The sequence below is a fragment of the Papaver somniferum genome, chromosome 7 (genome assembly GCF_003573695.1).
Source record: "Papaver somniferum cultivar HN1 chromosome 7, ASM357369v1, whole genome shotgun sequence".
NCBI lineage: Eukaryota > Viridiplantae > Streptophyta > Magnoliopsida > Ranunculales > Papaveraceae > Papaver > Papaver somniferum.
This window is the reverse complement of record NC_039364.1, coordinates 29,008,222-29,079,899: the sequence shown is the minus strand read 5'-3', so window position 1 is coordinate 29,079,899 and position 71,678 is coordinate 29,008,222. Positions and strand designations below refer to the sequence as shown.

The 71,678-nt window shown below is 37.1% G+C and overlaps 7 protein-coding genes and 1 pseudogene across 9 annotated transcripts in view; 5 read left to right on the top strand and 3 right to left on the bottom strand.

The window, feature by feature from the left end:
- The first annotated feature begins 11,930 nt into the window (after nucleotides 1–11,930).
- On the top strand, nucleotides 11,931–13,161 carry LOC113294447. The gene is made up of 2 exons (XM_026542838.1): nucleotides 11,931–12,258; nucleotides 13,139–13,161. The coding sequence occupies exons 1-2, from the start codon at nucleotides 11,931–11,933 to the stop codon at nucleotides 13,159–13,161; spliced, it is 351 nt and encodes a 116-aa protein (XP_026398623.1).
- Nucleotides 13,162–14,691: 1,530 nt separating this feature from the next.
- On the top strand, nucleotides 14,692–16,723 carry LOC113300630. Of its 2 annotated transcripts, XR_003335856.1 has the most exons (3): nucleotides 14,692–14,880; nucleotides 15,071–15,265; nucleotides 15,610–16,723. XR_003335856.1 is itself a non-coding variant. In XM_026549834.1 (2 exons), exon 2 carries the CDS (start codon nucleotides 15,089–15,091, stop codon nucleotides 16,550–16,552), a length of 1,464 nt encoding a protein of 487 aa, XP_026405619.1. In that variant the 5' UTR covers nucleotides 14,692–14,880; nucleotides 15,071–15,088; the 3' UTR covers nucleotides 16,553–16,723. The 2 variants fall into 2 exon arrangements, 1 of the variants encoding a protein (XP_026405619.1); XM_026549834.1 differs by having other exon boundaries at nucleotides 15,071–16,723.
- A 10,262-nt stretch (nucleotides 16,724–26,985) lies between these two features.
- On the top strand, nucleotides 26,986–28,497 carry LOC113294445 (aspartic proteinase nepenthesin-2-like). Its single transcript, XM_026542837.1, has one exon. It carries the CDS (start codon nucleotides 26,986–26,988, stop codon nucleotides 28,495–28,497), a length of 1,512 nt encoding a protein of 503 aa, XP_026398622.1.
- Nucleotides 28,498–28,651: 154 nt separating this feature from the next.
- On the bottom strand, nucleotides 28,652–31,359 carry LOC113294443 (annotated as a pseudogene).
- A 2,309-nt stretch (nucleotides 31,360–33,668) lies between these two features.
- Nucleotides 33,669–35,707, top strand: LOC113294442 (intracellular protein transport protein USO1-like). Its single transcript, XM_026542835.1, has 5 exons — nucleotides 33,669–33,905; nucleotides 34,075–34,449; nucleotides 34,531–34,675; nucleotides 34,751–35,230; nucleotides 35,382–35,707. The coding sequence occupies exons 1-5, from the start codon at nucleotides 33,669–33,671 to the stop codon at nucleotides 35,705–35,707; spliced, it is 1,563 nt and encodes a 520-aa protein (XP_026398620.1).
- A 6,381-nt stretch (nucleotides 35,708–42,088) lies between these two features.
- Nucleotides 42,089–43,707, bottom strand: LOC113296823 (1-aminocyclopropane-1-carboxylate oxidase homolog 1-like). The gene is made up of 3 exons (XM_026545175.1): nucleotides 43,023–43,707; nucleotides 42,574–42,892; nucleotides 42,089–42,478 (listed from the first exon to the last, which is right to left on the bottom strand). Exons 1-3 carry the CDS (start codon nucleotides 43,565–43,567, stop codon nucleotides 42,218–42,220), a joined length of 1,125 nt encoding a protein of 374 aa, XP_026400960.1. The 5' UTR covers nucleotides 43,568–43,707; the 3' UTR covers nucleotides 42,089–42,217.
- Nucleotides 43,708–65,459: 21,752 nt separating this feature from the next.
- Nucleotides 65,460–65,897, bottom strand: LOC113294441 (uncharacterized mitochondrial protein AtMg00820-like). Its single transcript, XM_026542834.1, has one exon. The coding sequence runs from the start codon at nucleotides 65,895–65,897 to the stop codon at nucleotides 65,460–65,462; it is 438 nt and encodes a 145-aa protein (XP_026398619.1).
- Nucleotides 65,898–69,868: 3,971 nt separating this feature from the next.
- Nucleotides 69,869–71,678, top strand: part of LOC113296822 (probable leucine-rich repeat receptor-like protein kinase At5g63930) — a 4,737-nt gene continuing 2,927 nt past the window's right edge. Inside the window, exons 1-2 of one of the 2 annotated variants that reach the window (XM_026545174.1) lie at nucleotides 69,869–70,484; nucleotides 70,714–71,678. The exon at nucleotides 70,714–71,678 is cut by the window's right edge and continues 2,037 nt beyond it. In XM_026545174.1, coding sequence (XP_026400959.1) covers nucleotides 70,787–71,678 — 892 coding nt within the window. In that variant the 5' untranslated portion in view covers nucleotides 69,869–70,484; nucleotides 70,714–70,786. Of the gene's footprint in view, nucleotides 70,485–70,644 lie in introns of both variants that reach the window. The other variant, XM_026545173.1, reaches the window with a different exon arrangement.

Sequence of the window (71,678 nt, the reverse complement as noted above, 5' to 3'; positions counted from 1 at the left end):
CTTCTGGGGACAATGAATCAAATTTGGGATTATGTGAAAACAGGAAGTTTGCTTCCTCAGAATTATCTGACGACCTTCGGATGGTTTTACATGAAATTCGATCGAAGGAATCTGGAGAGATTGCATCGCCAATCTTAGTGTATAATTTGGTCCCTATTCAGCCGAATGAACTCTTTAATGTGGTGGAGGATCAAATTGTGATCAAGTTGGGAGATATTCAAGGCACTAACATATATTTGAATAAAGTGATTTTTTCTACTTCAAAGCTAGTTTTCGAACTATGCTGCAGGTTGGGAGGTATAACATCTAAAAATGAGGTGCAAGCCAAAGTTGTCATTGATAAAATTCTTTTCAAATATAGAGATAGGTATAAAGCCATTGTGGATGGAAAGAGAGTGCATGACAACTGTGATTCTAACAACTCCATAATGAAGAGGTTAATTCAAGAGAGAACAATGTTTCTGATGGGATCTAAGATTTTATCTTGGAACATTAGAGGTTTAAATGACTACCACAAACAAATTGCGATGAGAGATTTGATTGCATAACATAAATGTCTTATATGCTCTATTTAGGAAACTAAGATGGCTTCTCTTTCACACTAGTTGGTTCGTCAGTTGTGGTATGATTATGATTTTGAGATGAATTACTTATCCTTTCAAGGTTCTGTGGGTAACAGTGGTGGTCTTTTCACCATTTGGGACAATGTTCAGTTGGAGCTTCTGGACAAGAGAATGAGAATTAATTCCATATCATGTCTCTTTAGATTTCGAAACAATGGTTTTAAGTTTATATTCACAAATTCTTACTCTCCTTGTGACTCTAACATGAGAGAACTTTTTTGGCACGAAGTAGCATAAATTAGAGCTTGGATTTTTGAAGCCTGGTATTTTGTAGGGGACATGAACTCTGTTAGAAGTGATTCCGAAAGGAATAAACCTGGAGGTAATTCTAGAAATATGAAGTTTATTAATGATTTTATCTCTAACCAGGAACTCATCGATTTTCCTTTACATGGACGGTCTTATACTTGGACCAATAGACAGAATGATCCATTACTATGCAGGTTGGATAGTTGTCTTGTTTGTACTTCTTTCGATGCAAAATTCAGCAACGCTACCCAAACATCTCTGGTAAGAACTACATCAGATCATAATGCTTTGCTTTTGGATTTGAATCCTTGTGTTAGTTAGAATTCAATATTTAAGATCTAAAACCATTAGTTGGAGCATCCGAACTTTGTTAAAATGGTAGAACTGTGGTGGAATTCGCTCGACTTTGTGGGCAGTCCTGGTTTTGTTCTCTTTAGGAAGATACAAAACTTGAAATACTTCATTAAGAATTGGAGTAGAAGCACTTTTGGGAATGTAAGGAAGGAGGAGGAGGATCTCAAGAAGAAGATTAATACTTTGAATATGGATGAGAAGAGAGCTGCTTTATCTCCAACCCAAATTGAAGAAAGAGCAATCTTGTTGAATTCTCTAAATAACGTGAAAAGTACAAGATAAAAAATGGCTTATCAGAGAGCTAAGGTTCGAGGCTTTAAGGATGGAGATAAGAATACCCAATATTTCTGTTAGAGCACTGCTCGGTCGAACTCGCAAGGCGTTGCTATCTCAAGATTGTTTTTCAATGTTAGTGATCAAAACTATAAGTCTTGATTTCTAATCTACTGATGTCTCGGACTAGTATAGATTCACAAGTTGAGCATTAGACTTCACGGTGTTCATCAATTGGAGATGAAGAACTACTAAGGAAAGCTTATGGAATTTCATCAACAAAAGGTATGTGGAGACTAAAACTCATCTATCACTTGGAGAGTCTATTTCTACTTTATCTCATATATTGAGACAAAAGTCGTATTTCGAGATGAGTTTAACTCGCTTACATATTTCTCGAAATATGTGTTGGTAAGCTACCACTTCAACCAAGTTCATCTTATATTCATGACGAAAGTCAAAAGATGATCATGTGAAAATCTCCGAGTAACATCTTACATGGTTTGTATGATACAATCATTTGGTGTAGACTTGGAATGTTTCGTAATGATTATTTCAATAACTTGAAAATTGTTTTGATGCTAATAGTTCGTGAAAATAGCTATTGTCATCCTCTAAGAATATTTCAATGATTGAAATAGAGTTTAGAACACTTAACCATCATTGGATTATAAACATAGTATGTGTTCTTGCATATATGTGATCCATGACTGGAACTATAGTATGCATACCCGTGTGCATACCTGTTAGTTGTGAAATTCTGAGTACCTAAGTACACATACCCGTACGCGTACTAGCGAAGAGTTTGGGTCCGGAAACCTCTGCTGTGTTTGGAAGTATGCGTACCCGTTATCATACTGGCGAACCCAAACTCAGACCGTCTACTTAAGTATGCGTACCCGTTTGCATACTTAAGTGGTTAAAGTTCAAAAATCGGTTTGTTCATGAACTAATACATTTGTATAATAAGGAATTCATTCTTTGCAAACCGTGGATATAATGTTCATGAATTAATTCGAGTGAATCAAACCGATTTGCTTCAATTGGGTTCTTGTATACATCTATGAGAATATAGCAATTGAACAACTCTATATCTAGTTTCATTTAAGTCATTTGAACTAGTTGTGGTCAAGATGAATAAGGTTGATATGAGAGTATTCATATAGCTAACTTCGGTTAACTACTGTTGAGTCAACCTAGTGTACACGTTTAGGTACGGTTACTCAAACCTAAATGAAGGTACATTTCATTTGTATATAACAGGCTAAGAAGGTACATTGAAGTCTTTGATATACTTTTCTATAGATTGAGTCTGACTGTCTAGTTGATTCCCTTGAAGGTATATTGAAGTTTGTCTATTCAGATTGCCGAACGAAATATTGGGTGTGGTTGTTAGACCCCCGCTTTTTCTATTGGTATCAGAGCAGGAAAACACGTTTAATACCTCATAAGTCTATGTTTGTAGCAATCTGATTTATGTGGACCTAAGAAGTATCTCACAAACTACGTACATAGATATGTCTTCCAAAGTTCTTGATTATGTCAAAAATCTTGGGTTTAACTCAAAGGATAACTCCTAGTTTATGGGTAAAAACTGTTTCTGCTGGTTTTGGTAATTTGGGTGTGTGGATAAGAAACAAATCTAAACCTAAAACAAATGCACTGCACGGGAGTACTTAAGATTCGAGAGATCAATCTGTAAAATCCTAGCCTAAACCAAGAAATGGTCGTTCCAATCTTGCTTCGGTCACAAAGTGAAGGAGAAGGATTGGTCTTAGAGAGGGAAGCGAAGAAGGTGTTAATTCTGGTAGGTGTGGCTATTTTATGACTTGTATCAGAATTTGGAACTGGCCTGTGGAATGAAAGCTACCAGTTCTTTGGTGTATTTCTGGATACTATGTTGTTCAAACCAAAACTTGTGTCTAGTTGAAATATGTAAATACAAGTCATATTGAACACACCTTGATCTCGTAGAAAGTGGGAAGGATGGAGTGATGGAGAAGTGGGGTCATGTGTAAATGCCAGAAACCACGTTCCCACTATGAAGGAAACGAGTTAGTTTAAACCCACTACTTCTTTCCGCCACTAACTTCCCTGATTTCTGACACTTTCTTATAATGGGCGTGTTGCACGCCGCACGCTGTAAACCGCCAGACCAATACCCTGATGAGCATCCCCCAGTTTGTGACATGTTTGATGTCTCGAGTGTTTTCATGGAAACCATGTAGCAGGTTGCTATGTGTGGCAAGTCAAAGTCAGGAGACTTTCCCCAGGAGAATAGCACGTGATGCTATTTGTCTTGTCTTAGTTGGTCGCCCAAAACTTGTCACAGGCCTGTCAATTCTGTGGCGAATTCAGACGACTGAGATCGTAACTTATGAGAAAGGGTGGCCATTGATTATGGTCATATTCTGTTGGCGCCTGATGACAACACAGTGGCGTCATTGGCACATGCCAATGGTGTAGTGGCATATAGCAGCATAGTGGCGCTTGGCGTAGTCGTGGCGCCTGACGTAACCATGGAAACTATTTTGGCGTATTGGTGTTAGACCCAAATATGGCTCTGGCAACATTGTCCCTGTTGCTATATCAAACTTAAGTCCTTAGGAGAATTACTTGACTTAGTTGGCATGTCAATTTTAGCTAAATCAAGGTTTGGCATATCGAAACCCTAATTAGCGCGTACGACATGGCTGCGGCACGGTGGCATTTTATGCAACCGGTGCCATGGCCACATCAAAGGAACTATGGCAGGCCATAATATGAGAATAACCACAAGGCGAAAGGACGTCCACGTGTGATTATAGAATGACGCCATTTTTTGGGTTTGGCGGGTCCCACATGGCTTGTGGCATGTTGTAGGGCCAAAGTAGCATAATTGAGCCACGAATGGAAATTAGGGTTTCGACTAATGCCACTAAGGCAAAGCCTTTTAGAATACCCTAATTGTAACATGTTATGGCGTTTGGCCACAAACAAGAAATGGGTTAGCAAGTCGGCGCGCTATTTATGACATGTTGACACGATCGGCATACTACTGCGACAAAGTGGAACATTTGGCATGTTTGGCATGATAATTAGTGTATTAGTGCGGCATGGCATGTTTGGCATGCCACTAGCACACCAGAGCGGAATGGAACGTTTGGCATGTTTGGCATGCCAATTAGCATGTTCTCACAGGTTTTGGAAAGCCAATTTGGTATCGTGACCATCTGGCGCAACTTTGCCCTTTTTAATACTGTGGCAGGTCTAGAGCGACTTGATTGGTCAATTAAAAGAGGGGGCGGCCAAGCATGGGCGTGGCCACACTTCTGGTGTGCGTGTGGCGGATTTAAAGCAACCTGATTGGTCGATGGAAATAAGGCCTGCAAGAATGGGACCATCCACGACTCATGTGCGTGTGACGGGTTTAAGGCGACCTGATTGGTCGACGGGAAATAGGGGCCGATTGAGCAACATGGGGTGTGGCCACTTGGAAGTGGCGCCGACTGGCTTATGACATGGCCACACCTTCCTTTGTTGCTGCTCCTATTCCGCGGCTCCTTTTATTCCTTGTTTTCTGATTTTAGGTAGGATTTTGCACCTACTAATCCATGGTGGATTAATTACCTAGTCCGCCTAGGCTTAATTTCGACAGGCAAGGACTAATATACTACGCAGGGCGCAAAAACCCTAATTTTTGCAAATTAGTCAGGGTAATATCTGAATCTTGTGAATTATCACAAAATTGATTAAATTCTATGTGTTGACACAGAGTTCTTTAAGTTTATTGCCAGAGAGCAGTATGCTTTCCGATTAAATACTTTATGCAAGGACCTTAACCTTGATACTTGGAAATTCGTGCCACTCTGCTGCGAGTGAACACAAATTGTCATGCCATATCAACATTAAGGGTTCAGCCGGGGAACATAGCAAAGAAAGCATTCAAAGAAACTTATATTAACAGAGTAATACAGGCAAGGTGCCAAAATTTACAGACTATCTGGGATTGTTGCTACATGCACCATTCTGGATAAATTTCATGAGGAAATATTGAGTTGCTCAATAAATGCGCCAGTGAAGAGGTTGAGCACTCATCACTTTTACACGGCTCTGTCTTTTTGGCAGAGTGACGGCCTATTAAATGCGGGGTTTTGCAATCTTAACCCTGAACTAAAAACCATCATCAACACTCCTTAGTTACCAGATCGTTAAAAGAATCTGCTGATATCATTGATTTCTAAGGTTCTAAAATCAAGACTCTTGAAGAAAAGAATGATCAGCTCATTGATGAATTCGAGAAATCTCTTAAAAGAGAACGTGAACTCTATTGCTTTATTGAATCCCTCTCTAACAATATTGAAAAACTGATTCAAGAAACTACTCTACAACATGAAAAGATTAATATACTTGAAGATACTATTAGAGAGAACTAAATTAGAGAAGAACGTTTAATCAAGGCTCATTCATCAGAAATAAAAAGTCATCTTGTTGAAAAAGATAAACTTGTTGCATCACTTCGGTGTGCCCAAGAACAATGTAACACCTTGAAAAAGAAAAACTCTATTTTGATGAGTAAGTCATCCTATGTACCTCTTTCTGATATTCACAAGGCTTTACCAAGAATAAAGAATATTCCCTCAAAGAAATTACCCAATATGAATCACTCGCAAAATTCACATGTGCAGAAAAAGGTTATGAGTCAAGGCAATTATGTTTTTAATCCACGTTTTTGTTCCTTATGTGGGAAAAAGAAACATTGTGCTCTTCATTTCTTTGCTAGAAAGAAACAAATTTCTGATATTCATAATTTGCTTCTTTATACAGTCAACAGAGTAAATCGTCTGACGACATCGACAGTAATTTTCTTTCCTATAGAAAACCAGAATTCTTATAAGAATGATCTTTCTTCAAGAAATCGTCACGGGTTGCAAGTTCCTCTTAATGGTATAAATTCTTGTGCCACTAATGAACACATTCCCTGTGTTTATAAGAACAAGTTTGGCAAGTCTAAATCGATAAAATGGAAGTCCTTCAACTCTTCTCCTCTGGAACCGATCTCTAGAGGTCCTAGACTTGGTCCTCAGAAAAATCCTTCCGATGGGTTTATGCAAAATTCTCCTGGAATAAGTTATAATCAGTGGAAAGAAGGGAATACACGTCACAAACACACAAAAGATGTGTACAACTCTTCTCCCATAATTCATAGTGAGATTACTTCTCACTCCTTTACCTGATCCCAGGTAACCTCATCCTTGTATCTATCTTGAGATTTACAAGGATGATGATTGTGGGAATCTCAAGATTAGTTGTATGTTTTTATGCGTTTTTATGTTAACCATCTGAGTTCTTGATCATGTTGATCATGTGTCATGCTCTAACTTTTTGAAAAAAGTTAACAAATATTGTGTTCCCTCTTGTTGAATCGTTTCCAAATCCATTCTTCATTTGTGACCGGTCCACGAATGTCTGTGTCCCCTTCATGTGAGTTCAAAGGGTTTCCATAACAAGAGATTCCTTCTCCTGTTTACGAATATATATATATATATATATATATATACATTGTGTTATTTCATCCCTAACAAAAAATTATGTGGAGAACTCTTCAAGATCTCAAGAGATTGTGAGTCTTGACATGGACGAGGACACTCAAGGACCTGGTTCAGTTCAAGAACTTGTTCTGAAGAAGATGCTTGCAAGGAAAGAGCATAACCCCTGGATTGATGAATCTGTCAAGGATTTAACTCGTTTCTAGGATGATTCAAAGGTCGAGTTTGAAAATCATCAACTACAAATAAATCATCTTTTAGATGGTCAGTCCAGAATCCTTGCTATCAACAGATCTTAATACGAAATCAAGAGAAACTCATCTTGGACTGCGTTAAGGCTAGACAACTTTCTCGTGTTGTTGATCGTAAAGTTAGTGTTCTAACTCATGAACATGGAGTTTCCACGGTCAATAGAGTCAAGGAAGTCATCGACACCTTCCATGATGGATTCATTGAAAGGTATGCAATTATCAAAGAACAATAATCTTTGTCTAAGAAAACTTCTTATGAGAATTTATTCTTGTGTTTGTATGAAAGATAACTAGGGTTTGGAATAGCCATTATTGTGAGTACACATAGCTATTGCCAACGTTTTCATCTTGCAATATTTTTAGATTTATTTATTTAAATTCTAAGTTATTTGGAAGATGATTTTTGCACTATTAATCTTTATGGTTTTATATATTGCAAATTGTTATGGGATATGTTGTCTACGTCCGTGAACCTTGACTGTCCCATATATACTCAAAAGTTAACTCTATTGTATGTCGGTATGAAAATATTGACAAAAGATAGAATGAACTTTTGACTACAAAAGTTAAGCCTATTATGTCATTATGCAGATATTGATGGAAGATAGGATGAACTTTTGTTTACAAAGATTAAGTCTATTATATGTCATTGTGCAAATAGTGATGGAAAATAGAACGAATCTTTGATTATTCTGTAGTATTGGTCTTTCCCTTATCCACATCTTTGTGTATCTACTGTGCGGCTCCGTAAGCTCTCTTATGTTGAGCATGGCCAATTGAATTGATCATCTTCCTTGTGGTTAATTCAATTGAGATTTTTGGATACAAATTCATATTTCATGCGATTTGTTAATGTCCAAAGAAATCCTTTTTTTCTTGTAAAAGTAACGTTGCTCTTGTTGTTCTTTTGGGAATGACATTTTATGGGGGAGAGTTCTTAATGAACTTGTGCTTAATTGCCAAATCTTTGTGGGGAGTGCGGCTGTGGAATATTGCAGGAGTTTTCTTGTATCTTTATAAACTCCTCGATGAATACACTAAGTTTCGAATATGTGAAATCATCGAAACAAGTTTGTATGTTGTTCTCTTTTGGTCATGAAGTATCTCTATGAAAATTTCATGAGGATCCCACTAGTTTCCGTACCTTTGCCAGGGGGAGAATTAATGTGTAGTTCCAACTACAAATACATATGGTTTACGGATCATTATGTAAGGGGGAGTGGTTTTCATTGTGAGATGAAGTATTGACTAAGAGGGAGTGATACATATCACCATAGTATTGTTGTCAAAGTTGTGATACAATTGAACTTTGATGCTGAGTAATAATACCATGACATTGTATAACAATGATTGAGAGCAACTTTTTTCTCATTGTTATTGCTACGGATCTTCAACAACTATGATGCTGAGTTGAACACATTTAGAATCATTGGAGTACTTGGAAGTGACGAAGATTTCGAGTAATGTTGAAGAACCAAGGAGATCAAGCATTTGGATGAGAAGCTACAAAGTTTATTTATTTTGTAATCCATATGTATTGATAGTTTTGTCACTAAAATTGACAAAGGGGGAGATTGTTAGAGAACTGCTCGGTAGAACTCGCAAGCGTTGCTATATCAAGCTTGTTTGTCAATGTTATTGATCAAAACTATAAGTCTCGATTTCTAGTCTACTTATAGTGATGTCTCGGAATACCTAAGTTGGTTGTGAAATTCCGAGTACCTAAGTACACATACTCGTACGCGTAGTGGCGAAAGGTTTGGGTCCGGGAACTTCTGATGTGTTTGGAAGTATGCGTACCCGTTTGCATACTAGCGAACCCAAACTCAGACTGGCTACTTAAGTATGCGTACCCATTTGCATACTTGAGTGGTTAAAGTTCTAAAATCGGGTTGTTCATGCACTAATATATTTATATAATAAGGAATTCATTCTTTGCAAACCGTGGCTATAATGTTCATGAATTGATTCGAGTGAATCAAACCGATTTTGCTTCAATTGGGTTCTTGTATACGTCTATGAGAATGTAGAAATTGAAAAACTCTGTAACTAGTTTCATTTGAGTCATTTGAACTAGTTGTGGTCAAGAAGAATAAGGTTGATATGAGAGTATTCATATAGCTAACTTCGGTTAACTACTGTTGAGCCAACCTAGTGTACACGTTTAAGTACGGTTACTCAAACCTAAATGAAGGTACATTTCATTTGTGTATAACAAGCTAAGTCGATCTAACGGTTGAAAGATATTAACTTGAATCTAATCAGGTATTCATCTAATGGTGAATATTGAATGCTCTGTTACCAAGGTAACTTAGATTACAAACCCTGATTTGAAAACTATATAAGGGAGAACTCTAGCAACAAGAAAACCTAATCCCCACACCTTATGTATGATATTAGTTGCGACCAGAGTCGATTCTCCTTTAACCTTAGGTTTTTCACGAAACCCTGTAGGTTAACGACTTGAAGACTTCATTGGGATTGTGAAGCCATACCCAACTATTTTCTCTGTAGTTGCGTGTTCTGATCTTACTTTTACTATCGTGATTGAGTATTATCTTTTCTAAGATTTTCTTGAGATTTATCTCCGATAGGTAAGAATCAAAGAAGTTACAAACATCTCCGTCTCATCGTTTGTGATTCGACAATATCTTGTTTCACTTCCACACAATTAAGATTATTGTGAGGTTATTGATAACACTAGATTGTTCTTCGGAAATATAAGTTCGGTTTATCAATTGGTTCTTGTGAACCTTGATTTACCAAAAGACGAAACAAAACTCGTAGGTATTTATGTGGGAGACAGATTTATCTATTCCAATAGAATTTTCTGTGTAAGACAAATTTGTTTATCAAGTCTTCGACTTTGGGTCGTAGTAACTCTTGGTTGTGGATGAGATCAGCTAAGGGAATCAAGTGCATAGAATCATGTTGGGGTTCAGAGACGTAAGGAGCGCAATTGTACCTTGATCAGTGTGAGATTGGTTAGGGCTCAACTACATTCCAGTCCGAAGTTCATTGGTAGTAGGATAGTGTATGTAGTGGATTAATACAGTGTGGTGTTCAAAGCTAGACTAGGTCCCGGGGTTTTTCTGCGTTTACGGTTTCCTCGTTAACAAAATTTCTGGTGTCTGTGTTATTTCTTTTCCACATTATATTTTGTTATATAATAGAAATATCACAGGATGTGCATTAAGTTCAATCAGTTCTTAAATCCGACCGTTGGTTTGTTGATTGAATTGATTGACACTTGGATATTGGTTTGTGATATCGTCCAAGTTATTTCTCTTATTCAATCGGGATCACAAATTCCTATTTGTTTGATTGCAGATTGAATTGAGAAATTGAGATATAAACTCTTTGATATACTTTTCTATAGATTGAGTCTGACTGTCTAGTTGATTCTCTTGAAGGTATATTGAAGTTTTTCTATTCGGATTGCCGAACGAAATATTGGGTGTCGTTGTTAGACCCCTGCTTTTTCAATTTCCACAAAATAGCCAATGGTAAGAGGAGAAGAAACTGTACCACTAAATTGGAGGTTGACGGGGTGGATGTTTTTAATCATGATGTCATAAAAAGTGAGACACACAATTATTATTAGGGACCTTGAATCCCATCCCATACCCCGTTCAGAAAACCAAAACGTGTCCCCTACCTGTTACCATAAGAATTGGGGTGGGGTCGGGTATGGGAAATACCCGCAGGGGACGGGTACTCCATGGGTTACCCATGATTTACAAAAAATATTTATAACTATGTCACAATCCAACAAGTGTTATGAAGCATATCCACATTGAAGCTAAAGGTGCAAAAATAAATAAATTATATCGAAAATAAAACTATCAGGTACAAAGTTTTTTTCTTCTCAATCTTGGTTATAATCCAATAAGATTGATTATTTAGGTGGACCGAAAGAAAATGTAGTTAACATTGTTAGATCAGTCATCTATAATATAATTTGTATGAATAAGCTATATAAATACTTTATGTGCATCTTATCGTTGGTAAATTTCTTTGAAAATTGAACGAAATAATAAATAAAATCTATGATAATACTTTTTAATAAAATTCTAAACTCTATATATGAAGGGTACGTGGCGGGTATAGGGTGGGGACCTTAAATCTCATCCCCACCCTATCCCCGCATAACTAATTTCGGGGATTACCCATACCCGACCCCATCCCCGTTTGTGCCGGGAAAACCCTACCCAATAGGGATGGGTACCCACGGGGATGAGTTTTGGATGGGGAAAATTGCCATCCCTAATTATTATGCAGGTCTCTTCACCGCTAATTCTCCGGTGTTCCCTTCTTTTAATAACTTAGAGTTCAAGTGTATTGATTTAGTACAACAGGGGCGAATTGAACGAGCTTTTAATGAGGAGCAGGTGATGAAAGCCATCAAATTGTGTGATGCAAACAAAGCTCCAGGTCTGGATGGGTATAACTTGGAATTTTATAAAGCTTGTTGGAAAACCTTGAAGAATGATGTAATGGCTGCGATCAACGAGTTTTATTGCAAATTTAAGTTGGATTGGAGATTAAATATGTCATTCTTAAAGTTGATTCCTAAGAAATAAGATTCATCTGCGGTTGAAGACTTTAGACCTTTAAACTTAATAAGTAGCTTTTATAGAATTATTTCTAAGATGCATGCAGAAAGGCTTAAACTAGTGATGTCAGGATTGATTTCTAATGCTCAGGGGGCTTTTGTCAAGGAAAAACATATTCTTAATGGTATTTTAATTTCTAACGAACTCACTGATAGCAGATTGAGGCAAAAAATATCGGGAATTATGTGTAAGATTGATATGCAGAAAGCCTTTGACAATGTCAGTTGTCCTTCGTTGTTCACTGTTCTGGCTAAGAATGGATTTGGGGATAAACGGATTCAATGGATGAGGTGGCATGTTACAGGGACGCAATTTTCTATTCTGGTTAATGGAGAAGCAACAAATATGATTAAACCTTCTAAAGGTATTCAACAAGGCGAGCCATTGTCACCCTTTCTTTTTCTTCTAGTGGTGGAAATACTTTCTTTACTAATTAACAATGCAGTGGCACAAGGAAAAATCAATTGCTTTCAAGTGGTGGAAGGAGGTACGGTTGTGATCTCATTTACAGTTTGCTGACGACACCATCATTTTTCTAAATGCTTTTATAGTTCATGTAAGAAGACTGCTCATTATCCTTGTAATATTCAAAATTCTCACGGGCCTGAAGTTAAACCTATAAAAAAGCACTATGACAAGTATATGGGCATATCATTTGGTGAAGGAGTTGGCATTGGAGTTAGAGTGCAGAATCGAGACTCTTCCAATTACTTATTTAGGTATGCCAATATGTTCGAGTAGGACAAGTGACATAATCTGGGAAATTATCATTCAGAGGATGCAAAAGAAGTTAGCGCCTTGGAAAAGAAGATATCTGAATAAAGCGGGTAGAGTAGTATTGATTAGAAGTTCTCTTAAGAGTCTGGAAGTATATTTTATGTCCGTGCACCATATTCCTGCATAGTGGAGAATAAGTTGAACACTATTATGAGAAGTTTTTGTGGGGAGAGGATGATGGTAAGAAGAAGATGAGCTGGGTTTCATGGAAAAGAATTTGCATACCAGAAAAGAAAGATGGTTTAGGCATTCGAAACTTGAGACTGGTGAACAAATCTTTAATAGCAAGGTGGCGCTTAAGGTATTGTAAGGAAAAGACGGCTTTTTGGAGCCGTAATGTTTCGGAGAAATCAAAATAAAATGAGAACTGTTTGCTGCCTTTGCAAGTTAAAGACCTAATTGGCAAAAACATGTGGTTCAATAGTCTAAAAGTTAATGATGTGTTTTTTTATGTTGTGAATGTTCAGGTGAAAAATGGAATTTTAATTAGATTTTGGCATGATTCGTGGAACAAGAAAATATCTTTAAAAAGGAAATACACAAGGTTGTACAAGATTAGTAACCAGAAGACGACGACTGTGGCTATGTTTTATGACCACGGGTGGAATTTGCAGTTCAGTAGAGATTGGGACCCAACTGAAAGGATAGACCTGCTAGATATTAAGCACGATCTTCGACATGTGAACCTGACGCAAGGAGAAGTTGATGGCTTGGAAGGAGATTGTTCGGCTAGAATTATATACATCAAATTAACATAAACTAAACCTGATTGGGATGGACATAAGTTTGCGCCTCTTCGCTTCATGATTAATCTCCAACTAGAGCTATGTTACAGCATAAGAGGATCACCATTCAATCGAACTTGTGTTTATTCTGCAACTCAGTTGTGGAAACCTTAAGGCATCTGTTCATTCATTGCAACTGGACATCGTGGTTATGGGAGAGCTTTATTTCATCTACGAGAGTTTTTTGGGTGATGCCGTACAACTTTAAGTCTCTTATGCAAAGCTGGAGGATAATAGGAATTTCACCTAGACTAAAATTTGTTTGGCATCTAATGCCAAATGCTATATGTTGGTAATTATGGAATGAACATAACAGGAGAGTGCATGGGGGTAGGTCTAAATCGTTGTATGAGTTGGAGATTGCAATTAAGCTTTGGATATGTCTTTGGAGTTCTTCTACAGACGTTTTTAAACACGTTTCTATGAATCAGATACTACATCAATGAGAGGATATCTCGCATATGTAGTATCGTTTGTTTTGTCCTTTTCCTTTTACCTCTCTGCAAATCTTCGTATATATCTTTTTTCCTTTTCAATATAACCTTCTTTCTCAAAATAAATAAATTCGTAGCGCCTGTCAAATTATAGTTTACCAAATGTCATGTCGCTTTATTTTCACACCACAGTACAGCAACGCACTGCACATCACAAGCGAAAATCACTTTTATAAAACTCACAGCAATACCAATCTAGGCACTACTTAGAGCAGTTCCTATGGAATGAACAAACCATCAAGTTTGTTGATTTTGATCCCACTTTGGACTCAACAAACATGAAAAATGGATGTTCAAACCGACAAATTTGTTGGTTTGTTCATTGAGTTGGATGATGTAGCGCGCGCTTGATGATAGTGCGGGAGATTATGCCACAATCACTAGAGTTGGAGGGAAGATCGGTGGAGTTGGAAGGAAGATCGCTAGAGTTTGAAGCAAAACCGCCCCTTGCTTTTCTCTCTCCCAAACCCGATTATTATATTTAGGGTTTATTTTTTATTATTTGTTAATAATCCATGGGATCCAACTCTTATTAGTTTATATAAATAAAATCATTAGTGAGACTCAATTCTTATTAGTTTATATTAATAAAATTATTAGTGGGACCCTAAAACATCAGATTTGTTCATTTTATCTTGTCTCCAAAATGGAATTTGTTCTTCCACGTGGCTCAACAAAATACTAATAAATTTGTTGATTGCCAAACGAATTGCCCTTAGGTAGTGCGCACAAAATGAGAATTAAAAAAAAAAAAATCCAACAGTTTATAAGCCGAAGCCTCGATCGAATGCTGATGAGTGATGAGAACGAGGAGGTTCTTGTGGCTCGAGAAGATCATGATTTTAGTGTATAACAGTTAAAAACTTGTAACTTCATCGTTTTTTTCATCGTCAATTTGATCGGGAGTTGGTTGATTGGCAAAAAGAACACGTAAGTTAATTTTTTTCGATCATAATTTCGTGAGTAGTTACTGGTTGATTTGCTCCCATAATGTTTAAAATTGGATTCATTCTGGGTTTTAGTGTTCAATTTCCACCATTGAGAATGTTGATTTTGTGGATTTTGTTTGTTTGTTATGTGTTTTCTGAAATGTCTAAACGGGAAGAAACTGGTTTTGCAGGTTTGATTTGCACTCTAAATGAATTTTAGGGCATTTCATATGAAGACGGTACTAATGGCATCTTCAGTTTCTACTCCAAAGGAAGAAGAATTATCCATTAAAAGAGTAGACAAAGTTATATCAGAGGATCTATGGTGTAATATATTTCTTCATCTTCCTTTAACATCAATCTTCAAATCCAGATGTGTTTCAAAGGTATGGTTATCTATGCTTTCAAACCCACATTTCATAAACCAGTGGTATAAGGATAAACAAAAGACTCTCCCATGGACATTAGTTTATGATGTTGGTGACACAGCCATTTTCGAAGATGAACCTGTTGAAAGAAAATTTATGATTGCATATCCTGAATGCCATTCAGAATTTATATCGCATCATCGAAATGGTTTTTCTTTTAACTTCTGCTTAGATCTCAATGCTCAGTTGCCTTCGCAAAGAGCTAAACCTCAACTTGGGTCTTTTAACTTTGGATTTAGTGAGAATGAGAGAGTGAGTTCTATCTTCATTACAGCTGCAAGTAAAGGTTTGATTCTCTGCAGGCTTGGATTCTCTTGTGAGCCAACAACTTATGTTTATAATCCACTCACACGGAAATCAATCTCAATACCGGCACCACCACCAACAAAAGATAGTTATGCTGGGACCGGCCTCATATGCTATGAATCTTGTTCATCACCATTCATTTCCACGAGTATTAAGGTTATTCTTATACCAGAAACTCAAACAGCAGGTACATTTGAAGTTTCGATATTTACTTCTGATTCAGGTGAATGGAATACCTATAAAGTTCCATGCCCTCTACAAGCTAGACGTAACGGTCGTTCTAGAAATGTTGTTACCCATAATGGTGTTTTTTATTGGTGTGAAACGCAAAGCAAGATGGTAGTTTACAATCTGAACAACAACAACAACAACAATAATGAAACTTGTGGTTATCAGTGTAAATTGATTAGTTTGCCTGACAACGAAGTAGAGATTGGTGAACTTGATGAGAATTTTTTTACCAGTCATCGCCTTGGCGAGTCGGAAGGTCTCATCTGCTATGCTAGAATTAAGAAAGAAGAGAGAACTTTGAGTGTATGGGTGCTCCAGGAGGAGGAGAAGTGGTATTTGTTGCACAAGGAAATCAAATTCCCTGATGTAATAGCAGAATCTGCACCTTGGTGGTCCGGTGCATGTATCCAGGTTATAGGTTTTCACCCAGTCGACCACAATGTGGTGTTACTCGGTTACAAGAAATACGTCTGGGCTTACAATGCCAGAACTAGGGGATGTGAACAGCTCTGTCATCCTTCTTTTCTACCAAGCTGTCGTCCCACTTTGCATAGCGGTTGGATTTCTTTAGCAGTTCTCCTAATGCCAATGCCAACAGTACTTTCCCCAGTCTCTTGGTTAGTTCACTCTCCCCCGAAGCAAGATCTCTCTTCCAGGCTTGAAAGGTATAACTTCATAGGACTGGGAGGACCTATTCGTCGTCGTTAAAGTGGAGACTGTATCTTCTTTTTTTGTTTCCCTTTCTCAGTGCCTCGATTATGTGGTCCGATTGTAATATTCTGATTCTTATTTCTTTTGCCAAGTCGATTGATTGAGAATGCAACATATCATGTAGTGTTTTCCTGCATTATATACTATTAATTACAATTACATGATATTACAGAATGTTATCCGTTCTTCTTTATTCTGTAGTTCCTTCACTTACTAGTTAATCCCTTTTGTGATCAGTCTCTCAGTCTAACTAATGGTTAACGTAGTCTGTTCTAAACTGATAAGAGATTTGCTCAATCTGTACATTATGATGACGAACATAACTCTCGTCTAGGGAGTGATAGAGAAAGTGAAATCAGTCTTTTTCCATCCTTCAAGTCGTACCCTTGGCTGAAGAGGAACGCCATTCAGGTTCATGAAGAGCAGTTGACAACATAATCTAATTAGAGTTTTACTTGATTACAAATGTACGGCTGCTCTGCTTTCTAGAAACTGAATATAAATTATTATTTTTTTGAATGAAATAAACTCTCTGAAAATGATCTTCCGGAGTTGTTTACTGTGCAATGCCATTGTATCTTCTTTATCTGGTCCTCCGAAAAGAGCCTGTCAAACCTTGTGAAAAGAGGGCCGGTCGAATTAAATGGCTTTCGGACTGTAACTCCATTATTTTTTTTTGATGGTTTTTTCCCTTGTCTTCCCGAATAAGAGTGAATATGCCGATGAAGATCCCGTCTGATGATCTCAAACTCTAAGAAAGCTAATAAAAACTGCTTTAAGGCCTATTCCTATGCGCATGTCAAACAACTAATTTTGTCACTTTAGCACCCATTATGGATATGTCAAAGTGCCAAACATATTTGCCTATACCCAAGCTGGATTTAATAACAACCAACCTGCTGGTGATGATGATGAGGATGAACTCGATGATGAGTTCGATGTAGTAGAACCTCTAGATAATTGATGTATGAATTTAAGTTTTCATTTGAAGTGTTGCATTTTAATTTGATATGTTGTTATTGCATTCTGCTACTTAATATTAGTTTGAAATGAAAAGTTAATTAATTTGAAATGTTGCAGTCTACTTAAATAAGTTTCGGTCATTAACTTAAACTAATAAATACCTAATAATTAAACCAAAATACATAACTTAATAATTACGCCCACCCTCTCTTCAAAAAAAATTTGCTCCCATTGAACTAGCAACATGGATACCGTTAGATTCATCAGATGTGACTGTGGTTAAATCCACAATTATCACTTTCCTATTTTTTAGCATATCAGTGCAAAATACATTGATGTGTGTTATTCTATCTTGATCCCCATTTATAAGATAAACTCAAATGCATTTTTGAGTTACAATAATCTTCCGAAACAATTTTTAAGCTTGATTCAAATTCCCACGTAAGCACAAAAGTGAGGTAAATAACAGGATCAGGCAAAGTATTAATAAACATCCCATCAAAAAACTCTCCTGGTCTTAAGCAGTTATGTCAGATACTTCTGAAATTATTTCAATAAAGAAAAGAAGATACGGTAATTGGGGCATTCACAAGCATCTAAGAAAAAATGGGAATGAATATGCTTGATGCAGAAGTGAGAATTAGTACTGTGTTCTAATACTTAACCGTGTAATCAGATTCAATATGTAGTCACAACATAAAATACAAAGCAGCCGAATTATACACTGATCAGTGGTGGAATTGGACCTAGCACTCTTCTTTGGATTATACAACTTGCCGCTAAAATTGGTGCATATGGATTTTGATCAATGTCACAATTATGAAAAAGAGTTTAACTACTGAATACGAATTTTGATCTGTGTAATCATTTGAAAAGTGTTCTTGGTATCTTTGTCCCCTTGAAGACCTTCACATATGTGAAATCTACTGTTGCTCCTTCAAAAGCGAAACAATAATCGACATTTCCCGAATCTCCACCTGTAACTAGGGAAATCTTCAGAAGAAGTTTCTTAGCAGGTTTGTAATCACAACAGCTGCTTGAGGAATATAATTCATGACATGTTCTTTCCCTGGTTGTTGATGTTGCTTTTGTGGAGGAAATTGTTGACCACCTAATGTCATTAAAACTCTCTTGATCCCTCGCTTAAGAAGAACTGACATTACGTTTTGCTAGCTTTTGATCTGAATATACATACCACTAAACTGATGATCTTCGACCCGTTGCTCTACAGACTATTCACACGTATATGGGCAGTAAGATATAATATTGTTTTAGCTGGGTTTAGTCAAAGCAATTTTAATAATTATTTAAGGAAGATAACTGGATTTAACTATAGTTAGCTGACATCACATCTAGTGAATCGAATAATATCCGTGCTGCTAGTTCAACATATGCTCCCGCGCTGCGAGAGCAAAATTTTTTCCCTTTGGAACCGTGCATCAGCTTCTGGTGGTAAAATTCCCTCCCTCGATACGTATATCTTCTTGAGAATACTTCTCATGCCTGTGGAACTCTATGTATTTAGCCTGTACGTACGAGTATCAGAGTGTCGATTAACTTATTACCTTCAGCTTCCTCATCATCCTCCATTGATGCATTTCTTCTTGTAATCTAAACCGTTGATATTAACATTCCCCTCTTCATTGGATCTCGCCATTAATGATTAATACAGAAAGATAAATTGGAGAAATATATGTCAAAATAGGTGTGAGTAATTTGAAGAAGTATAAGGGCGTATATGTAAGAACCATCAGGGGGAAATATCCGTTGCAAAATAACTAGTGGGCGATAACCATAATATCGTTGGCGATATTATTTAAATCGAGCGACGGGTTTTATTTCGCTGGTGATAGATTGAATATCGCCAGCGTTATTAAAAATATGATTCTCTAGAATCTCGGTCGCTACGTGGTTTCCCCATAGTGGCACATTGCATTTACCAAGCTGCCTGATATGTCAACAGGTTTTTTTTAATCCCGTGCATAGAAATATGCCAAAAGACATAGAAACAATCGTTATATAACTTGTCGCCGATAACGGGGGGACCGATCCCAAAATTAAACCTAAAATACATGAATAGTTAATCCCTGAAAATAACCTACTGAGAGTATAAGGAAAAGTAGTAACTGCTCAAACCCACTCCAAAAAGAACAAATATGAGCAGTTAAAGCACCGCGAGTAACAAGTTAGGTCGTTGGATATCGCCATATAATCTAAGTAATACCACACCACAAAATATGAGTGTTATCTATCCTCCATCCTTTTTTGGATCATGTGGTTGTTCGTGACATGTTCGGTCTTAATGGACTCTCCAACTAGGATTCGGATCATTGAGCTTAGGCTCAGGCTCCATTTTTTCTTTTGAAATTGCTAGTTAATTTTATTTTGGCAATATATCCTAAAACAACCAAAAAAAAAAAAAAAAAAAAAAAAAAAAAAAAACGAAACGAAAATCGGAAAAAATTTGGGCCTTCGCAACAGCGCTTAGTTACTTTGCCTATCAAAAAAGGCGGTCTCGACATTTATACTATGGCAGACACTAGCACCTACTGTTGTCTTGCCTCACAGAGTCGGACAGTTTCCGTGCAAAAGGTGATACTTGGTAGCTTATTCTCATCAGATAAAAGGTTCTGCCTATCTGATGGCTCTTCAGATTTTCATTCAGGTATGTGGACTACCTTATAACTATTGCGTTGACGATACTGCCACCCTTCTATGCACTCCCTGGCTGTTACTTATTTTGACGTTGTTAAAAGAAAATTAACGTCCAATTTTCAATGTCTGCAAGAGTATCTATTGTGGAAATGCAACCGTATTAAGCATGTTCAAGATTATCTTTTGGATGTTCCCGTTAGTGGGCTGAATCAGTGCCTTGGGCCAAGACAGTTTCGATCTGTAGTTTGTTATCACCTTGGTATTCCCATGTTTGCCGAAGGAGGCTTATGTTCAAGCTGCAATAGACCCATATATATTTTTGGTAATCACGCTCTTCATTGTGCCAAAGATGTTGGGATCAAGTTCCGGCATGACCTTGTACGGGATGTAATTGCTGACATATGTTACAAGGAAGGTGTCCCTGCGCGTAAAGAAGTGGCCCTCGGGTTTTTGTCAGATGATAATAGAGATTTGCATCCAGCGGATATTCTTGTTCTCAATTGGGAGACTGGCCAAGATGTTTGTATGTATGTCACCGGCGTTTCAACATTCACAGGTGATGGCATTCGTGCTTTCGTTCCTTGCCAAGCTATTTCGAATGCGGTATTGCGCAAACGTACTAAATATTTAGACAAATATGTTTCACACGGATATGGTTTGGGTGTTCTAGCCTTTTCCACATTGGGGAAACTTAGTGGCGATACTGTGTGTTTTTTTATAAGAGGTTGAAGAACTGTCTAGTTAGTAATGATGCTTGTAGTCGTGTTGATAAATTTCTTTTTTATAGATTAGGTATTGCTATTCAAAAGGGTGTTGGTGCCCAGCTTATTGCTAGATTTCCAACCAAAGATTTGGGCCTTGGCAGTTCCATGCAGTTTTGCGCTATAGATTGGGTATTCCCATTTTGCAGCGGATAGTTTGTGTCCTTGTTTTAAATGGGCTATGAACATATATGGAGATCATGCTATTCATTGTGCCAGCAAAGTCGGTGTTAAGTTTCAACATGATATGGAACGTGATGCATTGGCGGACATATGTTATAAAGTTGGTGTGGCAGCTCGTAAAGAGGTCCCTATGGGTTTCTTATCTGACTCGGTCATGCTATCAGGCCCATAGATTTGCTGGTTTATAATTGGACAATGGCCGAGACGTTTGCTATGATGTCACAGGTGCTTCTCCATTCACTAGTGCCCGTACCGCTTCCTTTACCCAAGGCCAATCCATTTGTGATGCAATCACTTACAAGCATAATAAGTACTTGGAAAAGTTCCTAGCAAACGGGTATAAGTTCGGGGTGTTGGCTTTTTCAACCCTTGGTGAGTTAGGTGATGATACTTGCGTTTTTTAGAGAAGGTTGAGGAACTATCTTGCTATTCAAGATGCCAACTGTAAAATAGGAGGGTCTCTTTTTCATAGAATTGGTATTATTATTCAAAAGGGAGTTGGTGCCCAGATTGTTGCTAGGCTACCAGCACCCTCTACTGATGATGTGTAAGAATCTTGTTTATACTTCTTAATAAAATGCCTCTGGCGGTCCCTTTTAAAAAAATAATAAATAATAATAATAATAGAGTTTTAACCCCCAAATCAGGCCTTAGCTAAATGGCGTGATACTGATGGTTGTTCTTCCTTGATTTTGGATCTTTTGGCAGAGCGTGATTCCTTTACTAAACATAGGATTTTAACCCCCAAAGATAATCAGGTAGACATTAATCTTAGACTTTGTAAAAGGAAGTTAAGTCAGGGTTCTTATAATGCTGATATCAGGATTCTTACTTCCAATGGTGTAGCTCCCTTTTCTGATAGTACTTTGGCAGATTTGCAGCTCAAACATCCTTGTGCACCGCCGCATACTCTACCTACCGTTTCCAATGAGGTTGTGGCAGCACGTGTTATTGCAGATGTTATTCTCAACAGGATTAGAAGTTTTCCCAGGGGTACTTCATGTGGCAGAGATAGACTCCATGCTCCACATTTTCTTGATGCGCTTAGTGGGTCTGTCGCAGTTGTTTCTGATGATCTTTTAGCTTTCGTTACTGCAATTGTTAATATGCTTTTAGCTAGTAATTTCCCTCCTCATCTTGGAATGTTCTTTTCCAATGCCCCTCTTACCTCGTTGCTTAAACCTGATGGTGGGATTAGGCATATAGATGTTGGTACTATTTGGAGACGTTTAGTATCTAAGGTTGCGGTTTTATCTGTAAGTAAATACATGGCTATTTATTTAAGTTATTTTCGGTTCGGTGTTGGGGTACCATGCAAGGAGAAGCTCTTTTACATTCAGTCAATCGCATCTTGACTGAGAAAAGTAATCTTAATTCCATGTCCATGCTCTTAGTTGATTTTAGGAATGCTTTTAATCTAGTTGATCGAACAACTGCGTTATGTGCTGTAAGAAATAAGTGCCCTAGCATATTTAGATGGGTCGAATTCTGTTATACTTCCCCTGCTAGGTTGTATTATGGCACTTCTACTTTGTCTTCTGCGCTGGGTTTACAACAAGGAGATCCTTTGGGTCCCCTTATTTTCTCTTTGACGTTGCATCCCATTGTATTGAAAATCCCTCAGCAATGCAATCTTGACCCACAGGCTTAGTAGTTAGATGATGGTACCATCATAGAAAATACAATAATGGTTTCTAAGGCCTTTCACATCATCAAGAGCGAAGGTGCTGCTGTATGGCTTGACCTAAACATCCAGAAAACTGAACTTTTTTTGCCTTCTTTTGATGTGAGGAGTACTCAAGTCGGTGTTTTCCCAGCTGATATAGGTAGGCCGTTAAACTTCTTGGTGGTCCTGTGAGTTTAGACACTATTTTTTGCAGTCAACTTGTTCTAGACAGAGTACACAAGACTACTCAGTTAATGGATGCAATTCGTAGATTAGATGACCCTCAAAGTGAATTACTTTTGCTCCGATATTATGCAGGTATCTCTAAACTGTATTTTACCCCTCACACAACTGCGCCTAACTATATGAAAGTTGCACAAGTTACTTTCGATGCTTATCTTTCCACCTATATGAGGAATTTGGTGACTGGTGATGGACCAGGGTTTGGTTTGATGCAGTAGAGATTAGTTTCTTTGCCCATTAGAGATAGTGGACTGGGAATTTATTCTATGATAGATACTATGAAATTTTGTTACTTGGATTCTTGTTCTCGGACTTTACAACATCATGAGTCTATTCTAAAGTGTACAGGTATTCAGGTTAAAGGCCAGTCGTATCAAGATTCTTTTGATAGTTTTATCCAGGTTTGTGGTATTGATTCGTCTCAACTTCGTAATCTCATTACTGCCCCTACCCTATGCATGTATTTGCAGTTCAGGATTTTGCAATTGTGACTAAGAAAATGCCTTCCCTTTATAACATGTCCAACACAAGATTTGGCTTTATGGCAATGTAATAAAACACAACATGCCCATGATTACCTCCTTGCTATCCCTGCTGACGGGCTTGGAAAGAAGATTGGACCACGACAGTTTTGTGCAGTGCTTAGCTATAGACTTTGTATCCCATTGTTTGTTGTGAATAGTTCTTGTTTTTGCTGTAATAGAGATATGGATGTATACAATGACCATGCTCTTCTTTGTGCCGGTAAGATCGGTCTTAAGTTTTGACATGATCTTGTCAGAGACACATTTGTGGATATTTGTTTTCGAGGTGGTGTACAAGTCCAAGGTTGAAGCTTCCTTGGGGTTCCATTCCCAAGATGGTGGTGATTCTATGCCGGCGGACATTTTAGTCTACAATTGGGAAGACGTCCGCGATACTTGCTTTGATGTGTCTGGGGTTTCTCTGTTTGTTGGGGGTGGTGTGCAGGCTTTTACTCCTGGCCTTGCTTTGGCTAAGGTTGTTGATCGTAAGCGGATTAAGTACCTTGATGTTTGTAAAGCTGATGGTTTTAATTTTGGTACCCTAGCTTTTACTACTTTAGGCGAACTTGGTTTTGAGTGTATTGAGTTTTTGCATAGATTGAAGAACTACATAGTTAGACATGATGTTAATATTCATGTTGGCAATTTTCTTTTTATTAGATAAGTTTAGCTATTCAAAAAGGCGTTGGAGCCCACTTTGTTGCTAGGCTCCCAGCTGATAGTATATGTGCCTGTTGTAAACAAATCATAGACATCTTTGGTGATCATGCACTCCATTGTTCTAGTGAAGTCGGCCTCAAATTTCGTCATGACCTCGTGAGAGACGTTACTATGGACATTTTTTATAGGGCTGGAGGCTGGAGTCGCAATACGGAAGGAAACATCCTTGGGCTTCTTGGCTGATAACTATGCTCCTAAGCCAGCTGATATACTTGTATACAACTGGATGAACGGGTTAGATACATGTTTCAATGTTACTGGAGTTTCACCCTTCTCTGAGACTCGGATACGCAACTTTACTCTAGGACATGCCATTGTGGCGGCTGTAACTCGCAAAAGCAACAAATATTTGGACATATGCAAGTCCCACGGCTACGACTTTAGGCGAACTTGGAGATGAGTTTGTTGTTTTCTTAAAGAGGTTAAAGAATTTCCTAGTTAATTTTGATGTTAACAATAAAATAGGCGGTTTTCTATTTCATAGGTAGGTTTGGCTATTCAGAAAGGAGTTGGGCACAGATAGTTGCTCGACTCCCAACCTTTCATTTATAAACTCCTGTCATGTATAATAATAATATTTTATTTTATTTTATTTTTTTAATTTTGAGATTTTTTTCTTTACAAAAGATAAAAGTTTACACGGGGTTGGTTGGGAGCCTAGCATCAAGTTGCGCCCCAACTCCTTTTTGAATAGCTAAACCTACCATATGAAAAAGAAAATTGCCTACATCTTAGAATTAGCATCATAATTGGTTAAGCAATTTCTCAACCGGTTCAAAAAAACATTAAATTCATCACCTATTTCACCTAAAGTAAAAATGGCTAAAACCCCAAAATTGTAGCCATGAGATGTGCATGTGTCCAAGTATTCGGCGCACTTGCGATTGATAGCCGTAGAAATAGCATGTCCCAGAACAAAGCTACGAATTCCACCACCTGTGAAGGACGAAACCCCTGTAACGTCAAGGCAAGTGTCTTGACCATTCTCCCAGTTGTATACAAGAATTTCAGATGGTTTTAAACCATTATCATCCGCCAAAAATTCTAAAGAAGCCTCCTTTCTAGCAGCTACACCAGCCTTGTTACATATATCCATGACCACATCACGAACCAGATCATATCTGAGTTTGGGGTCGACTTCATTCGCACAATGGATGGCATGATCACTGCAACATGGGCACACACTATTCTTAGAAAAAAGAGGCGTGCCAATACGGTATTGGATTACAGCCCTAAACTGTCTCGGTCCAATAGTTTGATTGAATGATTATTATTAAATGTTGAATTTCATTATATGTTTCCCCTTATACATAGATCTTAGACATTTGTTTCCCCTCAAAATTCTTTCCCTCTAGACAAATCGACTTTCCCTATAACAAAAATCTAAAATACTTCCTCCCTTCTAGGAAAATAGATTTTATTTTTTGTATAAAAAAATAATAATTTTTTTATTATATTATTAGTGAATTGATAGAAGATAATAAAAAAATTAATAAATAATAATTGTATAATAAAAGCCCGACTCCCACCCATTCATGTGTAGATAAATATTTTTTGATTTTTAATAAAACCCCAGTGTGGCCTCTTTCGAAACGGCCACCTAGCTCAGCTGGTCCTCTCCGTTCCTCAAAGGTTGATGCGCTCCAGGAGGTCACAGGTTCGAGTCCCCGATGGCGCAGTATTGCAGAATTTGACATGGAAGGTAGAGTTAGTTTTCCCCCCTTGCTGACATAATCAGCATCCCTATCCGCTTCGGCTCCCTTGGTTGGTTCCTTATGAGGCTTGTTGGTAGGCTAGCACGACAACCTGTTCAATAAATGTAGTAGTACGTCGTTGGAGCTTAGCTTGTTAGGCTTCCGACTAGTTTCATGTAATAATCGTTATCCAATAATAATAATAATAAAAGATTGAGGAATTGCCTTACAAGCTACGATGCAAATTATAAGATAGGTGGTTCTTTTTTCAGAGGTTAGGAATTGTCATTCAAAAAGGTGTTGGAGTCCAGCTTGTAGCTCGGCTACCAACTTCCAACGAGTCCCTGATGGCGCAGTATTGCAGAATTTGACATGGAAGGTAGAGTTAGTTTGCCCCCCTTGCGACATAATCAGCCCCCCTATCCACTTCGGCTCCCTTGGTTGGTTCCTCATGAGGCTCGTTGGTAGGTTAGCACGACAACATGTTCAATTAATGTAGTAGTACGTCGTTGGAGCTTTGCTTGTTAGGCTTCCAACTAGAATATATTACAAATTCTAAATCAAAAAATTATACTTGAATGAGTGTGCCTCGCATGGTTATGGTCTTGGTGTTTTAGCTTTCACCACTTTATGTGAGCTCAGCGAAGATTTTGTTTGTTTTTTCAAGCGTCTAAAAAACTATTTAGTTAACAACGATGCTGGTAGTGGCCTAGGTAGTTTTATTTTTCATAGATTGAGTGTTGCTATTCAAAAAGGAGTTGGTGCCCAGCTTGTTGCTCGGCTGCCAACTAAAAACTCTGTTGTGTAATCTATCCGAGATTAGGAATATTTTTAACATAAATAAAACGATTTCTTTCTTATGCAATTCTTAAATTCACTTATATTCGAATCTGCATGTGTTATATTCAATGTATACAGAATAAATTTACATTTAAAGTTTTTGACAAACTTATATATTATTATAGTATATATTTTGTACAACCTTTAAGAAATCATTTTCCCAATTCAAAACTGCTCAAAGATGGGTAGAAAAGATGCAGCGACGCTTTTTTACATGAATTTTGTAACAACAGTTGTTTATCTTTCAATTCTACTAAACTCGAGCATTGCAGTTAAGCCCAGAGGTTTTAGTTTGAAGATGATTCGTAGCGACTCTCAAGAATCACCTCTATATCGAGGGGATCATTTAACAGAAGCAGAAAGACTTGAAAGACTCGTCCGGCAATCCAAAGCTCGAGCACACTACTATGGATCAAAAACTTCTTCTCATAATAAAAGCTCGATGAATCCCGATATTGTACGTCTACCTGTAGAATTGGCTCACCAGCAACAGTACTACTACCTTGTTGAGGTAGGTATAGGTACTTTCAGCAGTCAAGCACAAGCTTATAACGATTATTATTTAATTATGGATACCGGTAGCGATCTTACGTGGATTCAATGTGAAGGCGGCACGTCTTATTTCTATCAAGATGCGCCATTTTTCCCTCATCAAGATTCGAGTACATATGATCCTATTCCTTGTAAAGATAATCCGGGTGTGTGTGACGAACAACATTGCAATGACGCAGGGTATTGTATGTATGAACAGGGATATGTGAGCGGTCAAACTACATCTGGTGATCTTGCTTTTGAAAAATTTACTACTGGTTCAAGTACGGGTGAGGAGTTCCTTGAAACAGTTGAGCTTGTCATGGGTTGTGGTTTTAAACAAAAGAATTGGGGATACGGTCTTGGTGTTCCTGATATTGGTGATGGTCATCAACTACCTCAACCGCTGCCTCGACGTGGTAAGGCTCTTGTAGCAGGAGTGCTCGGTTTAGGACAAGGAGATTTCAGCACTTTGATACATCAATTCTATTATTATGAAGGTAAATTCGCATACTGCTTGGAGTCGCATGCTAGTCCTGCCGTTGCGGGTTCACACACGTATTTAAGGTTTGGTTCAGACGCAACAATTGGAGGGGGACCTGAAGCCGTACATACAACTCCAATATATCGAAACCCGGACTTTGGGACGCCATACTACTTGCATCTAGAGGATATTAGCATAGGCGACCGAAGAGTCAATTTTACAAGTCGAGATTTCGAGATTAAGCCGGATGGGAAAAGAGGCACTATCATAGATTCTGGGGCGCCACTTAGCACTTTGTCAAGGCCTCATTTCGAAAGAGTTAAAAAGGTGTTGGTGGAATATATGGAAGCACAAGGTGCTCGTGTTGATGCTACTGCTGCTACTCACACTCATTTGGATCCTTGTTTTGATATACCACCCACTTTCGACCCGAATAAGTTTCCGACGATGACATTTCATTTTCAGCAGGCAGATTATGTTCTTGATCAAGTTTCTGATATTTTCTTCTCTAACGACCACGACGACGGCAGTCTTCTTTGTTTTTCTATTCTTGGCGTGGACGGTGATCCGTATGACTTTACTTTAGGAGCTATGCAGCAAGCCCATAAAAGGATTTTGTACGACGTTAATGGTAAGTCTCTTTTATTTACTAAAGAGAATTGCCAAATGGCAAGTTAATGATCTAGTTAAGAATTTTACTTAATAATTATTACAAATCTATTCTGCTCTTCTCGCTAAGAACGAATAAAATCATATACTTATAATGTTTCTTTGGAGTTGTTTGGTGTAAGATGTTATTGTATCTTCTCCTGCTGTCAAAGCCTCGGTTCATTTAAATTACACCAACTTGAGTAAAAATAGCTGCACAAATGTCTAAGAATAAAACCTGTGATCCATTAACCCTTTGGAAATCAAGCACATACTTCTTTTCCTCACGATCCTTGCATATATAGCTGCCATCACCAAAAAGGAAAATGAGTTTATTGCGTTACCTCCGACAAATTGTGTGTTACGTTTGATGTTCGTGCTTCAACTGGTTGTACATGGGTACTCTTATCATTTGCAGGATTACTTGTCGTTCCGTTGAAACTGTTGTCCATTAACAAATGATATGCAACAGTTGCCCGCAAAGATATAGTGGATACGATCAACCAATGAAGAAATTTAAATCAGAATGTGCATCCCATTTATCTGCTAGTGCTAGTATAATACTGCAGGTCACCTGATTTTGTGTTCTGCTGCAAAGAGATTTAATCACCAAATCTCTGTTAAATCCCATACGAACCACTTTCTGGACAACGCGATCGTCAAGAAACGACAAACATGGAAATGGTTGTAGCATGACTAAGAAATATAATCGAGTCATAAAACAGCGGCAACAGAGAATAAGAATCCTAATGGAAAGGTCTGCTTACCCTGGTTGCTTGATGCTTGGTGTTTCGTAGAGGAACGACTAAGTTACGTGGAAGATAAACTTGGAACCAGGGATGCTGACGAATTTCAGAAATTGTAATCCGCTTAATAGGGTCGACCAGAAGCATCCTCGGGATCAAATCGCTTGCTCCAGTTGATAAGTGAGTTGGTAAATAATAACTTCCACCCTGATGAGGATTAATGCGCCGTGATACTTAGAAATGCGACAGGAATGGCGTTTCTGACATCAAAATAGTTTGGAGTACGCACCTTAATTTTTCTGAGCAAGTTAGAAATGTTTTCATCATCAAAGGAAGAGCACCACACAGAAGAGCATATAAGATAACACCACAGCTCCAGACATCTACCTCTGGGCCAGCATATGGTTCTCCGGACAATACCTAAAATGCGGCCGTACACATTAACTCCACATTCAAGATATATAGATGATATTGTTGGAAATTACTTGTTACCTCAGGGGCAGCGTAGTTCCAACTTCCGCAATTTGTTTCCAAGAAACGACCATCGCACATGAAATTACTCAATCCAAAATCGGCGATTTTCACATTGTCATTTGAGTCCAAGAGTAAATTCTCAGGCTTCAGGTCTCGATGAGCCACCATGTTTGTATGACAGTATTCCACGGCAGAGATAATCTTTTTTCAGCACAAGCAATTTTAGGTGTGTTATCATAAGTTTATTCGTGAATTATTCTTAATGAACCCATTAAGTGGAAATATCACCTGCTGACAAAGGTACTGAGTCAGCGGCGGATCCAGTATCTTATGTTGGTAGAGGCACTTTCTAGAATTTTTTTTAATTTTAGAGTTAATACATATTTCATATTTGTCTCTTACAAATTCTTGTACTTTTGAATAGTTGTATGATAACTTAATTGTTTATAGCATCAAAGACATCTTTCTCAATGTAACAAAACGAAATATATGAATCAGTCATCTTCCATCCGGTTGCATAATCGAGACCCCAAAATTTTCATGCTAGAAAATACTCCTTCACAATGGCTTCGAGTTTGTCCCTGCGATTTGGATTTACTAATCAAAATTAACAGAGATATTGAACTTGGAAAAACTTATTAATCAATTTCTTGTATAGATTTATGTAAAGAAAAATCTCCCACTTACGAAATGTGTTTGGGATTGGAGACCGTGGTAATTCTTCATTTTAATTGTTTCTCGAATTGATTTGTGCTGCCAATGTCTCACTAATTCCCGTTGAATTACCTGGAGTCGATGATGTTTCACCTTCAACGTTCATCTGTTCATATATATATTCAAACTTTGCTTAAGAAATATACATTTAATCAACTTTTCTTAAGAAATTTTGTAAAAAATAGAAATGATATTGCAGTTAGGTTAAGCTTTTCTTTTCTTTTTTTTTTGTGGTAGAGGCCTAATGAATTGGTTTAAGTTGATGACGCATGACTAAAGAAAATTTTAATTTTTGTAGCAAAAGATATTATAGACATTAATTACTAATTATCTTGTTATCTATAAGGACATAAAATAAACTTAATTTAAAGTTTTGAATGGTAGAAAATGTAAACAGATTCACTAGAATAACAAACAAGTTATTTTCTTGTCTTTTTTTAGAAAATTTAGAGTAAAACATTGGTAGGATGGATATTTTTTTTTGAAATTCAACATGGGCACGTGCCTAAGTGTGCCTGCATGTAGATCTTCCCCTGTACGAAGCTTCATAATCCTGTAATCTTCCCTTCTCTACAAGGTAATCAAATAGCTCTCCGTTTTTTGCCCATTCCGTAACAAGGTATATGTAGCAGGGAGTTGTGATAACCTCGTAAAGTCTTATAACATGAGGATGCATGAATAACAACCTCATTGTTTTTATCTCTCGCCTAACTGCATGCAGGGACGCGAAATGATCATTTTGATTTGTGACAAAAAAAAAAAAAAAAAAATCATATTTTACATTTCCTGTGAATCTTTACTTACCTTTGTCTTCGTTCATTTTCATTTTCTTGAGCTTGCGGCGATTATAAATTTTGATAGCGACTTTGATTCCGGTTGGTGTATGGTCTGCAAGTTTCACTTTAGAGAATGCTCCAATACCAAGAGTCTTACCCGGCTTATAATTTACTAAGGACATTTCTGCATCATTGTTTCCTCGAGAGGTGTAAAACGTGTCGGCCCGGCACAGCCCGACACACGAAGTCGCGTGCTTCACGTGCCATGTTGTGTTGTGCCAACGATTTAAACGTGTTGTGTCGTGCTGTGTTTTACTAGTCAAAAGTTAGGCACATCATAACCTACGGGCACAACACCCGAATAAATGTGTTGCGTCGTTCTGTGCCGTGCTGGCACACGTGTTATAAACAATTTGAAATCACTTAATGGTATACATTAAGTCGGACATTATCATGAGAATCTAAATAGATAACGTATTATTTGAAATTATTTCAAGTAAAATTAACAAGTTATTCAATAAAAAGAATTATCCCATCAAATGTAAAATTGGATCATTGTCATGTAAAGTGATGTTCTAGTCAAATATAAGTAACGACATTATAACAACGATATTGAAATATATTTTCCAAATATTTAGGTATTATATGTGTTGTTCTAGAAATAAGCCAGCATAAAATGTAAAAAACAAGCTAGAATGTGACTCTTTTGTGAAATATACACAAAGTGTGATGTATTATGCCTTGTTATATGGTGTACTTGTGCGTGCTATGACGTGCTTTCTTAACGTGCTGGGCTGGGCCACATGTTAATCCGTGCCGCGTGCTGTGCTATTGTGCCGATTAGGCTAACCCAGCATAGCCCACGAAACTAACATGCTAGGACGTGATGTGCTAAGTCACGTGCTGGGATGGGCTGGGCTGTGCTCGTGCTGGCACAGCCCAATTTACACCTCTAGTCTCCTCCAATAGTATTACTAGCACTAGCACTGCCCGATTTGTCCATTTTCCTGTTGTAAAAAGCATAATGAGTCTAACCCTCGGGTAAACTCTATCAAGAAATGGTTTATCTTTGGGTTCTGTAAATACCCATTGAATGTTCATAAAATTGAAAAGACGTGTAGTTGCAGGAAAACCTACAACCACACTCCAATGTATCTAAACCATAACCTAAGTAATCATAATGAATTCTTTTATTAATTATCGAGGTTTATAATTGGATACAAAGGATTACAATGACTTTACTTGCTCTCCAAATAAACTTTCTCTCTCCTAATTTCTTGTCTAACTCACACTAAAAGATCTCCCCTCTATGTGATGACCGCTTTCCTTTATATAGGATTCCTCATAGTGGATGACAGCTAAGAGATCCACTATTTTCGGAATCATTGTGCGATACATTCTCTCATGTACACTCACTCATTCTCGTACATCTTATACTTCGCATAGATCATCATACTTTACTCGGGACTTTACTGACATCATCCAATACGTCACTTCAACTTTGCCGTGTGCGATAGTCTTCTCGTACGTCAGATAATCCTTACTTCGCATATTTATTGATATGTGCGATATTTCATTCCTACATTTTGCCTCTTCTCATTTCGCTTACATTGTGAAGTGAGCGACATGAGAAATTTACATCCTATAATATCGCATGTATATATCTTTTCGTATTCTATCTTGCCGGCATTCCTCCGGAATTCCAGTTTTCCTTAATTACACGTGTGTTTTTAACCACTTATTATCTGACATGTCTTTTTAACCGCCTGGTTTTATCCGTTCATTCCTCGCATTAATGAAATCTTGAAAAATGGGATTAACTTTTCCTTATATGTCTTCTTTCGTCTTCTTCTTTCTTCTTTTTACTTCCTACTTTCTTGTTTCATCTTCTCTGCTACTGCTTTCACTGATCTTGATTTTGTCAAAACTAAAACTTATTTCACCAAATAACTTACTTCTTTTACTCATCTTTATTCCCATTCTAAAAATGGCTCCTGCTGGTAAGAAGATGTAGACAAAATTCAACAGGTTAAAAGACAAACTCCATTCAATAGGTTACTCACTTTCTCTTCCTTTATCATCTAACTATTCATCCAAACTCAATCTTGATTTGATCAACTCCGAACAATGGGACAATCAAAGAGTTATTGTTTCGTTGGGACAACTTTCTATTCTTCCAATTCCCTTGTTCAACCCAGAAATTCCCTTATTCTATGAAATTCTTGCTGATGATCGATTCGCACGGGGAATATTTCAACTAAGTGGTGATGCGATCAGAATAACATTGGAATATTCTCGTCGCGCAGATGGTTTAGAGACCTCTTATCCTTATGAGGTGCGAAACGAATCGCATCGTGATAAGGTTATCGACTCTACCGAATATACTCTTGAATTTCTTCAAAAATTACTATGTTGCAATTATGAAAAGTAATTCAACTAAATGGGTCGTTCGCTAAGAAGAAAAGATGGTATCGCTGAAGATAATAAGATCATGCGAGATGTTGATTGTAATGACAAATCTAACAGTTCTGCTCGCAGATCTAATGACTCAAGCTGGCTTAATTTCCCTGTCATTCTAGAGGGTCCTTATATTTCTGGTAAAGCTGAAGATGGCTCTGATATTCCTCTTCCCGGAAAGTTTTCTTCTTACCAACCTTGGATATTTGTACTTTCCAAAGATGAGACAAAGAAAGTTGTATGGGGACTTCGCATAAATGTTCTCAATCTCGTATATTTTCCTTCCAATTTCTTATTTTCATATTCCCCTTTTTGCAGGCTGCTAAGAGGGCCAAGACTTCACACAATGCATCAGCTTCGCAGAACAATAAAGCAAGAAACATTTTGTTTAACTTTAACAATATTGTTGCCTCTGCTTTTTATCTTGATTATTCGTGTAGGTGAAATCTTTGTGTGATAAGACTTCAGGTAAAGGTAAGAATATTCCTAAAAGGCCTACGTCTAAGTCTTCATCAAAAACGACATCTTCAATGGATTATCTCTCCAGGAAGCGTAAAAGATATGATTCTTCTTCAAGTTCGGAGTCTAGTGAGGACGACATTCTTTCTCCTGAGGATTTATCAGTTCCCTCTTCTTTGAAAGAGTTATCCAATCTTTTTGTTGGAGATCTTTTGACTGCTGTTGACAATGAAGAATTTAATCGTTCCTTTGAAATGGTTTCTAAAATATGCGATGCTCCTACTTTAGATGATCCATCTCTTCGTGGAGCTGCCTCTGCGATAAATCCAAACCTCCAATTCACAATCGGCTCTTTGGTAATATTTGCAACTTTACCTTTTGTCTTTTCTTTAGTCTTGCTTTATTCCTAACCGTAATACTTCCTTTCGTTTTTGCAGGGAGCCCGTTTATCTTATTTAATCTCCTCAGACTACCAAAGGAGACTTATTAAGCTTGAGAAAGAAAATGATGAGCTTAAAACTGAGAATTCGACCAATTGTGGGTTGATTCGCAGAGCCCGAGAAAGAAATGATGAACTCATTGGTATGTAGCCTTTACTTTTTTTGTTCTTCTGTTTTTATGCGATAATTCACATTTCTTATTTTGTTATATTCGCAGACCTATATAACTTTTCGGATGAGGCTGCCAATCTCCCTGATGATGAAACCCTTTTAGAACAACTTAATTCTTCTTTAAATAACTATCCCAACCAAGGATTTGAAAATCTAAGTTCGGAAGAGTTAAGACTGAAATATGCTGCTCTTAGAAAAAGTCATAGATCTTTATTGACTTCATTTAATAACTTTAAACATCGTCTTCCTGAGAGCCAAGAAAAAATTCAAGTTTTGGAAACAAAAAAGAATAAGCTTATTAATGAGAAAGATGAGATTGCTCTTAAGGGTGGGAAAGCACTAGAAAAATTCCAAGAATCCATTATTGAGGTTCAAAAAGAACGTGATTTAGCTTTGAGCGAAAAGAACATACTTTTCGAAGAAAGAAATTTAATTCGCTCTGAGCTTCTCATAGAGAGCGAAGCTGAATTTAGTTGGGCTGCTAGGGTTTTGAATGATGCTAGAAAGGATTTAGCTATAAACGTGAGTCTTCAAGCTGAACATTCCGCGCTGGTTAAAGATATTGTTTCCCATTATGAAGTTCAAATGTTGCTCTTTTAATACTTGTCTTTTCTTTGAGAATAACATCTTCTATTTTTTTTTTTATATATCCTAACCTGCTTATTCATATCTCGCAGATAAGGAGAAGAATTATCTTCAGAAGATTGAAGAATTAGAAACTCGCTTAGCTTCTGAAGAAAAAGATTTATCTGCTCGCAACTCCAAGTATCGGCAATTGAAGAAGAATTTCACCATCACGGTTTCAAATAATAGTAATAATGCTAATCGTGCTCGCGAAGTTGTTGTTAAGAAAGTCTGCGTTGAGAATAACATTCCTCTTACAAAGTATAAATTTCCAGAAATCCCCGACAATGAACATATTTCTGATATTTCGGACAGTGAGGGAGAAGATGAAGAATCTGAAGAAGAAATAAGCGGTTCTGAGGCTGAGCGAAACGAATAAAATGAAGATTAATCATTTTCACTTGTTGTAAATTCTTTTTCATGTAATGTTAAAAACATGCACTTTTTGAGCATTAGTTTTCACTCCTTTAATATAAATTCCCTTTGCTCACATTCGCGTCCAAAATATCATTCTCTCGCATGTATATAAGTTTATTAAATGGGGAAAATAACATTCCCTTTGCATTCCCATTCTTACCTCTGTTAATTGACACATCTTGATAAACTTAGTATGATTAATGTTATTTTATATTTCTCCATGCATTTGGTGTGAATGCGTTCGCAGCACTCTTTTTGCTCTGTTAATTCCTGCAAAACAAAATTAGTTTAAAATTTTATGTTTCTCACAAGGTCTTATTTTGCCTTCCTATGTAAAGGTCTTATCTTGCCTTAATTCTGTGCGACGAGATTGCAGGCGGTCTTTACACTGTAGTGTATCGACCCATTGATCTCGTCTTATCTTTTTTCTTGTATTATTACCTCTTCAGGTTTTTATTGCATAAATATGACAAGTCTTAATACTTCCTTGAGTAAAAAGCCTCATGACATTTACGTCTTTTGACACAATTCATCTCCCAAATGGAGGGTGCCGTCCTTATCTTCCCCCTGGTTGCCCCCTCAAGGAAGCTTACCTCTACCGGGTTAAGGTTATGGCTCTTCCCATCCGGTAATCCAATAACTAGTTGATTTCGCAGTCTCACATCCCACTACCGATAAGGTTTATGGCTGCGAGACCGCACCCTAAGTGGGATATCTTCGGACCGAGTGCATCATAGTCAGGACTTGTCAAGAGTGGCAAGGTACGCTCTAGACGCCCCGTGCACTCTTGACTCAACCGTGTACCTCGGCGCCGTGATCGAGTTTCTGCACTCCTTAGGAGAGACTTTCTCACCTTAGTCTCTCAATCTAAGATTATTATCTTAGACTAAAAATTTAAGGTACCTCTCCTGGATGGGCATTTTCGTTTATTCTCACCCCAAATCTCCATGAGTCAAGTTCCAGGGTCGGTATAGCTTTCCCTTGATTCATGCTTTCTAGGTTTCTCCGGCTATGACGTGCGATAGGTCTTACTTTTTGCCTCTTGCATGTATGCGAACTATGTTGCACGCCACATTCGGATTCCTAGTCTATCTTGATAAAAATTATCATTTCTAGTGCCTTTTATTAAGGTCTTATTATAAAGATTTTAATTTTTCTTTTCTTGACATGTTATCACTTCAAGAAAGTAGAATTTGTCATTCCATTTTCAATTTCTGAGTTTATACAACTCTAGTACATAGATTTCTTATCAACTTGTTTCTCATAAAGAAAGACATGTGCATTCCCCATATTACTCGCTTATCCCCTTCAGTTTTTGTATCTCCTTAAGCTCGCATATGCTTTTCAGAATATTATTTCGCATAACCCTTTCAATATCCTCTGTGCGATAACCATCGCACCCTTCATTTTTGTCTTGAGAACACAACTTCTGCCTCTGCATTCTTCCTCCTTCTGTAGAAGTAATATTTCTGGTTCGCCTAATATCGTTATTCGCAGAAAACCCTGCTTCATTATTTTGCTTATTTGTTTGTCCAACTTGATATAATGCGTCCACCATTAACCTCTCAGCTCTTTGACTATCTGCAGCATGCTTTTTTCCAATTCCTTCGTTTACTCTCCCTTTCTTCGCACTTATCAATGTCAATTTCTTGATAATTTCTACTTTCAATTGTATCTCCTCTTATAATACCAACACCCTGGGTTAAAGGAATTTATGCACTGGTGAAATGTTGAAGCCACACCCAAGATACTGTGCATCCAAGGTCTTCCAATCAGAGCGTTATAGGGTGATTCGACATCCACAATAGAATATAATTTCTGTTGGCATATTCTGAAGAAGAATCCTCTTTGTGACCTCGCCTTTTGGCTTGTTCGCAGTTTCATTGAAGCCATAAATTTTATACGTTGAAGGAATCAATTCGTCATCCCTTCCACCCATGGTTTTGTATGTAGGATAAAAGAGAATGTCGACATAGCTTCCAGGATCTATAAGTATTCTATTTATTCCCCAAGTGTTTGCTTCATCTTCCTCATCATCTTATACCTTTGCTTTCGGATTAATTCATAATTTCACTACTAATGGACATTCATGCAATTCCCCTCCTCCTGGTATCTCTTCCGCACTAAATGAGATAGTCTGTTTTTGCCAATCCTTCAATGGTGATATTTTCGCAAGATTGAGAATTTCTCTTCCATCCGCATCTCTCGCATACACCCTGCTTAAGACATTGTCATGGAAGTCTTCTATGTTTCTGAATGAATGTACAATTGAATTACAATATAAGTTCTTCGCTTTCGCGCCTACTTCAATTACAAATGTATTCTTTCCTTTCTCCTTTGCATATACATTTCCTCCCGGTGGTGGTGGTGGTAAATTCTTTGGTTGTTGTGCTAAGAAATGATCCAATTTTCCTTGTTCAATCATTCACAATATGATTTTCCTCACATTTCTGCAATAACTTGTCGTGTGACCATGAAAGCGATGATATACACAAAATTCTCTGCTCCTCCTCCCTGGTGGTGGTTCATCTCCTACATTATGTGGTTCTGGGATTTTTTCTATTAGAATGACAGCTTCCCATACTTTATCTACTGTTGTATTCAGCTTTGGCAGGTTTATCTGTTCCCATACCATCCTTCCAGTTCCTTGTCTTTTATTATAATATGGTTGTTGACCTCCTGAAATTTTTGGTGGATTATCCATTCTTTGAATCTTATTATTACCTCCATGATTTTGAAATTGTCTGTCTCTTTACTCTTTGTCAAATTCTGCTTGATCTGCACTACCCATGGGTATTAGCTTTTGTTCCATTTATGCAATGTTCCTTCCTTGATTTCCCTGCGACGTACTCGCAACATCATTTGTCAGTCTTGGGAGTAAACTTGCATTTCCACCTTTCGCATCAGGTACTGCAACTGGGTATGACTCCATATAGCTTTGCTTTTCCTCAAGTGTTATGTACTCTTCTTGAAATTCGCGCAACTCGACATTGTTATTGTATCCTTTATCCTGAAGATTTGTGTATATAATAAATCTGTAGCGAAAAGAGCATTGAGAAATGCAAGAATAAGATGTCTCTCATCCACTCGTCTTCCATTTCGCTACACATGGTTCTCCAGCGTGTTGTTAGATGACGCAAACTCTCATTTATTCTTCTGCGAAGTCCAAATGCCGTCTCAATCCCTGGTCTTGACATATTATTGCTGATATATTATTCTAAAAAGACGTTCTGTAAATGGTGAAATAACCCAATGGATTCTATTGGTAGTCCTTCAAACCATTTCAGAGCTTCCCCTGCCAGGCTCGCAGCAAAATATTTACACATTACTGCATCATTGTTTTCCCATTGCAATAGAGATCGGGTGTAAGCTTTCACGTGTGTATTGCACAGACGTTTCCATCAAATATGCTAGTGAACGTTGGTAAATTGCACTTGGACGGTATCACTGCCCTTTGAATCTGCCTTGTAAAGGGAGTTTTCCCAGCTTCCTCCACTGCTTCTCTAGTTATCTCCTTCCACCATTTGTTTTCGCAGTCATCATTTCTCTTAATTCCGCCATTTCTTTAAGAATTTCTTCACTAAATCTTTGATCTATATCTTCGTATTTTTAATCTTGCTTGCCTCAGTCTATTCTCATGATTATTCTGACGTACTGCCTCTTGTATCTCGTATTCTTCAGCTTCTTCTCCTACGCCTTTCAATGTTCGTTTCGATGTGTGCTCTATCATGTCGTTCCTCTTCACCTGTGTGATCATGTCGATGTCTTGATATTTCTCTTTCTTGTAGTGCAACCCGTCCTTGTTCTATATCATACATGCGATGACGGTCGCGCCGCCTTACTCGATTATCATGATTATTTTGACGTAATGCTTCTTGCAATTCTCTCTCTTCAATTTCTTCCCTTCTTCACCTGTCTCTTTCATTCCTCACATGTGTAACTTCCCTTTCGCGCTCGTTCTCTTCTCTCAACATTTCTCTTCCATGCAATATCATCTGTCCTTGCCTCGGATCCTCTTCTTCTCTTTCAAAATTATTATGTGTGCGATGTAGAAGTTCACGCGGATGCTCATATCGATTAGTTTCCAAATCTTGAGCTACATCCCTTCTCCTTTGTTGGTCTTGTTGATTATCATCTACTTGCATGTTTTCTTCAATGGCTTCCATGCGTTGTCTTCGTCTAGTATCTTCTTGATTAGATCGACTTTGTCTTGATGAACTCCTGCTTGATCTCGATCTTGACCGTGTAGTGCTTCTTGATCCCTGTTCTTGCAATCTAAGATTCTCTTCTCTTAAGTCATCATTCTGACGTATCAAATTCGCACGCTCTTCACCTTCTCTTTGTCGTTATGCAATCAATCTTTGTCTAAGTTCTGCAATTGTCATATTCGCATCATTCTCCTCAATCCTTCCTGCATTCCCAGTTCTTTGTGTTTCCTCTTCAGTTGAACTTGTTTGCGAAGTATGAACGTTCACTCTATCATAATCAATATCATTGTTCCGCTCTTGTTCACGCGGAGGTTCAATTTGATTTTCGTTTCCTTGATTTTCTCTTACTCTTTCTTCTTGTTGGTCAAGATTTGTAATTCTTCTTCTTTCAGCAATTCTATTGCTCCTTCTGGCTGCTGTTCCCTGTTCAATAGTAGATCCAAGTCTCACCATCTTCAATTTCCAGATCTTACTTTCTCCAAGATTCTATGAATTTACTACCAGGATTTATCACCCAAAGCTGTTTCTGGCGCCAAAAATGTAGTTGCAGGAAAACCTACAACCATACCCCAATGTATCTAAACAATAACCTAAGTAATCATAATGAATTCTTTTATTAATTATCGAGGTTTATAATTGGATACAAAGGATTACAATGACTTTACTTGCTCTCCAAATAAACTTTCTCTCTCCTAGTTTCTTGTCTAACTCACAGTAAGAGATCTCCCCTCTATGTGATGACCTCTTTCCTTTATATAGGATTCCTCATAGTGGATGACAGCTAAGAGATCCACTATTTTCGGAATCACTGTGCGATACATTGGCTCATGTACACTCACTCATTCTCGTACAGCTTATACTTCGCATAGATCATCATACTTTACTCGGAACTTTGCTGACATCATCCAATACGTCACTTCAACTTTACCGCGTGCGATAGTCTTCGCTTACGTCAGATAATCCTTACTTCGCATATTTATTGATATGTACGATATTTTAAATCCTACAAGACGAATTTAAGCCGGTCTCTAGGTGCACTACATGCATTTTCTTCTTCTTAGTTTCCGTACCGTAAATATTCTTTTCGGAGACAAATAAATTTGACGTAGAAAACAGCAAAAATATTCTCCTTTGAATTCTTAATATAACTCCTAACTGTACTATACAAGTACTTCTTCCATAAATAAATTTCACCATTGAAGACTCTTTTAATGTGGAAGACATGAGTCACATGACCAGTCAAAATATGCATGTTCGGAAACCCTCCATAAACGGCGGCCCAAGGAGACATGCCATTTAAAATCGTTTACAGATTATATTGGTCGGAAAGATTCAAAGGGCGCGGATCAATTTTGAGACACCAATTCTTGGTTGAATTTAAAAATATACGTAGGGAAATTCATTTTTTAGTAACTTTGATGATTATTTTTTTGCTCTCGTGAAAGTGGTTGGATAATAAACTTCTTTCTTTTGCTAATCAAGAATCGTAAACATATATGAAAATGATGATGTTATATCCCATGCATACCAGAAAGGCGGAAACAGATAACTATATAATTCATCATCTAACTATAGAATGCAAATATCTAAATTAAAAAATATAGTTCTAACCTGCTTGTAGTAGGGAGCTTTTGCTACTGATAAACAAACTACCGATGAAATAAACTCATATAGAATCATATGGCATGAAGAAGATATTAAAGAACATACTTTGTACGTATTAACTTTGAATTCTAGATTTCTTTTTTGAATTCTAGATGAGTTGGGTTGGGAGATCGTAATCATGGTCGTACTTTTATATGAAATTTAAAAAAAAAATGTCATAAAATTTAATGATGACAACAAGGACAAGATCCTGATCTTTGATTATTCAATTTGAAAAGCATCTTTTCTTAAAACTAATTCTCATTTTTGACGTAGCATGCTCAACAAGAGAGGAAACTAATTGTATATCTTTAATCTTTTTGATAAATTCAAGAGAGGAAATTATTCAACAAGAGAAATAGAGAAGGACATGTAATTTGTACTTTAGTCGGCCCAACTTATATGCGGCAGTGATATACGGGTGTTTCATTGTTGTCGTTGTTTTTTCTTCGAAATAGAGGTAAGCTTCGTGTATAGTATAGTACATTAGATTATGGAGAAGGAAAAAACTAGTACTTTATAATTGCATAACACGAAACCAAACGTTCACTTGAACAAACATAGACACTTACAACAAACCCCGAAGAAAGAAAACCATAGACACCCATAGGCTGTATCAACTAATTACTAGGCAACTTGAAGTGATCAAGGGCGGAAACACCGCCAAGTCCTTTCTTAACATAATGGTCAGTGTATTCTTTCATCGTAATATATTTGTAAATAGGGGGATTCTCCTCCGATAGTATCTCTTTCAAAGGACCATAAATCTTTGAGTTGTCACTGAATTTTGTATTCAGGAAACATGCCACTGATACTCTAGGTCCATTGCGGTTGGCTAGTACCCTGTGTTGAGCGCTTTTGAACTTGTCATTGCTAATAAGCTGTTTGAAATTCAAAGGTAAGTCTACTTGGGCAATTATGCAGCAGCAGATAATGAGGGTTGCACAACATAGATTAACTCATAACACTTATTTACCTGAAGAAGATCTCCGATGTTCACTATTAGAGTTGCAGGGATGGGTTTTACAGTGACCCACTGGTTCTGATGAAGAATTTGCAGTCCGCCAATATGATCTTGGAGAACAAGTGTAAAGAAACTCGGGTCTGAATGCTTACTTGTCCCTAAGGTTAGTTCAGGTTCAGGGCATGCTGGATAGTAATGACCACTGAGTAGCAGGAAATCAGTAAAAATCCTTTTAAGGTGGTCTTGTTCTAATCCTAGAGCCTCCGATAACAACCCAGTAATTGTATTTGCCAACTTCATAATATGCTTCCAATACTCAACTATTATATCTCTGAAATTTGAATGACAGTGGATAAGATTCTAATCTCATATATATATATATATATATATATATATATATATATATATATATATATTACTAGAAGTGAAGAACTGTTAATAGAGTGTAGATTATTTATTACCTGCAAGTATCTGGCAATTCTTGAGGATCAAGAGGATCAGGAGATAATAGATTACATCTTAGAGTGTCTCTCCAGTTAGCATATTTTGATACATAGAGATCGAAATTAGTATTAAAGATGCATCCCGTTTTGGGATCATTTGAGTAAAATTGTTTCTTAATCTCCGTGTCTTGCTCATGAAATCTTTTAATACCTTCAATAATCTCATCCGTTACAGTTGAAGGTATTCCATGGTTCACCAATCTAAAGAAACCCCAAGTCCCCGATGCACGTCCAACTTCATCAATAATTTCCTTGCGTCGGCGACGGTCACCTTGGTCCACGCTTCCCATATCAATCACGGGAATCTCGAAAATGCTGTTTTCATCTTCAATATGATTCAACTCTTCAGTGAGCTCATCCAGTGGTCGAACAAACATTCGAGGGATCTTTACAATTCCAGCATCAACTACTCCTTTCACACCAGCTTTTGAATCTTCGAAGGCCTTCAGTTCTTTGAGACCATCATAGGTAGGCTGCTGTTCTCCAGCTCCAGTAATCTCCATTTTGATGGCTGATCTTTATCCTCGGTATCGGCATACAAGATCAGTTCTCTTGGGGTGACAAGGGAGAAGCGCTTCTGATGACTTTCAATATATGATTGCACACATAAGATGCAACTCACCACCGGCTTGACTGATCTACCTAAATGTATTGGTTATTGGTTAGATTTTACTTTCTTGTAAAATATTTTTCTTGCTGATGTTAGTCTTGCCACGGTTTCATTCCCCTTTACCCATTTTCAATATCGACAAGTTACTCCACGTCACCCATGACGGAAGAGAAATATAGGGATAAATCCAGCAATAAACTATAGAACATTCTGCTGGATTTGGTGACATGCTAGGAGATCATAGAGGTGATGTACTTGCTGCTGCTCAGGGAGGAAGCTCCCCTGTTTCAGTTCTTGTCCATGAACTTCTGTTTTTCTTTTTTCTTTTTCTAAAAAAAATATGACTCGACTCAAGAGTCTGGATAAACAAGGTTAAGAGCCTTGCGCTCAACCAACTGATCTAGACGGGCTCGTTATGCTGAAGCGTTTTCTGTTACGATTCATTAAACACACAAATCGTATCAGTTTGATTGCGGTCAAGCAAATGACAAGGATAACATGTAAGTGTATGGGTGATATGGGCTATTGCCTATATCTTGCGGCCGTACACATTAACTTCAAATTTCAGTCTTCTGGATACTGATCACATCCAAGATATATTGCTGATATTGTTGAAATTACTTGTTACCTTGGTGGAAGCATAATTCCACTTCCGCAATTTGTTTCTAAAAAACGACCATCGCGCATGAAATTATCAATCCAAAATCGGCGATTTTCACATTGTCATTTGAGTCCAAAAGTAAGTTCTCAGGCTTCATCAGTTCTCGATGAGCCGCCATGTTTATATGACAGTATTCCACGCCAGAGATAATCTTTTTACATCACAAATAATTTTTAAACCTATTTTCAGGCATACTAGATTTTTTTTGAGGCATATTAGATAATGCCAAAATAGGGTCACTAAATAAAAAACAACATCACCCCTCATCCACCGTTTTTGATAATGGCATAACTACCCTTATATAATTAGTGTAAATGATTATGATTAGAATTGATTAATTATGAATTCTAAGGATTGATTAAACATTAAATTATTAGTGGTGAATTAGTAGAAAAATCAAATTTATGTGAGAGAGTTGGGATTTTTGAGAGGAGGAAGAAGAAGTGAAGAGAAAAAGTTTGGGTTTTGACTTTTGAGATTTTAGTGATTAGAAGTGACCAAAATGTGTGATTCAAATCAGAGGTAAACTTCTATCGAGGTTTAATTTCCTTTTATAAGTTGAATCTGCCAAAAAATTGAATATTTAAAACCCAAATCTGCTGACCAGATGAACAGTTCGGTTGATAACTTTTGAGTCGAACATCTGTTTTTTTGAAATTATACATAGGTTCGGCTGATAACTTGTCAGCCGAACTTCACTCAGAAACTGAATCATCCACTAGGTTCGGCTTGAAAAATTGAGGTTCGGCTGGAAAATTGAGGTTCGGCTGAAAATATTGTAAAGTCGCATTAGCCAAACATAGTGTTTCTCTAAATCATACACTAAGTTCGGCTCAAAATTGATACTGCAAGATCAACCGAACTGATCTTCTGAAAACCCTAATTTCATCTTTGAAATCATATTCTACCGATCAAACAAAATAAAATCAATCAAAAACAATATGGGTTTGTTACGCATACATTCTAAAATACATCTAAGAGCAATTGAGATTTGGATTTCGCATTCCAACATCGCTCACTTCGATTCGTGTTTCCTTTGTTTGATTAATTTCTTTATTGAATTGGAGTCCTAGATGTTTAAGTTTAAAGTTTATTTTGGTTTTTAATTTTAGGTTTTTGAGGATAAGGGAACTATGACAAATTGAAATTATTTAGGGATATATAGGTAATTGCACTACCTTTAGACACCCCTTATAAACCCACCCTAGATAATATAATGGATGAGTATGCCTTAAAAAAATGAGTATGCCTCAAAATAGGTTTCAAACTAGATTTTTTTGAGGCATACTAGATAATGTCAAAATAGGGTCACTAAATAAAAAACAACATCACCCCTCATCCACCATTTTTGATAATGGCATAACTACCCTTATATAATTAGTGTAAATGATTATGATTAGAAATGATTAAGTATGAATTTTAAGGATTGATTAAACATTAAATTATTAGTGGTGAATTAGTAGAAAAATCAAATTTATGTGAGAGAGTTGGGATTTTTGAGAGGAAGAAGAAGAAGTGAAGAAAAAAAGCTTGGGTTTTGACTTTTGAGATTTTAGTGATTAGAAATGACCAAAATGTGTGATTCAAATCAGAGGTAAACTTCTATCGAGGTTTAATTTCCTTTTATAAGTTGAATCTGCCAAAAAATTGAATTTTTAAAACTCAGATCTGCTGACCAGATGAACAGTTCGGCTGATAACTTTTGAGCCGAACCTCTGTTTTTTTGAAATTATACCTAGGTTCGGCTGACAAGTTATCATAAGTTTATTGAACCACACACTTCCTATGAATTTTGCTTATGAGCCCATTAAATGGAAAATATCACCTGCCGAAAAAGGTACCGAGCTTCATAATCCTGTAATCTACCCTTCTCTACAAGGTAATCAAATAGCTCTCCGTTTTTCGCCCACTCCGTTACAAGGTATATGTAACAGGGAGTTACTATAACCTCGTAAGGTCGTATAACATGAGGATGCATGAATAACAACCTCATTGCTTTTATTTCTCTCATAACTGCGCGCAGGGATGCGAAATGGTCATTTTGATTTGTGACAAAAAATAATCATGTTTTACATTTCCTATGAATCTTTACTTACCCTTGTCTTCGTTCATTTTCATTTTCTTGAGCTTGCGGCGATTATAAATCTTGATAGCAACTTTGATTCCAGTTGGTATATGGTCTGCAAGTTTCACTTTAGAGAATGCTCCAATGCCAAGAGTCTTACCAGTTTATAATTCACCAAGGACGTGTCTGCATCATTGTCTCCTCCAGTAGTATTACCACTAGCACTACACGATATGTCCATTTTCCTGTTGTAAAAAAGCATAATGAGTCTCCCCTGTTTAACCCTTGGGTAACCTCTATGAAGATAATATTGTAAAGGCCAGATTCACTGAGATTCCTGGAATATTATTGGACAAGCATTTACATGAAATACAATTAACTTGGCTTTATCGGTTATCCAATTTGAACGTGGGGTGGCATTCTAGATGTTGGATATTTTCAATATTGTTTGCCGCTGTCGGGGGTCCGGGGGCGTAGTCCCTTCCGACCGAGCTCGACCTAACAGGTCAGGTCGTAGGGGTCTAGGGGACAACGCCCCCTAGCAGAGTCCGAGACAGCGTCCCGTGGAAATTTTTTCTAGTTTTACTTTGGAAAACCTAAAAATTTCCATTCAAACTTGAACAGACGCGTTTCTTCCCATAATCCACCGTTGATGGCTTTTGGAAACGTCTGTTGGTGGTGAAAAAGCATTACTAACAGGCATGAATATCCCTATAAGTAGTGAAGGCATTCTCCCATTCTCTTCAATCAATTCAACTTGTTTTCTCTCTTTCTAAAGCATCATCAGAAACCTTTATCGTGTGTTCTTGATTGGGTCAAGGGGTACAAACCTTGAATCCAATTTCTCTGTTGTAGGGCTTTCATTGTATCCTGAAGGTATTATTTCGCATACCTGTTGTAATCGCCAATTGATATTGGGAGGGTAGAAATAATTGTCTAAAAGAAATCTATTCGAGCCTTGAAAGTCAGGAGTACAACAATTTCTTTGATTTTATTTCATCCTCTATTTGAACCCATTTTCCAACACTAGACAAGTAAAATATTCAGATTTTTTTTGGTAGAGTTCAGTGCATTCAGGTAGGATTCACCGTAATTTATCACTTCCATTTCTGGGTCTAATATCGTCCAAAATAAATAAATCTCTAGGTCTGAACAGCTTTGGAGGAGTTTTTTTCCACAATTTATCCTGGCATTTTTAGGGGCCACTCAAAAGGATTTAGGGGCCATTGATTTATACCCATACAAGGACACTAGCTAAGGGATACCTTATACGAATTTGAAGTTACCTTATGCCCTTTAAGAAAAAAAAAATCCGATTTCAACTTCCTTCATTTTAACTCTTCTTCTTCAATTCATCGTCGTTGTCGTGAATCGTCAAATAAAAACATCGTCGATTCGTTTATAAAACCATGGGTAAGGGTAATAAACCCTAAACACTCCGACAACTTCAAATGGCCCCAATTAGATAAGATCCTATCATTTTTTGGGTTTATGTCGCTTTAATTCGACGAATCGAAAAAAAAATCTAGGGTTTTCTGTTTTTTCCCAGATTCGGGAGATATGCATGATTTTTAACTCCCGAATGTAGTCGTATTCTTCATTTCTCTAGAACATCGACAGTATTCGGGAGATAGAGTTATAAATTAACTTCTGAATATTGTTGGTCATATCTTCCTGTGAACAAAATGGATATAATCGGTAGATTAAAGAATTTTTTGACTTCTGAATATATTGATGTAGAGACACAACAATCGGAAATACACTAACTACCGAATATATATATTTTGAAAAGTTCTCAAAATTGTGATTTAGGCAAAATCCCATTTTGGGGCCAGTATATATTCGGAAGAGAATATAATATTCTATTCTTCCGATTGTAAAATGTTGAAACTGAAATAGTTTTGGGGCCATATATCATTCGGTAGAAAATATTATTGATGTCTTCTGATTAGCCAGCATACATTCGGAAATTTATGCAAATGCAATATCTTCCGATTATTACAAGTTCAAAATCAGAAAAATTTTGGTTTTTCAAAAATTCTGATTTTTGGGCCATTGTACATTCGGAAGTTTATGCAAATGCAATATCTTCCGAATATGCTTGTTGCATAACAAACCGTGCCATGGCTCTAGGTGGTTCCAAGAGGCGCAAACCTAAGGATTTTTGAAGGTTAGCTAACATACATTCGGAAGTTTATGCAAATGCAATATCTTCTGATTATTACAAGTTCAAAACCAGAATAATTTTGGTTTTTCAAAAATTCTGATTTTTGGGCCATTGTACATTCGGAAGTTTATACAAAGCAATATCTTCTGAATATGCTTGTTGCATAACAAACCATGCCATGGCTCTATGTGGTTCCAAGAGGTGCAAACCTAAGGATTTTTGAAGATTAGCCAACATACATTCGGAAGTTTATGCAAATGCAATATCTTCCGATTATTACAAGTTCAAAACCAAAAAATTTTGGTTTTCCAAAAATTTTGATTTTTGGGCCATTATACATTCGGAAGTTTATACAAATAAAATATCTTCTGAATATGCTTGTTGCATAACAAACCATGCCATGGCTCTATGTGGTTCCAAGAGGTGCAAACCTAAGGATTTTTGAAGGTTAGCCAACATACATTCGGAAGTTTATGCAAATACAATATCTTCCGATTATTACAAGTTCAGAACCAGAAAAATTTTGGTTTTTCAAAAATTCTGATTTTTGGGCCATCGTATATTCGGGAGTTTATGTAAATTATATTCTCTCCGATTATTACAAGTTCAAAATTTGAAAAATCTCCATTTTTCCAAAATTCTGATTTTTGGGTCATCGTACATTCGGGAGTTTATTCAAATGATATATCTTCCGAATATGACTGTGGCTGATCCTACCATGCCATGGCTATAACTCAAAAATGAAAAGAAATGAAAAATGAAACAAAATTCATTCAAATATTGTACCCACTACATTCGGACGCATGCTTCTTATCTTGTCTACCGGATGCATTCGGAGGATAAAAATAATATATTATCTACCGATTATCAAAGGGCAATTTTTCCATTATGAATTACACAGGATAAGGGATGGCTACATTTTACGTTTGGGTGACCTTTTTTGTTTTGTTGTTGGCCCCTAAATCCTTTTGAGTGGCCCCTAAAAATGTCTGGCTAAATTGGGGCCTATGCCCGTTAATTTGGGCTTACGACTACATGACAAAAAAAGGTCATTGAAAAGTAAAAAAAAAAACACCCCTTATCTAATTATTTTAAAAATGGTTAATTTACCCCTTGATTAATTAGCGTTAATCGGGTGATTAATTGATGTTTAATCAAATTAAACTAAAAATTAACTAATCTTGATTCTTCATCAAAACGTGAATTTTTTTATTTTTTATTTTTTGAAAAAAATCAAACCAGAATCGGTATACGTGAATGCTGTCATAAACCGATTCTAGGTTGATTTTTTCAATTCACAAAAAAAAACCAGAATCGATTTTTACAAATGTACACAAAAAATCGATTATGGGAAAGAAAAAAAATCAAACATAATTTAGATCATACTCGATCTGAAAATGAGTATGACATACTCGATTTTATTTCGCGTATAAATTTCATACTCATTTTGAGATCGAGTATGAAATCATACTCATTTTGAGATCGAGTATGAAATCATACTCGTTTTGAAATTGTGTAAAATCACACTAATACTCATTTTTTATTCGGGTATAAGCAGAATCAGTTTGCACGATGCACACATAAAAGCCGATTATTGACATTTCATAACAGGAATCGGTTTATAAAAGTGCTCATGTAATCCGATTATAACAAAAAAAAAAGATACAAAAAAATTGAGAATTTTTTCTTACAACAATCGGTTTACTCGACACACATCTAAAATCCGATTCTAGCATTATACATCAACAATCGGTTTTTATAAGTGCTAATTTAATCCGGTTCTGGTTCAAATTTCTCGAACCAGAAAACATATCAAGGACAATCGGTCTTTGTGTGCATGAACATAAACCGTTTCTATGTGAAATCGGATCACATATACATTAACGTTAACCGATTCTGATAAACCAAGAAAAAATTGATTTCAAAATTTTCAAATTTTGAGCGATTTTATGTTACTAAAACCTAGTTTATAGGATTGGATTGAGAAGAAAGAAGAAGAATCAGTTGAAGTGGAGAAGGAAATGAATTTGATTGATTTTGGTTTTAGTTTTTAATTTTATGATTTTGATTTTGATTTTAGTTTTTAATTTTATGATTTTAGTTTTATGATTTTGATTTTAGTTTTTAATTTTATGATTAGGATTTGATGGGGACAAATTAGTAGTATTAATATTTGATAGAAGGTGAATTAGTAGTTTTGAATTTTTTTGTCTTGTAATCATAAGCCCAAATTAATGGGCCTATGCCCCAATTTAGCCGGGTAAAAATGCCAGGCAATTTATCTAGAACCGCTCTTTTGCTTATTCGGTCCTCTTTATCGAATTTATCCCATGTCCATTGAGATTCAACCCATGAATCATGATCATTGTTTACCTTTTCATTCCATTCTTGAATCTGAAATTGTTGATCTTTGGGTTTTGTAAATATTGTTTATAAAAATAAAAAGACAAATCCGAGCTCGAAAATGTTACTTATACACCAAAACTATACCCCGCTTACGTGTCAAATTTGGATTAGTCCATCCTTTTAAAGGAACCTCCTGTTTTTCCTGGTGGGGTTAGGTGGGGAAGCAATGAACGGTGGAGATTGCTATCACGTAGGGGTGTATCTATCTGGTGTATGTAACCGGTAGACATGTAGCAGCTTCGATCCGAGCTGGTCTCTTGGTGCACTACATGGTGGTGGTCCATGTCTTCTTCGTCCTATTCTCAGTTTCCGTACCGTAAATATTCTTTTCGGAGACAAATAAATTTGACGTAGAAAACAGCAAAAATATTCTCCTTTGAATTCTTAATGTAACTCATAACTGTACTATACAAGTACTTCTTCCATAAGTAAATTTCACCATTGAAGACTCTTTTAATGTGGAAGACATGAGTCACATGACCAGTCAAAATATCCATGTTCGGAAACCCTCCCATGTCAATGTCAGTCTCTCGATAACCTCGACAAACAGTGGCCCAACTAGATGTGCCTTTTTAAAATCGTTTTACAGGTAAATTGGTGGGAAAGATTCAAAGGGCGCGGATCAATTCCGAGACACCATTTATAATGGTTGAATTTAAAAATACACGTAGAGGAATTCATTTTAGTAATTTTAATGACGATTTTGATGATTATTTTTTGCTCTCGTGAAAGAGGTCGAATAATAAACTTCTTTCTTTTGCTAATTAAGAACCGTAAACCTTTATTTTATATGAAAAAAAAATGATGATGTTATATCCCATGCATACCATAGAATTCATCATCTACTTGTAGAATTATGCAAATGAAATATCTGAATTAAAAAATATAGTTGTAACCTGCTTGTAGTAGGGATATTAAAGAACACATTATATATTAACTTTGAATTCTAGATGAGCTAGAGATCGTAATCATGGTCATATTTGTATGAATTATATTATGTAGGTACCATCGATGAAATTTAAAAAACAAAATTTCGTAAAATTCATATATATAACAATAAGGACAACATCTTGATCTTTGATTATTCAATTTGAAAAGCATCTTTTCTTAAAAATTATTCACAAAATTGGTTAAAAAGGTCAAAATCAACAATTCCTGGGTGAAATGGACAGTTAGATTTTGATACTGTTTAAATGGACAAAAAATGTAAAAATAGGCAGGATGTAACCAGTTTCATCGTGCCCATTTTCAAATATTTTTTCTTATTTTTAATTTACACATGATGTATCCAGTTTCATCGTTGCTATTTTTTAAATTTAAGCTAGGATGAATCCAGTTTCATCCTTACTATTTTTTTTTGGCCATTTCACCCAAACTATTTTTTACTCGTCCATTTGAACCGTGATTTAAAAATATTTGGACAAATGACCCATTTTCCGAAAATTATTTTCATTTTTGACGTAGCATGCTCAACAAGAGAGGAAACTTATTGTTATATCTTTAATTCTTTGATAAATCGAAAATGCTTTATCCACTGAAGAGAATTCCGGGAAAATCCACCGCGTGAGAGAAAACACATTACACCATATTCTGCGATTCGTAACTAAAATTCGTGACCAACATGTTGTCGTTACGAATTCGTAACTGGAAAATTCAGTTATGAAAATTTCGTAACAGCATGATCTAGCTTGAATCCATGTCCTGCATCAAAAAGTAATGTTGTTTTTGCGACTATGTCCTGCATCAAGAATGTAATTCTGGTAATTCATGACTGCATGATCTAGCTTGAATCCATTGTTGTTCTGTTCTCCCTTGGACATACGCGAACAAAATTTGATTTTGTATCTCGTTTGAATCTTTAATTCCAATGCCTGTTCATAATTGTTTGTGTGTGTTTTCTTTTGGAAGATGTATCTCTTGCATTTGTATCTAAGATGAAAGTGTTTTCTGTGGTGTAAGTACGAAGTTTGTGAAGAAATGAAGTGTTTTCAGAATTTGATGTTCCGTATCTGTTTATTGATTTATAATGTGGTTCAGTTTGATATGCTCATTTTACTTTGGATTACCGTAAGTTCAGTTTCCGTAGATAAAAATTAGTTGTTCATCTTTTGTTGTGTGGTATATATATTTTCTGATTGCTGTGCTGCTAGTATTTTCCATAATGTGTGATGTAACTTCAAGGTTTGCTTTTCTCAGAAAAACCACTTATCTGGCATGCGAAAGTCATATCTCAAGATATCCTTCGACACTGTTCAACATTTGAACTACTTCATTTCTTAGAACTACTTCATTTCTTAGAACAAATTTGTAATGTGTGATTGCTTACAAGTCCGAGAGCTTTATTTCTTAGTAGTATTCTTTGTATGTTTTATCTTGCGACGATATGGTATGCGAGAGTTTGTGAAACTCAATTTCTAAAAGCATTGTTTTCTTGTTTGCAGGTGAAGCAGTTATAAAGAATATCGAGGACAAGCGGATATTGAATAAAGAAACAAGTGGATCCAGGTAAACTTATTGGTATGCTGGAACTCTTAGATTTTTGGATGATAAGTCATCTGCCTATACTTAGCTGTTATGGCACTTCTATACTTAGCAGTTATGGCTCATGAACACAACAGAAATTGGATTGAATGACTTCTTTCGAATGTTGGAATGTTAAATTGGATTGAATGACTTCTTTTGAATGTTGAAATGTTTGAATTGGATTGTATTGTAACAATTCCAGGGGATAGGGTACCTGCAGGGTAAAATGAAAGGGATGGAACATTAATATTGACCAGGTCAATAAAGACTGACTTTTTTTTTGTTACAAAAGGATTCGTAACGGCAAAAAAGTGTTACGAATTTTTACCAGGATAGTAGGAGTCAGTCAACGTTGACCTGGTCAAACAATTAGTAACTATGATAAAAATTTAGGAACGGAAAATCCTTGGCTACTAAAATTTTACCAAAACATTGAAGTCGGTCAACGTAGACTTAGTCAATTTATTTGTAACCGCGGAAAAAACTTCGAAACGGTCCTGTGTTGGTTACGAATTTTAAGAAATCAGTCACAACCCCAAATTCGTAACGGCAACATGCAGGTTACGAATATTTGTCACACCCTCTTTTGAAACGATTTTTGTGCGTCACAACCCCATTTCGTGACTGAAATAGTGGGTTACAAAACGCAAAATATGGTGTAGTGACAGGTGACCCCACTTCCACTGCTACAATCCCAATGCTAGAGAGTTTTACTCTCGTCAGTCAGATCATCTCACGGTGTAAAACACAGTGTAAAACTGCGGTTTGTGTAGAATCACTCTTGATAAATTCAGGAGATGAGATTATTCAACAAAAAAAAAAAAGAGAGAGAGAGGTTTTTTGATGGGGACGTTTTATGACGGGGGTATGGGGGTCAAATGATCTGTTGATACATGTCTTTGTTATTAATGAATTTTGTTTCTAAAAATACTAACACCAACTAAGAAAACAAATTTTCTCTCCAAAAATACACTGTCTTTATATTTTTTGAAACAAAATTCATTAATATCGAAGCATGTGTCCATATATCATTTGTCCCTCTTGTCACCATCAAAAATTTATCGGAAAAAAAAATAGAAGGACATGTAGTTTGTACGTTAGTTGGCCCAACTTGTATGTGACAGTGATATACGCGTGTTTGGTTATTGCTTTTTTCTTCCAAAAAGAGGTAAGCTTGTATTTTTTGATCATAATATGTATTGTTTTCAAGAAAGAGGTTAATTACAAGATTGATCGAGATTTTTACAACAATTATCAAAGTTTCACGTAAACAACAAACAATTTCGAACTATCCAACTATGCAACTACATGATACATCCTTCTGAAAAGTATTCATATACTTATACATATGTGTAAAAATATTCATATACTCAACCATTAGTCAACAGCTTTTTCAAAGTAACTGTAACGGTGAAAAATGATAACCTAAATCGGTGATCATGAAGAGAAATCGGTCGGAATCAGCCTGGGTCTCCAGTGTCTTTGAAAAACTTGGAGATTTTGTTACCGCTAATGCTGTGCTTCTCCTAGTGATGTTGTTATTTATGATAAAATTTATCAAAATTATAGAACCATGAGAAAAAACAAAGCTCTTACAGTTAATACCCAGAACCCAAAACTAAAAAAACGAAAAGGAAACCTAATCATATTACTAGAATTAAAAGATGAACCTCACCTTTTGTGAGAAACCAGTAAAATAAAAAATAAGAACACTTAAATCAGTAAAGAGATTCAACTTTGAGAGAGTAGACGAGAGATTTTAAGAGAAGGTCAGTCAGATTTGCACCCATGAGTCGGCGACAATCAATTAGGCCTTGTGAGTTTCCCATACGCGTGTTTGGTAATAGAGTTCTACAGTGTATTGTGCGGAAAAATTTATGGCACAACATGGCGTTGCATTACTGTTGCATCACACTACTCTGTCTCATATATTGGATTTTATTAACATTGGTGGAGTCGACTAATTTTGACTTTATGTGGTTCTTAAATCAAGATTTGATACCAATTAGCATAAAAGTTAATACGAAAGTGTATTTGCGCTAGGGGATGTGGGGAGAAGTGGATTCGGTCTCATGCCCATAGGGCAATACCAGTATACACACTTTAGCTAGCTACGATATATGTAATGTCCCGACCTTCCATTGTTATTGTTCCCACTTAACCACTGCGGTTACCCGACAGTGTGGGATTTTCAACATGCATCACTGCAGTCATCCGGAAGCAACTTTCCAGGAGGTCATCTATCCCTGGATAACTCCTGCCCGAGCATGCTTAACTGGGGAATTCTCTGCCATCTGTGGAGACAATTGTACCTAAAAGACCTAAGTGTTATGAAGGAAAATCATTGCCTACATTCCAATCGAAAAACCCTACCTGCCGAATCGAGGTATTATAATACTACCACCTTAAATTGGAACTGTCCTCGACTCGAAATATATACAAGCCAAGATCTCTGACATTCTTTGTTTCTCATGAGACCAATAATACCTGACATATATTGTCCAGTGCACTCACTTTCCTGACATATCTCGACTTTGATATCATGTAATGATCCGACCTTCCACCGATATTGTTCCCATTTAATCACTACGGTTATCTGGCAATGTGGGGTTTTTACCGGACATCACTACGATCATCCGACAACAACTTTCTAGGAGTCATTCCTGGATTACTCCCATCCGAGCACGCTTAACTGTGGAGTTTCCTACCACCTTTGGAGCTAATGGTGTCGAAAAGACATCTATATTATGAAATGACAAACCATTACCTATATTCCAGTCAGCGTACCCAACTTACCAAATGGAGGTGTTATAATGCCACTCATTCCGTAAAAAACTCCTTTGCCATGTAAAGGAAATTCAGAAAAAGAACTTGGGTAGATTTTGAGTAAAGTGGCTCGAAACTTTACTAAGATAATACACAAAAAAAAAATGATTTAGTACACCTAAAGGTTTTTTTATTATTTTACTCGGCACTGCTGGGCCCATTCTCCTGAGAAAGCTCGTCCATTTACCAGCTTTGTTGCTGATCCAACGTCCATCTCAGTAACAAAATCCCTTCTCACTTGGAGACTGGAGAAAATATGAGATTTAACCCTTCGATTCCTAGTGGGAATTGATCAACTGAACTACGGGAAAAAAGGTATTAAGATGTTATTGCAAAGGGATCATAATTTGCTATCCTTGCTTGCTCATGGGATGAGGGTTTAAACTCCTCATTGATTATAGTCAAAGTAATATATGGGTGGTAGTTTAAGTTTGCCTTTTCAACAAATTTTGCAACTATTGTAAATTAAGGGATCAAATATTTATTAAAATTAATAAATATTTTTAAATTAATACTCAACCTTATTTGTGGATAACAGGAACGTGTAATTTATTTATTTTTAAAATTAATACTCAACCTTATTTGTTTAAGAGTGCTAGACAACTAGACACGAAAACCATGTTAAAAATACTCCGCATTATTTTAGTGTAGATGGGATAAACGCAAAATTTATCTTGGATAATCGGATCCTATTTTGGGCCTATGTTCTCTGCCCCTCGAGGATATAGTTGTAGACACGTTAGTGTCTTCTTAAGGGTCTTTGGCTTCACCCATTATCTCCTTGTAAGACATTCTCAAAAAGGGACGATACCAAAGTAGCGTACAGGTATCCAGTCAACAATGAACATGGATGTTTCATATGTTGCACCACGACGTTCACTTGGTTAAAAAATCCTAAATATTATGTAAGAAATTTTTTTATCTCCAACCCACAAGTATTTCTATGGTTTCTTTACCTATTTACATCCTCTAAGTAAACCTCTAAAACAAAAAATTCTTCCAAAGAACGTTTTAAACAAAATTTAACATCATTTTGACATTAAAGGGTTGGAGATGATTTTTTATAACTATACAGTTGTGCATCGTGTGTAGCACAACATTGGAGGAGGGATAATTGCCCCTTACTAAGGACATTTGAGTATTTCCATGAAAGTAAGGTACCCCGGATCAGTACAGTTGGTTATTAGTATGATTTCTACTCTCATCCCTTTGATAGAAAAAATTGTTTCCCTAGTAAATAAAAAAAGTTATTGGTCCTTTCCGTCCGTCACTAAAGAAACTAAGGTTCCAAATTTTCAAAGCATTCCCTTACCTCTGCAAGTATTCAGAGGATTATCCTTGTAGACCTTACGCGGGCCCCATTAACTATGGTAGTGATCATACAAATCTCTCTCATGGAGAGCCGGGTAGTTTTAACGAGCGTTATGGTCAACCAGTCCCTCCAAATTTTCAAAGCCGGATAGTGGTGAAATGTTAACTCAACATGTGTACAACGTGACTTGGTGTCCACGGTTGTACAAGGTTTTATCTGCATTTATGTTTCGCTATCTTAAGGAAAACTTGAGTGGTAGGTAATTCGATGTCAGGAAACACTTGCACCATAATTTATCCTAGTGTGTACGTGCTGCATATAAACGAAACCTCTCATGTGTGATAATAAGTTCTGTGAAGCTTATATTCTGTCAGTCGAAAAGAATATCAAGTTCTGTTTGTGAATCATTCGCTCCGTTTGATAGGATGCATAATGTTGACCACGGTGATTAGCTGCTTACCTTGCCCAATTCCCACATCACTTATTATGAAATCTCAGACGAAGTGTGGTCTTCTAAGGAACAATCTGATCTTGTTGGTTCTGTAGGTAAATGTGATTGTGTTTATTGTTTGAATAAATTTTATGGACGTGATGATAAATGTGTTGTTATGCCTGATCATTTTGATGTATCTGATAATGAATGTTATTACAAACCTGAGACGGTTGTGTTAACCCAACGTGACTTAACTCTCAAGTTAACTCAACCTGTATATTTGGAAGTCTCTGTATATTAGGGAATTGTGTTTATTTGGGAAAGATAGTATCTTAACCCTCAAGTTAGTTATGCATATATATGCATTGAGTCTCTGTATATTCTGTGTGTTCAAATCAATTGAAACTGTCTTGTTTAACCTCGTCATCTTGTCTCTCTTCTCTTTAGTTAAAACCTAGTAGTTAACCCTTTAACCTAGGAGTTCTATCTTGGTATCAGTAGGTTAGTCGATCCTGTTTTAGTCATGAAAAAATCATCAACCACATCTTCTACAGCCTCTTCTACAGTTTCTGCTATAATCAACTCTACCTTGTCTTCCCTGCAGTCCTCTACGATGTCTTCCTTTCAGTTCTCTCAGCCACATCACATGATCACCGTAAAGCTAGACGACACCAATTACTCCCTGTGGCGTGCTCAATTTCTTCCTTACCTTCAGGGACATGACTTGGATGGTTATGTCACTGTTGCAACCCCATGCCCTACAGAAACTCTTACTGCTGATCTCCCAAATCCTGCCTATCTTTCCTGGAGAAAACAGGATAAACTCTTAGTTAGTTGGATGTTTTCTTCTCTTACCCCGGCTACTTTTCGTCATGTCCATCGATTAACAACGTCTAAAGAAATCTGGTCATCTCTGGAATCTCTTTATGGCTCTAAATCTGATGCTCAAGTTCATCATCTTCACTGTGAACTGCGAGCATTACGTAAAGGTTCTCAAACTATGCGTCAGAACATAGACCGTGCTCGTGATCTTGTGGATAGCTTGGCAGCAGCAGATACCATTGTCACAGACAAAGAGTTTCGTCATTGTCTCTTAGCTGGCTTGGACAGTGCCTATGATGCTATTGTCACATCATTAACCACCACGATGAGTTCGTTGTCTGTTGAAGATTTTCTCACTTTTCTCCTGACATTTGAACTACGTATTGATCAACAGACAAAGCTTTCCAACTCTCAACCAGTTGCTAATCTCGCTGCCCAGAATCGAAAATCTTCGTATCATTCTTCTTCATCATCTGGATCATCTTCAGCACCCAACTCTCAGTTCTCTTCCTTTCGCTCTACTGGTAATAACAGAAATCAAAATCACCATGGGCCTGGTTCATCTCAGCCTGCTCGTTTTCAGAATCAACGTGGGCCTGCTTCACCTGACAATCAACGTGGGCCTATGACCTCTGATTCTTCTTCTCCTCGTTGTCAACTTTGTGGGCGTAAAAATCATGAAGCCCAAGACTGCTGGAATCGTTATGACAAGAGTTTTCGACCACCTAGGCGTCAACCACCATCCTCTGCACCTCGGGCTTATGCTGCTTATGGACCTGGGTTTTCATCATCACCTTCTTGGACGCCTGATAGTGGTGCTACAGATCACATTACCAATGATTTCTCTCGTCTTCAATTTCCTACTGAGTATACTGGCCCTAATCAAATTCAGATGGGTAATGGTTCTTCTATACCAATCTCTAATGTTGGTTCCTCAATTTTAGGGACTCCCAACCGTAAGTTGCAGCTTCGTAATGTCCTCTTTACACCCAAAATCTCTCATAATGTCTTATTTGTTTCTCGTTTCACTACTGATAACAATGTCTTATTTGAATTTCATCCAAATTTTTGTCTTGTGAAGGATCGATGTACTGGGAAGGTTCTTCTTCGCGGCATTAGGAAGGGTGGTCTCTATCAACTTGATGTTTCATCTCCAGTTCCTCAGGCTTACATAGGAGAACGTGCTAGTTTACAAGCCTGGCATGCTAGAATGGGTCATCCAATGATGCGCACAGTTCGCAAAGTTATTTCTCAGTTTTCTCTTCCAGTTTCAAATCAAACTATCAGTTTTTGTTCTTTTTGTCATGAGCATAGAAGTCATAAATTACCTTTTCAATCCAGTACAACAGTTTATTTGAATCCATTAGATTTAATTCTCTCCAATGTATGGGGACCCTCTCATGTTTTATCTAATGAAGGATATAAATATTATATTATATTCATTGATGCGTATAGTCGTTTTACTTGGATGTTTCCTATGTCTCAAAAATCTGATGTTTTCTCTATATTTTTCTTATTTCAAAAGCATGTTGAAAATATTTTTGGTCGAAAGATAAAAATATTTCAATCTGATAATGCTGCTGAATATCGCAAACTCACTCCACATCTTCAAGAACTTGGAATTTTTCATCGTTTTTCATGTCCACATACTTCTGAACAAAATGGTTTGGTTGAACGTCGTCATCGTCATATTCGTGAAACTGGTCTTACTATTCTTAACATGGCCTCTGTGCCGTTTTCCTATTGGTATGACTCCTTTTACACTGCCTGTTATTTGATGAATCGTGTCCCTTCGACTTCTGTTAATAATTCTTCTCCATATGAAGCTCTTTTTGGTATTTCACCTGATTACACTTCTCTTCGTGTATTTGGCTGTCTTTGTTATCCTCACTTGCGTCCGTATAGGTCTCATAAGATGGATGCTTTGTCTTCTCCATGTGTTTTTATTGGATATAGACCCTCTCATAAGGGTTATAAGTGTCTTCATATTCCTACGGGTCGAATATACATCAGTCGACATGTTGTTTTTGATGAGACTACCTTTCCCTTTGCATCCGCGTCGTCACCTTCGCCGTCGTCGACTCCTTCAAAGGTAATTCTTCCCTTGTCTGCTCTTCATAATTTTGTGCCGTCATCAGTGCCTATTAATCATCAGCCGCCAGTCTCCAATCATCAGCCGCCAGTCTCCAATCATCAGCCGCCAAATTCTGTTTCCAATCATCAGCCGCCAAACCCTGTCTCCAATCATCAGCCGCCAAACTCTGTCTCCAATCATCAGCCGTCTGTCTCTGTCTCCAATCATCAGCCGTCACCTTCTGTTACTTCTCAGCCGACAGCTTCCTTCTCTAATCATCCGCTGCCGGTTTCTGTCTCTCATTCTCAGCCGTCACCTGCTGTTACTCTTCCGCTGTCACCAACACCTGATGCTGTCGATTCATTGTCTCCTGTTCCTGATTCGTCTGACTCTCAGTTATTGTTGCCGTCTTCTTCTGCTGCTCAATCTGTAACTTCAACAGATGCTTCCCCTGTTACACACCCGATGACTACAAGAGCTAGAGATGGTATTTTCAAACCAAATTCACAATATTCTCTCGTCTGTGATTCCATTCTTGAACCGTCTTGTATTTCTCAAGCTCATAAGGACCCTGACTGGCGTACATCCTCCGACGATGAGGTCAATGCATTACTTCGAAATGGTACTTGGTCCTTAGTCCCGTATCATCCTTCTATGAATGTTATTGGTTGTAAGTGGGTTTTTCGAATCAAGCGTAATCCAGATGGTACCATTGCACGTCGTAAGTCTCGCCTAGTTGCCAAAGGATACAATCAACAAGAAGGAATTGATTACTCTGAAACGTTTAGTCCGGTTGTTAAACCATGCACTATACGTATTATTCTTACATTGGCTTTATCCTCCAATTGGCACATTCATCAACTTGATGTGCAGAATGCTTTTCTTCATGGAGAACTTCAAGAGGAAGTCTATATGAAACAGCCTCCAGGTTATGTTGATTCTCGTTTTCCTACACATGTTTGCAAATTACATCGTTCTCTTTATGGACTTAAACAGGCTCCTCGTGCGTGGTATCACAGACTTAGCAATTTTTTGTTGCAAATTGGTTTTGTCACTTCCAAGTGTGATTCGTCCTTGTTTATTCATACTGGGACTCATGGTGTGATCTATTTGTTGGTGTATGTGGATGATATCATTGTCACTGGCTCTAGTACTACAGGTATTTCCTCTATTCTCTCTCGTTTGCAGCAAGAATTTGCAATTAAAGATCTTGGTCAATTATCCTATTTTCTTGGGATTGAGGCAATTCGTACTTCTTCGGGGCTCTTTCTTTCGCAACATCGTTATGCTCAAGATCTTCTTATTAGAGTAAAAATGGATGGCGTTAAACCAATTACTACTCCGCTAAGCACTTCTGGTGATGTTTCCTCTGATCGTAGCACTTTATTAACAGATGCTACTGAATATCGTAGCATTGTTGGAGCTTTGCAATATTTGAATTTTACTCGTCCGGATCTTGCGTTTGTTGTCAATAAGGTTTGTCAATTTATGCATGCTCCTACAGAGTTTCACTGGGGATTAGTTAAACGTATTCTTCGTTACCTCAAGCATACAAGTACGTTTGGTATACTCCTTAAGCCATCCCCTTCTCTACAATTATCTTTCAGTGCATATACTGATTCTGATTGGGCTGGTTCTCTTGATGATCGTCGTTCTACAAGTGGATATTGTGTTTATTTGGGTGGTAACATTATTTCTTGGAGTGCTCGTAAACAAAAGACTGTTTCTCGTTCTAGTACTGAAGCTGAATATCGAGGACTTGCTATTGCTACTGCCGAAATTATGTGGATTCAGTCGCTTATTTCTGAACTTCGTATATCCACACGCTCTCCTCCCATATTATGGTGTGGTAATCTTGGTGCAACTTATCTCACAGTTAATCCTATATTTCATACTCGGACGAAACATATAGAAATTGATTATCACTTTGTTCGTGATCAAGTAGCTTCCAAGCTTCTTGATGTCCGTTTTATATCCTCTAAAGATCAAATTGCGGACATATTCACCAAACCACTTTCTAGTGATCGGTTTTCTCTGTTAAGGTTCAAGCTTACGGTTCAAGATAACCCGTTACGCTTGCGGGAGGGTGTTAACACAACGTGACTTAACTCTCAAGTTAACTCAACCTGTATATTTGGAAGTCTTTGTATATTAGGGAATTGTGTTTATTTGGGAAAGATAGTATCTTAACCCTCAAGTTAGTTATGCATATATATGCATTGAGTCTCTGTATATTCTGTGTGTTCAAATCAATTGAAACTGTCTTGTTTAACCTCGTCATCTTGTCTCTCTTCTCTTTAGTTAAAACCTAGTAGTTAACCCTTTAACCTAGGAGTTCTATCTGGTTGGTGTGAACGATCATTCTTGATTCATCTTCTTCTACATCTTCAGAAGTTCTATTATGTGAAACACTCAAAAGTCGTCTGTCCTTGTCAAAGATTATTGAAATGAGTGGATACAAATGAACTGGTTTCTTACACTCAAACAAAAGAGAGTCTCGAGTCTTTTATAGAGAAGACTGAGTTGTCACAGGACAGGCTGTCAAAGAAAGTTGGACTCACTGACGGAGAAGCAAGAACCGTACAGACGTAAACGGAAAACCTAACAGACAGTTAACAGGACTGAGAGCACACATAAAAATGTTAAGTGCAGACACAGAGTGAAAGAACTCCGTGTAAACATAATTAATACGCAATTATGACGCAAGAACTTAAATCTAGTTGCAGTCAGGCCTTTGGTAAAAATATCAGCTACTAGCCGATCAGTGGAAACATAATTAATACGCAAAATCTTGGATTGAATCAACTCCCTGATAAAATGGAAATTAATGGAAACATGCTTCATGCGACCATGAAGTGTTGGGTTGGAAGCCACTGAAATAGAGTTTTTATTATCACACCCAAGAGTAGGAGCAGTGGAGAGAAAAACATTGAAATCCTTAAGAAGTTGACATACCCATAGAACTTCAGCTGCAGTATGAGCCAATGATTGATACTCTGCTTCTGTGGAACTTCTAGCAACAATGGGTTGCTTTTTAGAGAACCAGGAGATGGGACTGCCACCAAAAACCACACAAAAACCACTTGTAGATCTTCTACCATCAGGGTTCCCAGCCCAGTCAGGGTATGAAAAGAGAGTTGTTAAACTTTGTTGAAGAACAATGCCATAGTCTAAAGTCCCTTTTAAGTATCTAAGAATTCTCTTAGCTGCTATGAGATGCACTGTTGTAGGATGGCTCATGTGCTGACAAACCTGATTAACATCATAACAGATTTCTGACCTAGTCCAAGTTACATATTGCAAAGGTCCAACAAGAGATTTGTAATCAGATGCATCATCTAGAAGTTCACCATCATGTTTGCTCATTTTGGTGTCAGCAATGGCAGGAGAAGAACAAGGCTTAGCATCTAGCATGTTTGTTCTTTTTAAAATATCAAGAACATACTTTGTTTGAGAGAGAGATGCATGGCTATGTCATTTCTTTTAATATCTAAGCCCAAAAAATAATGAATATGTCCTAAGAGCAACTGTAGTGGTGCGATCAAAACCAAAGACCAAATACCAAAAAAAAAAACCAACTTTTGGGTTTAGTCCGTGTTGCTACGCTACGATAGTGGGACTATATTTGATCAAGCGCAAATATTACGTTCGTTTGCTGAGGGGCGTAGGTATTATGCACGCCTGGATGGAACGTATATAAAGATTTCGCCCGTTATTGAGCGTAGACATTACAGACGCCGGGTGTGGGGCGTGTGTATAATAAACGCCCCACAAATAGACGTAGTCTGATGGAGAGTTTAATAAACCCAACTTTTGGCGAACCTATAATCCACGCCTGTCATGAGGCGAACATTTTACCTACGCCTAATCGGGCGTACATTTTTCCAACGCTCGTTCGAAGTGTTATTTATATACACGCCTCACCATGGAACGAGGAATATACATCCGCTTCATGAAAAATGTACTTTATAACTTCGCCTATTAACAAACGTACATACCTTCGCTCGACTAAATTTGGTTTTCGTCTTGGTCCCAGACCAAATATACTCTGAGATTTGGTTTTAATCCAGGATTTACTCTTTAGTTTGTTCGACTGTGTCTGGTTTCTGGACCATATTTATAGTTTTACTCGTCCACTGTGGTTGCTCTAAGTCTTTAACAGGAAAAGAAGTAGAGAGCTGAGAAATAACCTTGTCACAAGCAGCAGCTGAAGATCCAGTGATAAGAATATCGTCAACATATATAAGAATGATGATGATAATTGAACTATGCTTTAAAGTGAATAAAGAAGTGTCTGCCTGAGAGGCTTCAAATCCAAGAGAGAGAAGAGACTTCATAAGCTTTTCATGCCAAGCTCTATGAGCTTTTTTGAGGCCATATATAGATTTATGTAATCTACATACATAATATGGCTTCTCAGGGTCTTGAAAACCTGGTGGTTATTGTGTCATGTAGAAACCTCTTTCAAATCTCCATGAAGAAAGGCATTGCTTATGTCAAGTTTTTTTAACTGGACAGTTGTTGTGAACAGCAAGAGCCAAAGTTAATCTGATAGTAGTAGGCTTTGCAACTGGGCTGAAAGTTTCTTCATAGTTTATCCCCTCTTGTTGATGATAACCCTTTGCAACAAGTCTAGATTTCAATCTCTCTATAGTGCCATCAGTATTGTGTTTGATTTTGAAGACCCATTTACATCCCACTAAGTTTTGTGATGGATGTGGTGGCTCAAGAGTCCAAGTGCCAGCATTTTTGAGAGTTGTACATTCTGTAACTAATGAGTTGAGCCATTTTGGATGTCTCTTAGCCTGAGCAACTGAAGTAGGAACAAAGTATTCTGTCGAAGCAAGTAATCCTACAAGTACTGGATATTTGGAAGAAAATAAAGCTTTAGGAGGTTTTGGTTTGAAAATCCCTTTTTTGCCCCTGGTAGTCATTGAATGAGGATTAATAACTAGGCGTTGTTGTAGGTGTTGGGGATAGAGAAGAAACAACTGATTCTGCTGGAGAAGTATCATCTATTGTAGAAGGAGCAGTGTCTGAAGATGTTGAGCTGATAACTGGAGTAACACTGATTGTAGAAGTGGTGGCAGTTGTAGCATCTGTTAAGAGAGATTCCTGCAGTTGAGAGCTTTGAGAAGACAAGTTTGACACTTTAGATATCTTCTGAGTGAGAGCAGGAACATAAGCTTCATTAAATGTAACATGTATGGATATAAACACTCTCCCAGAACAAGGCTCTAAACATCTGTATCCCTTCTGAGATGAATAATAGCCAATAAAGATACACAATATACTTCTAGACTCTAGTTTTAAATGAGTATGGCTTGATCCAAGGATAACAGGCACAACCAAAGGCTCTCAAAGAAGTATAGTTTGGAAGTCTTCCATAAAGTTTCTCATAAGGTGACTTAAAAGAGATGGAAGTTGTGGGTAATTTATTTATTAAGTAGTTAACAGTTTGTAGAGCATCAACCTAGAAGCAATCTTGTAAATTTGATTGTATCAGTAGAGTTCTGCAAATACCTATCAAATGCTTGTATTTACTCTCTGCAATTCCATTCTTCTCAGGTGTGTATGCACATGTATATTAATGTTCAACTCCATGAATTGCTACAAAATAGCTAAGTTCATTATTAATGAACTCTCCTCCTCCATCAGTTCTAATAACATTAATCTTTAGATCAAAATAATTCTCAACTTGTAATTTAAAAGAACTGAAGGCAGTTATGAAATATGATTTTCTGATTAATGGAAAGACCCAATAATACTTGTTGTAATCATCTATGATATTACAATAGTATGAAAAACCATTACAAGAAGTGACGGGACAAGGTCCCCATAGGTTCATATGCAGTAACTGCAGTGGTTTGGTGGATTCAGAACTAGAAAGGGAAAAAGGAAGCTTATGAGCTCTCCCCAATTGACAATGTCTACAAACAAAAGACTTAGAAGTAGACATTGTAGTAGTAGGAAACAAATTTCTTATTCTATGCATTGACTAAAATAATGGATGTCCAAGCCTCTTATGAAGTAGTTGTGAATCAACTTGAACAGATGACAAGGTGGTAAATGTAGGGGGAAAATCCATTGAATGAAAAGATGAATCGGTTGTTGTTGAATTATGTTCCTCCTAGACTTGAGATCCTTCACAAAGAAGTTATCACCCTCAAATGTTATACTGTAATTATTATCTCTGGTAAACTTGTGAACTGACAGTAGTTTTTGAGATGCAGAGGGAACATGCAAGATTGTAGGTAATCTAATAGAATTAGAGTGTGAAAATTTAGTAGAAGTACCTATATCTGAGATTGGCATACCTTCTCCAGTAGTTGTAGTTATTTGTTTACTGCTGCAAATCTGAAGCATCAGAAGTAATATGTGCAGTTGCACCTGAGTCACAGTACCATGGATTCTCACCAAGGACATCTGTTGAAGCCAATGACATGAAAGTTTGGTGGAATTGGACGACCTTGATAAGAAAAATTCATACGTTGATTGCACTAAATGGCAGAATAACCATACTTGAAACAGATTTGACAAGTAGGTCGATTTGTCTCATACCAACATTTGACAATCCATAAAGAGGAATGTGATGGTGATGGGTTGGATGATTGTGTAAAAGGATTTGTGGTGTATGATTTTGCAGGAAAGTGAGATGCTAAGGAATTGTAGGATATGAGTAATGAGGTCTAAATTGAGGTCTGGATGAGTAGTTGGATCTTGGAGAATTAGAGTATGATATATTTGCTCTAAAATCTGCAAAAGCTTTTGCTTCTTCTGAGTTAATGACATTTTTAGACCTTTCAGATAAGACAATGTCTTCACTAAACAAAAAATTGTGTAATTCTCCTAAAGTAACTGGCGGATTTCTAACTCGAATTGATGTAGAGAAAGAATCAAAAGAAGATCCAAGACCATTGAGTAAACTAACAATCATTTCATATTCACATATAGGAGATCCAGCAGCAGATAATGAATCATAAATCTTTTTGATTTCATTGAGATAGTTGATCATAGTGCTATTACCTTGATTTATGGATGGAAGCTTTGTTCTGAGTTGTATAACATGATTTGAAGAAATTGCTGAGAACCTTTCTTCAATTGATCTCCACGATTCATAGGATATAGTCGGACTAGCTAAATAAGAGATAACACTTTCAGAAATTGCTGATTGAATCCACAAGATCAGTGTTTGATCTTCTTCATTCCATTTGATCCACTCGGGATTGATATTTCCTTCAGGATCAGATCATCTAATAGCATATACATACTTAAGTGGACATCTTTTTGAACCATCTATATAACCTAATACATTGTATCTTTTGAAAAGTGGAAAGTAATGATTTCCACGTAAGAAAGTTGTGATCCTGGAGTTTACAAGGAACTATACTAGCAATAGTATGTAAAGGTACTTTAGTAATACTTGATTCCATATCGAATCAAAAGAAAAATCAAGAAAAGTTCAAGATAGCAGAAGCTCTGAGTTGCAGGTTTAATGGCGGAAGCTAAAGAAGTTTATCAGGTCCTAATCGGCTCTAATACCATATTGGAATGAGTGGATACAAATGAACTAGTTTCTTACACTCAAACAAAATAGAGACTCGAGTCTTTTATAGAGAAGACTGAGTTGTTACAGGACAAGCTGTCAAAGATAGTTGGACTCACTAACGGAGAAGCAAGAATTGTAAGGACATAAAAGAAAAACCTAACAGACAGTTGACAGGACTGCGAGCACACATAGAAATGTTAAGTGCAGACATAGAGTGTATGATACACTCGTACTAAAGATTACCAGCAAGTTTGGCTTTCCAAGAAAAACTAATAGAAAAGAGATGGAAATTATCAATGAAGCAAAGTATATTATTTTTGTCGATAGCTTCTATAGGAAGGGGCGCAAAGGAAGCTGCAACAAGAGCAGAGCAAATGGTGGATATGGGGTACTGCTTAAACGTGTTGGTGGCGAACCCGTTATTGCTAAAACTGGGTGCGCTGCAGTTGGAGTGTCGGGATTATTCCAAACGATTCAAGCCATCAAGAACGGGCTAGAGCTAGTTAGCAGGTGTTCTGGAATAGCTAAATTATACATTGCCTACAATTCTATTCATGTGAACATGATTGTAGATGCATGTTTTGAGAGCAACTATCATGGAAAGTGTGATTTCCATTTGGGTTCACCTTCATCATATAACTTCGATGTGTTTTGTGTGAATTGTTTGAAGTTTGGTGTGCCGAGGGATGATAATTTTGGTTTCATCGTTGGATTCTTGAAAGAGATTGTAACATTAGAGAAGCACTTTTATAACACCACCATAGCTTCCTATGTTGAACGAGATTATAGTGGGCCTGCAGATTTTCTAGCCAAAATGCAACTTTTGAGAAGTGGGGAGGTGGAATATGAACAGGGCCGTCTTAGGGGGCAGGCGAGCTAGGCGGTCGCCTAGGGGCCCAAATTGTTGGGGCCCAAAAATATTTAGATTACAAGTGAATTACCAACAGTTTCAAGTGTTACTAAATGATTTTGTTACATTTGTAAATATAACAGTATATGTAACAGCTATAATTGTTACAAACTGTTTTGTAAAAACTAAAAGCAACAACTGGTATCTGTTAATTGTCGATTTTGGGTTGTTTTATGCCAAATTGGAAGTATAGGACCCGAAGTCTAACTTAAAAAAAATTGGAAAAAAAAAAACTCAACGGCCATCCGCCTCCAAGCTAATTCTCAAAAATTAAAAAATTACTTATATTCTTGACTTAATATCACATAAAAGGGCCTCAAAATTGAAATTCGCCTACAGCACACCCAACCAGTAAGACGGCCCTGAATATGAACCCCATAATTTTCCAAAACAGCTGAAGTGTCTTGTACAAGAGACTAAGGAATACTATTACTGATATCAAAAAGAGTTTAGTTTGCTTACCACACAAACCAGAAAATCAAAAAGGGACTGTGCACTGTGCAGTGCACCACGCTGCTGTTGGAACTTGAATTTTAGTAATTTAAAATCATCATGTTGTTGGTTTTTTGCCGCAACTTTTATCATAACTTTTTATGTAATAAAGATGATTAGGAATGAAGAAAAAGGTTTCAAATTTCTTGAATTAACAAAATCCCCTGCCTCCGATTCTCCAAATGATTTTTCCTTATCCACAGTTCCACACACCCCCACAGGAAAAAATAATGATAATAGAGGACGTGGGTGGGTTTTTATCTTTATTTTTAAAGATTTCCTTGTCGTCTAGACTTTTTTTTGATTAGTTTTATTAGTGGAGAAGAGACTGGAGAAATAAATAATGATAAGGCATGAAACTGGTAAAATCGGTGGTTGGTTTCAGTTCATGTTTACATATGACTTAGCACATGTCTTGAGTTAAAAAAACAAGAAAAAAGATTGGATTTTTACAGGGTCTTTGATTTCTCTGTCTATTTTCTCTCTGTATTAAGTTACATAGTTGAATACTTTTCATGGATTCAGGAAAGGAGTAAACTTTCTGGTCATAAAGAGTGAATTAAACAAGAGGTATGTCACCTTTCATTGCTTCTTTTTTTATTCAGATCAAAGTTTCTATGTGTTGTTATGTGTTCTCATGGTTACTTTGATTTGATGATTAGTTTGAGCTTTATTTCTTAATCAGATTGTTAGGGTCTTAAGTATTATTGTTTTTATGTTAATCAATTAGAAAAGGGGGATGATGGGTTTCTGGAATTTTGATTCTAGAGGTGGTTCTTGTTTGTGTCAAAATTTTCAGTTTGGGGGGTTCTGTTAGTCAGAATTGTTGTGGGGGGGAGGAAGGTCAAATCAGATATTCGGGAAAGATTAAAATGTTTTCAGGTTCAGTACTAGAGAGATTTCTACTGGTATTTGCTCTGTTTATCTGTTATTCTGAAGGGCTAAATGAGGAGGGGAAGTATTTGTTGAAACTGAAATCTCTTGTAGTTGATGGGCATAATCATCTCAATAACTGGGACCCAAGTGACTCAACTCCATGTCAATGGAATGGTGTGAATTGCACTTACGATTCCTTCGTTTCGTCTCTCAGTCTACGGTCCATGAATCTCTCTGGTACGCTTTCTGCTTCGGCATCAGATGGTATTGTTATTGGTGGATTAGTTCATCTTACTGAACTTGATCTGTCTTATAATAAGTTTTCTGGGAAGATACCTGAGGACATTGGGAATTGCTCAATGTTGGAGGTTCTTAATCTTAACAATAATCAATTTGAAGGTGATATCCCTGTTGAAGTGGGTAAGCTGTCACGGTTAACCAAAATAAACATGTGCAACAATAGACTTTCAGGGTCTCTTCCGGGTGAGCTAGGTGATCTGTCTTCTCTTGAAGAGTTGATTCTGTTCACTAACAAAATCACTGGGTCGTTGCCTTCGTCACTCGGAAATCTCAAGAACTTGACAATATTCAGAGCAGGTCAAAACATTATAACTGGAAGCATCCCAGCAGAATTAAGTTCTTGTCAGAATCTGAAAGTGTTGGGTCTCGCACAAAATCAGTTGGTAGGGAAAATTCCTAGTGAACTGGGAAAGCTCAAGAACTTGGTGGAGTTAATTCTTTGGGATAATGAGTTATCTGGGTCTATTCCGAAAGAGCTTGGGAGTTGCACGAATCTGGAGATTGTAGCACTGTATGCGAACAGCCTTGTGGGTGATATACCTGTGGAGCTCTCTAATCTTCAGCATCTAGGGAGGTTGTACCTTTACA

Coding starts and splice junctions, on each gene's coding strand:
- LOC113294447 (XM_026542838.1), top strand. CDS start 11,931: ATGCATGCAGAAAGGCTTAAACTAGTGATGTCAGGATTGATTTCTAAT. Junction 12,259..13,138: donor TATGATTAAACCTTCTAAAG/GTATTCAACAAG, acceptor GTGAATGTTCAG/GTGAAAAATGGAATTTTAAT.
- LOC113300630 (XM_026549834.1), top strand. CDS start 15,089: ATGAATTTTAGGGCATTTCATATGAAGACGGTACTAATGGCATCTTCA.
- LOC113294445 (XM_026542837.1), top strand. CDS start 26,986: ATGGGTAGAAAAGATGCAGCGACGCTTTTTTACATGAATTTTGTAACA.
- LOC113294442 (XM_026542835.1), top strand. CDS start 33,669: ATGCGAGATGTTGATTGTAATGACAAATCTAACAGTTCTGCTCGCAGA. Junction 33,906..34,074: donor GCATAAATGTTCTCAATCTC/GTATATTTTCCT, acceptor TTATTCGTGTAG/GTGAAATCTTTGTGTGATAA. Junction 35,231..35,381: donor GGATTTAGCTATAAACGTGA/GTCTTCAAGCTG, acceptor CATATCTCGCAG/ATAAGGAGAAGAATTATCTT.
- LOC113296823 (XM_026545175.1), bottom strand. CDS start 43,567: ATGGAGATTACTGGAGCTGGAGAACAGCAGCCTACCTATGATGGTCTC. Junction 42,893..43,022: donor GAATTGCCAGATACTTGCAG/GTAATAAATAAT, acceptor TTCAAATTTCAG/AGATATAATAGTTGAGTATT. Junction 42,479..42,573: donor ACATCGGAGATCTTCTTCAG/GTAAATAAGTGT, acceptor AATTTCAAACAG/CTTATTAGCAATGACAAGTT.
- LOC113294441 (XM_026542834.1), bottom strand. CDS start 65,897: ATGACTACCAGGGGCAAAAAAGGGATTTTCAAACCAAAACCTCCTAAA.